Raw genomic sequence first — 65,306 nt, forward strand, 5'->3', positions numbered from 1 at the left:
ATCAACATTATATTCATATAAAAAAAGCTTTATCAAACTTCAGTTGTAAAACCTCGGTGTTACAATTCAAATATAACACTTCAAAGCAGGTTTATTAGAATTCAGTTGTAAAAGCTAGGTAAAAAACCATCTCTGAGCAGGTCTCACTTGAATGTAAGATCGTCCCTCTCACAAGGTTACCACGAGATAGGACCGTGCTGGAAATATCACCGCGGTGGAAGCCGTTTTCTGTATTTTCATCTTAGTTTTTGACATTTTCGCTTTTGTTTTTGACATTTTCGTTTTTGTTTTTGACATTTTCATTTTAGTTTTTTGACATTTTCGCTTCACTTTTCAGCGATTCAATATTTTCTTTATACATGATTTATCATATTTTTGTATGACAAATCGTGTTAATTTGCAAAAGGTTACGATAAAAGTAAGTGAAATATCAAAATATTGAAAAACAGATTCCATGTCCCTTTTTTGGCCACCGTAAATATATATTTATGTCATTTATTTATGTCATTGACTATTGTATATAGTTAAAACAAGATGGTGCTACGGTATTTATATAACTAAATGGCTCTTAGCGAGTTCAACTCGGTATCTTAATATACCAACAATAGTTCGCTGTCAATGCCCGCAGCTTGATTATCACGTTCTGCAGGGACTGCACGTGCAGCATACAAATCCTCACATTAATGACCATTTATCCTGCGATATAGATATCCTGCACGTGATCAAATGACAATCTCTCATTGGATAAAGGCTTTTATCGGAGATGGCAGTTTAAATACTTAGGGCGTCATGCAGACATAAAGGAGTATGTCTCACGTCATGGTGTTTAGCGTGTAAATAGGAATGTGGGTTACCATGTACTATTGATTACTAGGTAATACGAAATGTAAACACTCATCAAATTACAAATACCAACATTATTGTGTACCATCCAATGCTTGTTGTCACGGAACGTGTAGGGGGAATGAGTTTATGAGTCAACACATTCGGGGTAGCAGGGCGTGGTGTCTTCCCACAGATGAGATCCTTACCTTGTCGGCTTACTAATGGGGTTAACCTCTTTGGTCATGTGGACAACAAGGCGTCCGACCTCGGATCAGGTCCGTGGTTCGAATCCCATTATGGGTCCCTGAAATTTTATAACCATTACATAAGCATGACCTATACTATCTCTTTGGTATGAATTTTCGCCATTTTCGGCATATTGGTATGGTATTGCAATCAACGACCCTCTTTTATTTATTTTTTATTTATTTATTCTTTTATCAAAACTGTTTGTTCAATAGTCCTGATCTTCTGTATCTTCTGTTCCATACGCAAGGGCGGATAAAGCTTTAGTGAGTGAGTGAGTGAGTTAGTTGGGTTTAGCACCGCTTTTAACAGTATTCCAGTTATATCGCGGCGTGTCCAAATATAGATGGGCGTCAGTTCACTGGTCCCTGCTTATCAAAGCAAACATTCAATCTTTGATCCCTTCAAATGATATCGGTATGTCGGCCTGGTAGCACTACTTGTATCTGTTAATCCTATAGGTGTCGGCCTGGTTGTACGAGCTGAATCTGTGAACCCTATAGGTGTCGGCCTGGCAGTACGAGCTGCATCTGTTAATCCTATAGGTGTCGGCCTGGCAGTACGAGCTGAATCTGTTAATCCTACAGGTGTCGGCCTGGCAGTACGAGCTGCATCTGTTAATCCTACAGGTGTCGGCCTGGCAGTACGAGCTGAATCTGTTAATCCTATAGGTGTCGGTCTAGCAGCACTACCAGCATCTGTTAACCCTATAGGTGTCGGCCTGGCAGTACGAGCTGCATCTGTTAATCCTATAGGTGTCGGCCTGGCAGTACGAGCTGAATCTGTTAATCCTACAGGTGTCGGCCAAGCAGTACGAGCTGCATCTGTTAATCCTATAGGTGTCGACCTAGCAGTACGAGCTGAATCTGTTAATCCTATAGGTGTCGACCTAGCAGTACGAGCTGAATCTGTTAATCCTACAGGTGTCGGCCAAGCAGTACGAGCTGCATCTGTTAACCCTATAGGTGTCGGCCTGGCAATACGAGCTGAATCTGTTAATCCTATAGGTATCGGCCTGGCAGTACGAGCTGAATCTGTTAATCCTACAGGTGTCGGCCTGGCAGTACGAGCTGCATCTGTTAATCCTATAGGTGTCGACCTAGCAGTACGAGCTGAATCTGTTAATCCTACAGGTGTCGGCCAAGCAGTACGAGCTGCATCTGTTAATCCTACAGGTGTCGGCCAAGCAGTACGAGCTGCATCTGTTAACCCTATAGGTGTCGGCCTGGCAGTACGAGCTGAATCTGTTAATCCTATAGGTGTCGGCCTGGCAGTACGAGCTGAATCTGTTAATCCTACAGGTGTCGGCCTGGCAGTACGAGCTGCATCTGTTAATCCTACAGGTGTCGGCCTGGCAGTACGGGCTGAATCTGTTAATCCTACAGGTGTCGGCCTGGCAGTACGGGCTGAATCTGTTAATCCTATATGGTATTGCAGACAACGACCCTCTTCTATTTATTTTTTATTTTATTTATTTTTTATCAAAACTGTTTGTTCAATAGTCCTGATCTTCTGTATCTTCTGTTCCATACACAAGGGCGGATAAAGCTTTAGTGAGTGAGTGAGTTGGGTTTAACGCCGCTTTTAACTGTATTCCAGTTATATCACGGTGTGTCAGCTTAATGTGGGAGGAATTAATTTAAGGCCCGATGTGAAGCAGGTCTCCGACGTTTACCACTTCGGTGAAACCCACGAGCAGGGTTATGGTGCTGACAAACCTAGAAACATAATAGGGGCGAACCGGGATTCGAACCCACAATCCTAGGTTTCTGGCGTGCAACTCTGCACAGCGAATCGCGGCGCCTTAGACGACTGGGCCACCCATGTCCCCCGGATACAGCTTTATGAAAGAAGACAGGTTGTAATGGGGATACGCTTAACAGAAATCATGCCAGATGAATGTAAATAATTCGCAAAGAATTAATTTAGTAGTCGTGTTAATTTTGTTGCAAACATATCACAAACTTGTTTAGTTGTTTATTTTATACGTTGATATGTTAGTATGCTTGGCAAGTGGGGTGCGCACCCGGGTATGTAAACCCACTGTCGAACTTGGCATGTGTCATCCGCATGGGCCCGGCTTCACAAAGCGATTGTAGCGCTACGACTATGTAACGTATATACTCAAATAAAAGAAGGAAATATCATCCCATATATTTTCAATATGGTTAAAGGTAAACATTTAATGGTAGGTCTATATTATTAAATTCTGATAATATTGAAAACTATTGCCGCATTTCTATATGACATGTTCCGTTTGTCAAGATGTCTGTCTGTCTGCCTGTCTGTCTGTCTGTCTGTTGGCAGTCGTAGAGCTACGAACGCTTTGTGAAACGGGGGCATGGGCGTTATCCTCTAGATGATGATCCTGCCAATGTTTTTTTTGTTTTTTTTTTTTGGGGGGGGGGTTCTTTTGTAAATGTTGTATCAAGGAGTATAAAATAATATAATGTGTGTGAACCAGTGTTTATTTTCCAGCTCATTGCATGAAATACATATAGCTTTAATAGTGTCAGTAAACCAGATCGATAACGCACATGGCATGGAGATATTTGGAATGCATGTTGTTTTCATAATTATAATTAAAGTGAAGACATGAGGTCCCTTGATTCACAAATTCCATGGCTGAGATCCTTCTGTTTCCCTTCTGTCCCTTGAGGGTGGCAAATAGTGCGTCACGTTGACGGTATTTCCTCCACAATAGTGACCTCTTCCCCCCAGCAAGACACAGCACAAACGTTACATTGTTCTTCTCTTCTATTCTCAAGTTCAAGGTCAATTAGCCTCACATTCACAAATTGATTGATTTATCTAACTCTCCAAACATATGTCAAATTTCAATCAAATATAATTGGGCGTCAGTTCACTGGTCCCTGCTTATCAAAGCAAACATTCAATCTTCGATCCCTTCAAACAATATCGGTATGTCGGCCTGGTAGCACTACCTGCATCTGTTAATCCTATAGGTGTCGGCCTGGCAGTAGGGGCTGAATCTTTTAATCCTACAGGCGTCAGTATCTGTTAATCCTACAGCTGTCGGCTTGGCAGCGCAGCGTGCATTTGATCATCCTACAGGTGTCGGCTTGGCAGCGCAGCCTGCATTTGATCATCCTACAGGTGTCGGCTTGGCAGTGCAGCCTGCATTTTATCATCCTACAGGTGTCGGCTTGGCAGAGCAGCCTGCATTTGATCATCCTACAGGTGTCGGCTTGGCAGTGCAGCCTGCATTTGATCATCCTACAGGTGTCGGCGTGGTACCACTAGCTGCATCTGTGATAATTATATTGCTGTCGGTCTCGCAACACAACCTAATTCTACTACTCACATAGGTATCTCGCGACACAACAGCATCTGTTAACCCTAAAGGTGTCGGCCTGGCAGTACGAGCTGCATCTGTTAATCCTATGTTTTAACACCTTGTTTAACACGTTGCTAAAACGATGACTTTGTTTTCGTAATGTTTTCTTATAATTTTACAATGTAATTGTGAAACGTCACCGATCAATGTTCTCACATCTATAAAAATACCAGATGGTCATCGTTTTACAATAACTTTTTAAAACCCAACTTCACGAATTTCTTAATGGGTTTTGCAAAGTATTGTCTAAGATTGAAGTGGGGGAACTCGAAATGCAGTGGTAAAGCTGAATAACCATTTTTAATAAATGTGACCCACCAGGAGTAAAGGAACCTTTATTGATGCTAGGATACAATAATTATTGTACTATAACGTCACAAAGACGTTTGAAGTCAACTTACTTCCGTGAAGATCGATATGTGTGATGTCGTGTATATCTGTAATAAATATGAATTGAAGCTTGTGAAGCTTTTTAGGTTACGAAGATGCTGTAGTTTCGAAAAATGTTAAAAAGTCCAAATGTGATTTTTTACCCATTAGGACCCTTATATCATAGTTGGTCCCAAATATTGTTTTTCATAATTACTCTATTCTCAATGGCGATTATATACATGGTGATAATGAGGTCTAGTCAACGGGGCGAATGAGTGATTGAGTTGGATTTTTGAAAGAGGTTAACTTTGATTCAAGCCAATCAAAATAGATTTCTTTGACTTGTAACTCAAGTATATCAATTCATCTATTGCACTATCTACAACGTGAAAACTCGCGTATGGTGCTGACAAACCAAGTACCGGCCTCACCCCCACTCAACATCCTCTCCCCATCCGACCCCACCCCAACCCGCGTGTCCCTTCAGCGGCTGATACTCCCCTGAGATTGACCTACTTCAGCATGACTGATGACTTTCTTCAGTGACGCTACTGTTCTCCGATGGTGATGCACCTTGTCAAATCGATACCTTATACGTCAGATATAGGCACTGTTGCTTGGCAACCAACATCGATATGTTGATTCATAAAATCTATAAAGATGTACCTTGTCCCGACAGTGTCAGCCCTGAAGACTCTTGTCATTAGACGGGTTGTTGTTGAGAGGAGCCAGTGATGTTAATGTTTCACAAGTACACCTGCAATCGCTTCATTTACCTTTGGATTTACAAATAGACTGAATACTTCTTTAGGAACTGCACAGTAAATTAACATATATCTGCTTATGTCTTTGTCCATATATCATACCTATTCCATAAAAACTGTATATACGATTGCGTCCACTAATTTCGCCTTCAGTGTAGTTCGCCTACAAACAACTTTATGCATCAGTGATTTATGTTATTTAAAGCTGACCCCTTCATTTACAGAAGAAGAAGAAGAAGAAGATGTTTTATTAAAGTGTCACACACATATAAATGTGTCTGGCCTGATTTGGCCTATGAGACACTACAATTCAATAAATGTCTGTTAAAATATAGTTTAAGATATTGGTTTAAAATATATAAAAGTAACAATGAAAGGGTGTGAAATTGTTCATAAAGAAGTTAGTAATGTACATAATTATATATAAGCAAGTGTCGACCTTCGTCGGTCGAACATTTGCGACACCATGGCAGCTAGGGATGTGATGTTATTGTCATACTTCAGCAGGTAGATAACCTTTTGTGAGAAGATTTTCCCAGAAACGTCGGGTCGGTCGTATATATTTTGTAAAAATGATTATGCCGCAAATCGGAGTAGAAGGGGCAATCTACGAGAAAGTGAACCCAGTAGAGTCAAGGAGGGGTGGAGTCTATCGATGCCTACTGCGACAGGCGCCTACATTGTTATATAAACATCTTTATGCATCAGGGACTGTCTCAGCTACCACCTTCAAACTTACAGTAAAGTGGTATATCCCTTCATGTTATTGTGGACAAATACCCACACAAACAAAACACGTGCATGAGCACATTCCATTATGTTTTATATTTCTGTCGACCTGACCATTCGTTGTAATACTAAATTGGCGACACCTTAGGACGAGGTGAGGTAAGGACCTGATTTGGTCCACGTGATCTACATTATTTAAGAAAAAGAACAAGAAATCAGATCTCTGCTAGTGAATGAGTATTAGATAGTGTTTAGACAGACAGACAGACATATTATTCAGTTATTTAGGCATCAAGGCCCATAGGACAATGCAGATTGAATATTAACATTTGTCACGTGATGTACATGATTAGATTTTAAATGAAGTTACACATTCCTCATTATAAAGACATAATTTAAGAATACAGAAACAGCGTGGATCATATCAGGAATTTCGGAGATTAACAGATTTATCATTAACTGACGGTCTTTAAAAATACCTTGCAACATGGGGAGAATTTTATACTTTAAATGGGAATACGTTTCACATATAAGTAAGACATGGTATTCATCCTCTACTTCTCCGGATGTACATTTTGTACAAATAGAGCTCACAATATCACCGTCTTTGGACTTGCGACATATATTTACATTAAAATTATGCAATTAAATTCTAAGTTTACAATATGCTCTGATTAAACTTTTATCATTTAACAAGTAAACTATCTTTCAGTTTGTAACAATGATATTACTTTTCTGTAATTGCTAAGATAAAGTGATTTAGAAATACTTTGGTGCCACTGTTGACAAAATATATCCTTCTGGTGTCCCCCGCCGTGATATTGCTGGAACATTGCTAAAATCAAACTCTCTCTCTTTTGGATAATCAGACAAGAGACGAGGGTGAGAAGCGGGAAAACGAAACAAAAGCAATCAAAGTGTTACGTAATGAGGTAAACTAGGGTTTAACGTCGCGTCCAAGATTATTGCACTTATATAGCGACGTGCATGCACGTGTGTGTGTGGCTGCTTGCTCACCTTCGTACACTGTAAGTCCAACGTGTAAAATTAACCGCCTGTGTTTGCCTGTTTAGTCAATTGCGTGATATTGTGAAGTTTCACCTCTAAGGTTGAGAGAGAATCTAGGCCATGTGAGATCGATCAATGAATCCCAGTTCTCAAGTGGGAATGCGTGATCAGTGAGGTGAAATGGGGTTTAACGTTGCGTCCAAGATTATTGCACTTATATAGCGACTCGCGTGCACGTGTGTGTGGCTGCTTGTACTATTCCAGACTTGTACTGATTATATAGTGCTAGCCCACTGAGATACCATGCCACAGTTTGAAATGAATACTCCACTCAGATAACATATACTGACTCCGAGCCGAGCGCCAGGCAGGGTAAGAAGTAACTAACACACACACACACACACACACACACACACACACTGACACACTGACAGATACGCATACACATACACATACCGACACATATACATGCACACACTGACACATACGCATACATAGACTTATACATACACATAAACATACAATTACACACACTTACATATACACTTGCACACACACACACACACACACACACACACACACACGCAGACGCATACATACGCAAAATCATGAACACATCAACACACACACACACACACACACACACACACACCATACTGCTACAACTTGTAATGACAATCATCATAATACTAATAGTTCAAACTTTCCATGACATACTGGCAATCCCTGAGTATTAAAAGGATCATATATCTTTGTGTTGACATACTGCATCGCCCTGTGTACCCATAGTATCGTGACAGTGTGTCAGTGTATTGTATAACCTTACACTCTGAAGGCGGCGAGTTCGACAGGGTTCGCTTGTCAACAAGATCTAGGACTGTCAACATGCTAAGCGTGAATAATGTTTTAGTATGTTTAGTCAACGAGTTGGTGCCGTTCGCTGTCGTGAGCACTTCTAAATGTCTAGAGAAGTAGAGATAACGTGGTCCCGTCCCATTTGGACGACACAGTGTGTAAAGAAGAGTAATATAAAATTCAACACACCGGTGTACGTCGGTATGAGTATTCTTGACTTGTCAAAACACTTCATGACGGTGAAAGTGAAGTGCATGTTTTGGGTTTAGACAACCTCAAGAGCATTTGCCAGGTCTTTTCGTTTTGTTTTTTGTTTGTTGTTTAACGCCGCACTCAGCAATATCTCAGCGGTTTGTAAAAAATAGAGTCTGGACCAGACAAATCAGTGATTGACGTCATGAGCATCTATCCACACAATTGGGATACAATGACATGTATAAACCAAGTCAGCGAGCCTGACCACCCGATCCCGTTAGTCGCCTCTTACGACAAGCATAGTCGTTTTTTTACGGCAAGCATGGGTTGCTGAAGACCTACTCTACCCGGATCTTCATGGGTCGACCAGGCCTTTGCGTGTGGCTTGAGATATACCTCCGGTTTCGTATAGAAGGGTCGCGTGTTCAACCTGTGGATGTAAATATGTGGTCTGTCTAGTCTTGCAACGTCCCATGCCGTCGGGGTGCGATGAGACGCAACCAAGTCACTCAGCCTTGTTCCCTGGACATGCTGCGCTGGCGCTACACTGAGTCGCCAGCGCAGCATACCTGGGCAACCAGGCTGCCAAGTCACCGAACTTCACCACCCAGTGCAATTTAATCGCCTCTTCCGACAAGCATTACACTATGTTGGGGGCCGATCTAACCCGGATCCACACGAGGTTCGGAACCGTATTTCTTTTATCCCTCATGGCGTCCACTAAAGCTGTAAACGTCGTCCACGTCGAAACGTGCTTCCTCACACCTTGCTGACTCATCGTTATTTGACTAAAATATTGTTCAAATAAGTGTTTAGACTCGCTCACACAATAACTTACACACCCACTTATTTAGTGTACCAAATACATTTGGTATACATACATAAAGTTTATTAAACTTTACATGGCTAAATAAAGACGAAATAAACGCATGATTTCATCTTCCCGGTTGATTGACAGGGATTGGTCGACATAGACTCCTACGTCTCTATCAAAGCATTGATAGTTACGCTGAAGTCCATGCACGTTCGGAGACCGCCTCCGAGGTCTAGTGGTAGAGCGTCCGCCCAGTTAGTGAAAGTCCGGGGTTCGATCCCCGACCACGTCATATTAAAGACGTTAAAAGATGGTACTTGTTGTTACCCTGTCTGGCGCTCGGCATTAAGGGGCTTTATATGGATAAATAAAGACGAAAAAAATGCATGATTTCACCGTCTCGATTGATTGACTGGAATTGATATGGACTTTTACGTCTCTATCAAAGCATTGATAGTAACATTAAAGTACATGTATGTTCGAAGACCGCCTCCGTGGTCTAGGGGTAGAGTGTCCGCCCAAGCGGAAGGTCCGGGGTTCGATTCCAGGCCGCGTCACACCAAAGGACGTTAAAAGATGGTACTTGTTGCTACCCTGTCTGGCGCTCGGCATTAAGGAGTGGTCCCCGCGGAGTCAGTATGCTGTGTCTGAGTGGGGTATTCATGTTAAACTGCGGCATGGTATCTCAGTGGTCTAGCACTATAAATCGGCATCAGTCCGGAGTAATACAAGCAGCCACACACGAGCATGTACGTCGTAATATATAAGTGCAATAGCCTTGGGCGCGACGTTAAACGGTTTAGTCAAAACATACATGAGGTGACCCTCTCGAAAGATTCCATATTGACGTATAAATATTTCAAACTAGAACGACAACTCTGATTATTATTGATAGCGATTATATCGTTTTCGGGATCAGGGTCGGGTATTTGTACCTTCTACACTTTGGAAAGACTAAGAGCAGTCCCAGTTTCCAATATGAATTTTGAAAATAATATTCAAAAATCTATTCCGATTTTCTCCCTTACCCGGCGTGTACCTGACTGCATAAAAAACCTCTCGCAAAAGACTCTGTTCTATCATTCTTTTGAATATGTTTCAGTTTTGTGGGTTTGTTTGCCCGTGTAAGATATTATTTACACGTTTAAAAAAATGAAATGTCTCCAGTCTATACTTCGATATGGTTTTTTGTAACCATTCGAAACTATACTATTCGTCACATACTTCTTGGTTGATTGTCAACCGGAAGTCACGTGATATGCCCGTGCCCGAATTAATGTCTGACCCTTCCGTGTTTCCAGATAACACTGTCAAAGCGAAATACTAATCCAGCCTTCAGCGAGATATCATTATGTTTGCTCTTATTAATGCCACGTGTCAACGCTGCCCTTTAACGATAGTGGAAGTTTATCAGCCAAACATTGTCACAGGGATAAAAAAAAGTGACGAAAATACAGTACTACACAAAAATAACTCCATTCCATAAGGTCCTGGTTTCACATCTATCTATCTATCTATCTATCTATCTATCTATCTGAACGCCACACCCAGCAGTATTCAAGCTATTGAGACGGCGGTCTCTAAATAATCGTGCCTGGACCAGTGATTGACATCAAGAGCATCGATCTTCGCAATTGGGATACGATGACTTGCATCAACCAAGTCAGCGAGCCGGACCACCTGATCCCGTCAGTCGCCTCTCACGACAAGCATGGTTTGGTGATGATGAATTCTAACCCGGATCTTGGCGGGTCCACTATCAAATGAGTTATGGAGTTGAGTTTACGATTTTAGCAATATTTTTGCAATGTGACGGGTAGAAATGGGCTTCATACATCGAACCCAGCGCTTCGGCGTGACGAACCAATGATGTAACCATAATGCATCTTCCAGAGGCAAGAGTGAGTGAGTATGGTTTTACGCCGCTTTTAGCAATATTCCAGCAATATCACGGCGGGGGACACCAGAAATGGGCTTCACACATTGTATCCATGTCATGAATCGAACTCGGGTCTTCGGCGTGACGAGCGAACGCTTTAATCACTAGGCTACCCGAAGGCCCCCCGAGGGAAAAGACTTAACTGACTTTAAAAGTCCAGTTCCCACGCTTGCCGAACTAGGCTGCAATTCCTGGGCTCGATCGTAGCGCCACTGGTGGCAATTACGAGTTATGTCCCTTTTTTTCTCCCATATGGAACAATCAGATGCTACCTCTCGTATCACTTGCATTTGCTTCAAACAAAAATGGTGGCGCCCAGTCAAGACGATCTGATTGATAATCAGTATCTATATTGTGATAAAACGGGTCTTACATCGCGAAGTGCATACAAGCATATGAGCACTTTGATTAAAAACATGAAAAGATTTGGAAAATATCTGTTGACAACGAGTTGGCGGTGCACATGCTTTACAAAACCTGCAATCGACCGAAATCTGCACCACAGTTTACGAACCGGATTTCGATTCCGTTGCGCGACTTTGATTGGACTATGCCAAAACTCGTTTGTCCAGCCAAAATCTAACTCCATAATGCCAGCCTAGTTCGGCACGGGTGGAAACTGGACTTTTATAGTCAGTTAACTCTCTTGCCTCGGGAAGATGACCATTATGCTACCTCACCGCACCCAATAGAGTCGATAATTGATGATAACATAAAATAAATGTCTCTATTAAGGCATTCCTAATCGTGAAATTATCTTGTGCAATTTTTTGTTTTATTTTTGAAATAGTCACTGCATGCTTACGATCAAACCAAAGAAATAATTCAATTAATTAATCAATTATATATCTTCCGCTTATCTATGATTTTGGAATGGACCCTCACACCGTCTTGGTCCACGACAACACGCAGTCAACCATGACACGCAGTTATGGATTTGATAGAGCGTGTATTATGTGCTACCTGTATGTACGGCCTTTTTCATTGATCACGCATTGAAAACTAGGTTCTTCATTCAATGATCGATCCCGCATGGCCTGAATTTGCTCTCGACTATAAAGGTGAAACGTCACAATAATATCACGCAATTGACTAAATAGGCAAACCCAGGCGGTTAATTTTACACGTTTGACTTACGAAGGGGATCAAACTCGTTCCCCTGTGACAAACAAAGCGGCAAGGCTGAACTATCCCGTGTCACGATAATCGAATAGGCTGTTCAACACTGAATGAAACTTAACGTATTTGCGAGTCGTATTTGCACTCATGGGTTAGCCAGAGAAAGTCTCATAGAGGGACTATTTGCACTGTCCAGTCGTGTGCGATTATACCAAGTGTGACACGTTGGCATTATCTCACTGGAAGCGGCGGTAGATTAGTATAAAACCCGTGAAGATCCTCGATAGATTAGGTCTTCAACAACCCATGCTTGCCGTAAGAGGCGACTAACGGGATCGGGTGGTCAGGCCCGTTGACCTGACCACCATGGTTGGTGCATGTCATCGTATCCTAATTGCGTGGATCGATGTTCATGATATCAATCACTGTATTGTCTGGTCCAGACTCGATTATTTAGAGACTGCCGTCATGTAGCTGGAATATTGCTGAGTACGGCGTTAAACAACAAACAAACAGCATTAACATATTTTACTCTCATCAGGATTGGGCACAGGTTATCACATCTTAGATCGCCCTCTACCATAGATTTACGTGTATGCCTATATACAATTATTTTATTAAATGACGGAAAGAATATAAGACAAATAAAGAAACGTATGTACACCAATATTGATCATTCAAACCGTTTTGTTTGCTTTATGTGTGTGTACATTCCTTAATATGTTTTTGTTGACATGATTAGTTTATGCTTTATTGACAACTAGCATCTAGTCAATATGATAACATCACAAGTATATTTTAAATTAACTACATGTATATCGATTCGTTTCCAGATAATTTTAAAATGGACATTCATTAAATAAACGAGTCAGCTTTTCAGGCGAGCTGCCAAATCGGCAGTTTGTATCCTTTTTAAACCTTCAATTCATTTAATTTTTATCACCATGTTCTAATTGTGTATGTATAATGGGTTTTTTTATGAGACCTAGAGAAAATATTATAGGGGACTTTTCAGCAATCTCTGTGGTCAATTCCAGTCCAGGGCTCAATGCTGCTTTTATACCAAGTGTGAAGTACAGTCGATATCTCATTGCCAGTAGCGAGAGTGATATACATCATGTAACTTGAATAAGTAGACATACAACGTGGCTTTGAATGACTTCAATCAACCTGCTGGGGCTGCCCAATAGCCAGAGCCCAATGCGCCTTTAAGAATATTTGCACGGCATCTATACACATCATTAGCGGCATGAATATAAAGAGTATTAAATCTTCATTAATCATCAACGGTGAAGATAAAACATTGATAAATCAGAATGTGTAATACATAAAAATATTAAATCCAATATGTTAAAGAAACTGCCGTTGTAAAATAATGGGTAAAAGACGGCCACTTTTATAAATATATTGATAACCACTCAACCAATCACAGTTTGGTTGTGCGTGACGTCATCGATCTTGTGATCACTTCGGGGATAAATCAATGTATCGCATTGTATAATCACGCACAATAAAGGTTCGATTAGTCAATAGTCACTAATTTCAGATATAGTGTCTCATGTAGACCCATACCTATAATCAACAGTTACACGTTCAGGGCCCGTACCGTTCTTTTCTTTCAGTTAGGTGTGGCCTGAAAAGACACGGGTAACTTCACATTTGGGAGTGGGGTGTTGTTGGTCTGGGGACAGTGTACGCAATTTGTGAAAGGAACGCTATGAAAAAGCTTGTCCCGGAATAACACGAGTTGGTCACGAATGCCCTGATGTTATAGTGAGCGCTCTGTACAGGTGAACTGATAAAACCAGTGCTGCTTGTATAAAGGGCCGGTGGCCCCTTTACGGAATTTATTCGTTCGTTCGTTCGTCCGTTCGTTCGTTCGTTCGACCGAACTTTAACCCAATCAGCTGTTAATGGTAGTGTTTGGTAAAAATGGTTTGGTCGTTCGTTCGTTACCCAATCAGCTCATATGGTAAAGTTTGGTAAAAAAAGGTTCGTTCGTTCGCTCGTTTGTTCAACACCACCTGATCCCGTCCACGAAAGCGAACTCTTCAGAAGTGGACGTGCAACCCCTAATACAATACTATAAGTACACGAACGAACGACTACGAGAGATCACGCAGTTTATAGCCTTGTTTACCGAGTATAAATCAAAATAAATACATGGTGGAAATATATGCTACATAAACAAATCAATAATTGCCACGCAGTGTTAGATTATGGCCCGTGTCCAAATATAAACAAAGTCGTTGGTGGGAGCCCTTTTCGTGAGCTGTCTTTTAACGTTATAGTTCAGCCTTGATTGAGTGACTGTCATAGCCTGTGTATTGATATTGAGTGTGTACAACCTTGAGGTGCCGCTTTGAGAAGGCGCCAACACCAGAATAAGCTTTGGTTCTACAACTTGTTATTGAGCCGGAATGGACACATTGATCAGTGCCAATGACTATTTCCGTCTATTCTATAGGTTATCAACATGATTTGAATGCACTTTACCAGATCAGATGATTGGGTCAAAGTGGAGGCGTGAGAATGATTTAACGCCGCTTTCGACAATAAGTCAGTCACATTGGCGGGATGCTTGTTGGTTCGTTTCGATGCTCAGAATATCAATCACTGGCGTGTCTGGTCCAGACTCGATTATTACCAGACCGCCGTCATATAGCTGGAATATTGCTGAGTGTGACGTTAAACAACAAACAAACAAACGGTGACTGGACAGCAAGACAATAGGCTTCCTGCTATGTGCCCATGCACGGACTCGAGTCTGTCTTCCATCGCAACATGGCTCCCTGCCATCTTTGGAACAACTGAATCCTCGTTATTCAGGAAACCCCTCTATCTGGTAGTAACACGTGTCACGTTGCTGGTTCTGGCTGGTTCTGGCTGGTTTCTGAGTAGGTAAACGTCTGACAACGTACGTGCTTGGTCTGTGGAATTTGCAACAAAGCTCAATGATATTTCACTTGTTTCAGTAAATATAAATTGCCGGGCAAAAGAAAATATACAAATCAAAATTTGATTTGACCAAAACATTTCACCGAAACACCGGAAACCTAAGGTCCAAAACACAACTATGATACCCGTATCAAAAACATCACCATCGAATAGCCATTTCTTGTTTGTTTCACTTTTAGCCACCATCAAACATGGGTATACTTTCCTGTCCCCGGCAGTTTACACGCCAAAGGGCATGACATTCAAAGTGTATAAGTGAGAGAGTGTTGTCTATCGCCGCTGTCGGGGGCACGGGTGGCCCAGTCGTCTAAGGCGCCGCGATTCGCTGTGCAGAGTCGCGTCCCTTAGGCACGCCAGAAACCTATGATTGGTTCGAATCCTGGTTCGCCCGGATTATGTTTCTAGGTTTGTCAGCACCATACCCGTGCTCGTGGGTTTCACCGAAGTGGTAAACGTCTGAGACCTGCATCACTTCGGCCTTTCCTCCCACATTAAGCTGACACGTCGTGATATGACTGGAATACTGTTAAAAGCGGCGTTAAACCAGACTCACTCACTCTCACTCACTATCGCCGCTGTCAGAATTATCCCAGCTATATCTCGATGGCCTGTTAATAATGGTGTCTCCACAAGCCTAGTGGCTGAAAGCATGAACACGGTCCACGTCATCAGGGGACGACCCAATCAGCAAGGACAGAACCTGGATCCTCATCTCACTGGGCACAAGCCTGGGGTATCTATTTTGTCAAGATCTGTATGTTTGTATGCATTTGTATGACTATCATTTTCCAGTGTGAAAGTACGTAGAGGAAGTGGTGTGTGTAGGAGTGAACAGCACATGATGTCATCATATAGAGACATACACGCGTTTATAGAGCCAGAATGCATTTTGAGATCATTTTAGAGCAATAAACGAAACACAAGTGTTGTGTCATACAAATAGACAAAATGCCAAATTTCAAAACATTTTGTACAAAGTGGCCATAAGTAAGTATCAAAATTAAGAATATCGCGAAAAAAACATGTGTTGTGTCCCACTGCCAATAACACATCTAACAAATGTCATATTCTGAACAAAATGGCCCTCAAGACTTTTCTACTTTCAGTATGGCCGAAGTGAAAAGATCAAAATCTAAAATATCGCAAAATACGGAACCAACTACACGTACATAATTTAATTAACTTATGTACAAACGGAGTAATGGCCAAATAGTGTGGTCGTTGTTTTATGTACAAGCGTTACAAATATTTATCCAAATTTAAATCATGAAGATTCCCTGAATAGAATCTGACCTCGGAAATGTCGGGCATGTCCAATTTACGAACGGGGGAGTTAGTTTGGTATTTCCCACATATTCTCACAATGAATCCTCGCGTCGATCATCTGTACCTTTTCATACCGATTGTCATTTCTCTCGAGCGTTCGGCCATTGCGTTCATTTGTGCTGTCCAGCTACATCTATGGGGCACAACTCACTAGACACTTCCCTCTCAAAAATAATCAAGTTGCGTGCACATGTGCGAACCTCAAGAAATGACGTCAGATATCGTGAAATAAACCACGCTTCGTTCTGCATCATTCTTTGCGATTTATCGCGCAATTATCTCATAAAGGAGGGTAAACTACAGTCCCGAACACAAGCAATAACGAACAAATGACATATATTACAGCGCGTTTATTACAGTCCATCTCAGTGAAGAGAGCAGTAGATGACAACTTAGAAATTTTCATTATGATAACCTGCGCTACGTAAGAAGTTTGAAAATATCCTTTCATACCAATTTTGAGGTCTAACATCAATTGAATGAAGTTTCTGAAACATGTTAACTGCCAAGTTATTGTACACCTGGCATGAATTCGAAGTTGAACTTTTAATACAAGGATCGAGAGTTACAAAACTACCAATATGCCCTCTCGTTATCTCTTTTCAGAAAGGATTTATTATCATGGAAACTACACGGAATCTCTACAGTTAACCAATATAATGTACAACCATCTGATTATTTACAAAAGAATTACATGTGTACTTGATCAAAATATATCACCATCGTAAAGTACTTCTTTCCAGTTGAACACACTAAACATTCTAAACATACTGAGTGTACATTCCGAGTGCACTCTCTTGTTGAGCGAGGCGATTGGCAAAGGCGTAGAACCGCTGTCTTCGCCGGAAGTAGCTGCCTTCAAGCGCCAGCCAGACCAACAGCACCCCAACGGTCAAGGTCGCACAGAACAGAAGGAAGGACAAGCAAATGGAAAACGTTATGTAGGAGTCCATCCGGGCTTGACCCGTGCTCCAAGGGTCAAGGTCAATGCGGTGGAACTCTCGCTCTGTGCTGACTGTGAGGATGCCCGTCGCCGACGTCGTAATGACGAGGAAAAGAGAGAGGGATCCTAGGAACGCCCTTTTGCGGCGAGTCATTGGCCGGAGTTGGGAATATTGCTGATATACTGCTTCTATCCGCTAAAACAAATATAATTTGAGTGAGTGAGTTGGGTTTAACGCCGCTTTTAACATTATTACATTTATATCACGACGTGTCAGCTTAATATGGGAGGAAAGCCCGAAGTGATGCAGGTCTCAGACGTTTACCACTTCGGTGAAACTCACGAGCACGGGTATGGTTCGGACAAACCTAGAAACATAAAAGGGTCGAACCGGGATTCGAACCCACAATCATAGGTTTCTGGCGTGCCCAAGGGATGCGACTCTGCACAGCGAATCGCGGCGCCTTAGACGACTGGGCCACCCGTGCCTCCAATATTAATTTGAAAGTGAATTGGTTGATATGCTGAAACTTAAGTTTTAGTTTGGCAGAGAAATCGTATTACAGGTACACTTTTAAATTTACATGGGACTGATCAGTACAGTTTGTTTGTTTGTTTGTTTGTTTGTTTGTTGTTTAATGCCGCACTCAGCAATATTCTATAACACGGCGAAATGTAAATAATCGAGTCTGGATGAGATAGTTCAGTGATTGATGTCATAAGCATCGATATGGGCGATTAGCCATCTTACCCTCTGTTGTCTTTCCATGGACGTTGTCCTTGGCGGAGGGGACACACTAGGGAAGACAACTCCGCATAGCTCGCACTTGTTGTTTCGCTTGTAGGTGACCCACTGTATGAGGCAGGACCTGTGCACAGACTCCAGCCCACCTCGACAGTCACATGATGTTGCCGTCATGGGTTCTCCTGAATCACATGTCATATACTACTCAAAAGAAGTTAAGGAAGTTTAAGGGTGTTTATCTAAGATTTTCTAATATATTCTGCCGCTTGATGTCATTTTAGGACCAGGAACAGTTTCCAACAATTAGGGACCGGTCATTTATTATAGGGGGTGGGGGTGGGGTGAGGGAGGAGGGGGGGGGGGGGTTTGGGGGGGTTTGAGTCATGAATAAAAGAGGACTTTTTATAATTCAATATAATCTCGAGGGGAAATCAAAGAATTCTTTAATGCTCCTTAATTTACCTGTTTCCTTTTGAGAGAGTTGGCATATTCTGCAGACAATGGATTCGTTGGAACTAGCGGGGCTGATGTCGACGCTGTCTGGTCCCGTCACCCTCAATAACGGCCCACTGGAGGTAGTGTCGCTCTGTAGTGATATGATATGTATGTCTGAGTGAGTGTCAGTGAAAGCTGCATCTCAATAATTATGAAAAATTAAGGGATCTTGGCAAAATATAAATAACTTACTTTGCAGTTTGGTGTCCTTTTAAAAATTTGAACGCAATGAGGTTTGAGCGGTAGCCTTTGTTTTCTTCGAAATTTCAAGTTGCTAACTCCCCCCCCCCCCCCCCCCATTTGGCTGGTACCGAAAAGTAAATGACAGTTTCACCATCTAGACAAAGACCCCGAAGCCCTACTGGACCACCTCAACCAAAAAATCAAGTCCATCATGGAAACAGAAACCCACCACCAATTACCCTTTCCTCGGTGTACGAGGCATGACCACATCCACACTGTCGTCTATCGCATTCCCACTCACACAGACCAGTACATTCACTACATGTCAAACTGCCATTCTCAGATCAAACAAGCCACCATTGCCACCCTCTCCCGACGAGCGATAGCCATCTGCAATCAGGACTGTCTCAGTAAAGAAATTCAGCATCTTAAACACACCCTCAATGGAAATCCCAAACATCTGGGGGAGAACAAAAACCCGGAGAACCAAAGACACTTCCGACAGGACACTGAAAGACAGACATGTTACACGCCAACGGTAAAGGTCCCACCCAGTACACCCCAAAAGACGGAATGTTGAAATGTTCTCACTGTTCACTAATAATACCTGCACAGATGTAGGTGATTTTCAAACAGAACAATGAAAAAAAGCAGCATAATAAAGCATTTTATTAAATAATAATCCCCGAGGTTTTATGTAACATCCCATGGATATGTGTTATATAAGACGTTATAATATACCCGAGATTTTATTAATGGAACTTCCGTTCATATTGTAACATATGAATGTTTCTCGCTAGTTTTTTATTTTGCATTTGAACACTATGTAATGAAATGTAAAATCAATGACAAATGTTTTCTCTTTATTCCCGGGGATCGAATATACAACATTTGTATCTGTAGCCCAGTAAGTGTACCACTATGCTACAAAGGCGCTGAGAAATCATAATGCTGTTGAGAAAGTCTATTTTTCAAGTACTGTACGCCAACAGATATTTTACTCCCGTTCCCTAAGGTTCATGGAAAGTATGTTTGAAAATTGTTGATGAATGTTTTAAATTTCTTTTTCTGTTAATAAGTTAGATAAAACACTTACCCTCGTGTTTTATGAGATTTAAAATCCGATTCTATGACGGAACTATTGTCTTACAAGAGTTACCTCCCCGAAAAATATCTCCACTTTATCGTCTAGCCTGAACACAAACAGTTGACTTCCTATTTACGTTAGTTCTACACTGACACGGCTCAATAATGAAATATGGTAATTATGGAGTAATCTTGCCGTTTGTTATTATCTTGAAAATGTTTCGCAAATCGTGAAAATATCTCCTTTCCCCCGACAATTGAGGAGAGAAACATACTATTTCACTGGGCACAGGGAATATCCTCTCTATCGTTATTGGAATAAAACTATTGCCGGTAAAATCAGTTACCTGTTTGTAGAGAATTCAGTTGTTCAACAGACACTATTTAATCACCACTTATTATCAAATATCTATCTTTCAATAATTAAGATCATCTTGGTGTGTTTCTTGTTAAAACGAAACAAAATACAATTACTTTTGCAAGAAAAAAATAACCATACACTTTATAGAAATAAACTATACAAATATTTTATCATGTGCATTTCCTTATCAAATTAATAAATATAAACTAGTACATTGTATAACTTAAATTCAATTGTTTAAACCGATTTTATGAGTAAAAACTGATGAGAAACGCTTATGGTTTCGCACTTTGTCATATATATGTAGATTTTAAGCTATCGACTCCATAGTGATATGGATCGCTATCGCGATTAACAATATTTCTGAGTGAGTGAGTATGGTTTTACGCCGCTTTTAGCAATATTCCAGCAATATCACGACGGGGAACACCAGAAATGGGCTTCACACATTGTACCCATGTCGGGAATCGAACCCGGGTCTTCGGCGTGACGAGCGAAACAATATTTCTGAAGTGAGATCTGTTTATGCGTTCTTCGTGTTTTCGAAGGGTAAATTTGAATCACACAGTTTAACAAAATGAAATGGCAACTTTTGAACGTGAAGCAGATTATTTGTTTGAAAAATATATGTGGCAAACTATGGCGCCATTTTGGATTAAGCCGATTAAAAAGACCTACGACAGGTTTGGAGCTATCTTAGATTTAAACCTTACTATAACTTAGGGATACGATAGATTCGCGAATGGGCTATAACAGTCTACGATTTCCTTACGAAAACTTTATGATAATTTTAGTGCTAATATCTTTTCGAATATCTAGATCCAGAGTAGGACAAATGGAACACGAGAGCGATGTTGATCTGTCCTCGTTAAAACGATCACGATGGACCCTGAATTGTCAAAATGCCCTCTTCTCCTACCAGCTGTGCCGAGTCTGCAGCGGCGTCCAAACTTGTTGGCTCTTCTTGTGTCTCACGACTCCCAAGTGGTGTCTCCAACGATGTCTCCTGCTCTTCCTCCCCGTGAGTACTCGCTACCTGTGTGGGTACGTCAGTTGCTGATGTTGTGCCATTAAGTGTAAGCAACTCAATCTCCAAGTGTGACCCATTCCCCTCACTTTCAGCGATACAAGTTTCGCCGGCATCTTGAACAACAGCACCTTCTGTTGCCATCTTGACTCGAAATCAAATAATGAATACCATTGGCAAGATAATTATTACACCCAGTCTATGAGCGCAGTCAAATTGCGTGCAACAGCTAGAGCCACGGCTTTCATTTAGATGTGACGAAATCATCCATGACGTCAAACGTTTATGACGTCACATGGCCCTGATGTCAGTAAAATAGTTCATGTTTGTTTTACATAGTTCTGACATCCGCATGCGTTTGGTTCGGCAAAAGAGCAGGTTCATTCGTTTAGTAAAGAAATTGTAACTTATTCCACGGCATTTGATTGGAGGGCCAAACAATATTATTGCGTTAATATTGTTTATGATTCCCTAAAACCTGAAGAAAATAAGGCCACGCCCACTAACGGACTGATTGGCTGAGTGATGGGGTTTGTGTTGTGTTATTGCGCAGGGCCCCACAGTGATCGTAGTGCTGAGATCGATTTGTGGGACGGGGCCCTGATTGATGTCACGGATTTCTTATTGCCGTCTGGTTTTGTTATACTAATATATTAAATTAGCAATTTTTTCGTTGTTATTGTTGGTGTATTAATTTATAAGAATTGACTTTAGCATTATATTGCGTTTCGGCTGTCCGCATATTTTTCTATTTCCCCATCTCCCGCACACCCTGCATTTCATTCCGACGTGAACCGAAAAAGGTTTTCTTATCTAAATTTTCCCCGCCGCTGTAGTAAATTATGTCCCCATGTGATAGAAAATACTCCTACCATATTGCACATTCATAAAAAGACCCAGTTATTTCGTCACCTATATTTTTCAAAAATTCGTTTCTGTAGCAAAGCGACTCGATCTATGTCATCATTCCATTTAAAGACTATTTACCAAGTGCTCTAAATTATAACATTTCATAAAATATGTTATACAATAGTGAAACACAGCTGCTGCTTTTTTTAATTTATGTATTTCGCCAGCTGGCTCGTTGAGGTTAGAGATGAGAAACATAAAAATATGGATGGCCTTATGGAGGTATAAACATAAAATTCGGTGTGCACACTTTGCGTAAATCCGGGATCCAGGATCGGAACATTTGCTTTCCAATCTTGAACATGATGAATAACATAGAAAAATTGGTATAAAATAGATTCACAAATATTACAAATTTCAGAGGGACATTTCAAACAAGTCGATCTTTTGTTATACATGTACACGATCACTATCGTCAACAATGTAAGTACAAATGAGTCACGGAGTACATTCGTGTATGTACTGGAATATGCTTTTTCTGGGAAATTCATGTTGACATACTACAAATAATGTGAGAAGGAATCCTAAGTGCTCTATGCCCTAACAATCACATTTATTCTACGTCAAGCTGAAACTGTATTTATGATGCAAACAGGGTGTTGTCAGATCACAATTATTCAACAATCGCCTTCCGATGTGTTGCATGCGAGAAGAATGTCCCATCATAACAAAGTGTGTAAACAAAGCATATATTCTACAACATAAATCATTCTTATCCGTATTTAAAATAGAGGTGTCGTTTCGCCCCACAAATAGTAGCCGTTTTCTCCAAATGAGGTGCCGTTTTCGCCCGAAACATCGGTGACGTTTTGCTGTGGTGCCGTTTTAGCCTGCACCCTTCAGTAAGTCCCGGATATCACATCCAGGTTATTGATTTCATTATAAATCAAAAAGCCAAGACTGATTGCTGCACTCTGAGGGCAAACAGACTGGCTGATAATGCAGTGTACTGCCCTCCAGAGGGCATAAAAGTTTACCCTTGTAAACTACAGAGGCTTCGCAAGCATATTTTCTTTCTGTCAATTTTCTGTTGAGCTAAATGTAGAGCATATTCAAGAAACACTATCACAACTGAGATCATGACTAGCAATGAGGATGAAACTGAAAAGAGTAACATTAAACGCCTGTTAAGAATGACAAAAGGCTCTTTACGCCATAAGATTTAATATAAATTTTAGCATAGCAAAATTACAATATCAAGTCCCAGAAATCTTAAACATGTGAAAAGTAATGCGAGATAGCATATGGTTTTAGATTCAGGATATTACAAATTAGAGAGAAAAGTTTTTTTCAAAATAGGTACTCCTTTTAACAAACAACAATCATCAAATGTCAAAATATTCACTCACACCAATAAACAATCTGGAATCTGAAGAAAATCATTTCCCAGGCTATCATGATTATGCCATTAATAATGCTGCTAATACAAATAACATGAAATTGAATACATTTTGCAAGCTGTAAATGGTTTTAAGCTACAGTCTAACATGACAGAAACCCCAACACAGAACCAGCCTTCAACTTATAAATTCCAATTTTCTGTTAAATCATATTACCTAAAACTAATTCAATCCTTGCTTTGAAGAATATATTCAAGTAAGGGAGTTGGGTTTATCGCGGCATATATAAGCCTAAAAAAAATAATAGTCTTGGTTCTCAAGCTCTGCCCATAAAGTTTGCTGCACGTTTTGTTTTTATTTTCATTTTAAAAAAAAGTTCAACATTAGTCAAATACTTTATTCAAGTATTTTACTCATCAAGGAATATGTTTATGTAGAGAGGCCTTCCATCAGGTTGATTGTACACAATAGTTTATTGATTACACAACTGTTTATTTGTTACATACTAGTTTGAACACCCCCCACCCCCCAAAAATGTTTTAAAAATCACCGCCCACCCGCCCGCCCACCCGCACCATATTTTCAAAAAACATTGCCTGACAACCAATTCTTTTTTTTTTTATAAGCCTCAATGTCTTTCAGCTATATCAAAGTGTGTTACCTTTATGTGGGGGAGAAGCATGAAGTGAAACAGGTCTAAGAGGTTTACCACTTTGTGATACCAACCAGCTTGAGTATGGTGCTTGCAAACCAATAATCATAATCAGGCATATCTGGATTCAAATCCATGGTAATAAGATACTGGAATGCCCAAAGGGAGGCAACTCCCCACAGTACATTGGGATTGTCATAACCAAGAGAAAATTGAACCAATTCCTTCACTCTTACATCAACAACACTGCAATTAGGAACATAATATTCTTGTCCGACACATTGTTACCATATGCAGAAGAGTATAGACACTGACTGAACAGTTCAATTTATAATAAATCACAATACCATCTAACATCTATTTTCCATCAAAAACATTCAGACGACAATTCAGCATATGAAAATATATGGTGGAATGTAAAGCACAACATTCTCATGTATCATGATTATGGACAATAATCAGCAAATAATTATGTCAACATTACACCTACACAGTCACTAACACAACATTCATAATCTTACAGTCGGACCATACCAAGATGTCTCATCAATATCACTGACAGTAATGCAGTGTATGTTAAATTAGCAGATGACAATGTTGGAAGTAGATAAGAGTGAATGAAATTGATATGGAATAATCAGGCTATCATTTGAAAGCACTGGAATACATCAATGGGCTACAAGTAACAGAAAGGTAAAGGACAGTCAGCACCAAATATATTTAGTCTTGTATTTTAGCATTATTTTCGGTAGATTTTAGTCTTAGTAACTGGACTAGAATATGCTGATCTTACTAACCAGAAGAAAGTTTACTACACTCAGGCTTCGGACTAGTGGCTAAAAGTGACTGTCAGGGCCAAGGCTATTTCATTTTTTTAAGAAAATAACACAGCATCAATCAATTAATATTGAGTTGGTAATATATTTAATTGTGTTTCATATGACCACACATTGAAATTGGCACTTATAAAACTTCACATGACCCTTATTCAATGTTATATGAAGGTTTACAAAATAGTTTTATCAAGACATGCAAAACAAAAGGAAAAGAAATCTACAAGTGTGAATTGTTCATAATAATAACACATAAGGATTCTTCAATGAATTTCAAATAGACATAATTCAGTCAGGAATGATATCCAAGTTGCTCAAAGTAATTAATGAAACGGCACATCAGAGGTTTAGTCCTTACTTGAAATTTACACTAAAATAGTCATACATCGAAAAAATGTGTACAATACTGAAACATGAAAATTACACCTCATGATAATGTCATAAGCAAAAATGGTGACCAGAAATTGTTCTTTCATTGTGTTATTCTCTTCCTCGATTTAACTTTTGGCAAATATGCACTTGTGATCTGATTCATGATGATGAACAAGATACATGAAATACAGCCAAGACAAGCATACCATGTTGTTCCAGTCACATTCTTACAGAACCAGGTAGAAAACATAGCTAGCATAAAACTTGTACACACAAGAATGAAGGACACTAATCCCGACGTAGCATGGACAATTTTCAGATCTGCCAGTCTTAATTTTATTCTTAGGATGCTAGCAAGGGCAGGGTATTTCAACACAGATCCACCCAGCATCTGCATACAAGAATACCCAACGGCTGACAAACCAATAAGGCCATGCCATGATGTGAAATGTTCTTTGTTGTTTATTTCTTTATTGTAGTAGATCGCTGCAAATCCTCCAATAGCACAGGTAAGGGAGGTAACCTGCAACATCCAGTGAAGTGTGACCTTTGTGGCTCTGGATTGTCTCGGAACAAAGGAGCTGATTGGAGAAAACACCAATAAGCCCTCGAACATCAGCAGCAGGAACTGAAAGGAAGTGAAAGTAGCATCGGTCAGTGTATATTCTTCATACTAAGCAACAAGTTGTCCTGTCCTGATTTCAGAGTGAGTGAGTGAGTTGGGTTTAACGCCGCTTTTAACAGTATTCCAGTTATATCGCGCAAGACCTGGTTTCAGAGAAGATCCATGTTTGACAAAAAGCAATCAAGCTTTCAAATATATGTGTTATTTTGTGAACATAAAGGTTTCACTGTACATGCTGAACACATGATATATGGACTAACCAAATGGAGAACATGGCATGGAAGTCAAAGTGAAAATTGTCATGTGCAAGAAGCTCGACAATATGTAAATTCAGTTTAGTTTCCTTCAAAACAAATTTATTACTGAATAGATTTAGAAAAATATCCTTACTGCAATGGCCATCAGTGTCGGATGCCATGAAAACAAGCCTGAAACATAAGATATATTTTTAATACAAAACTGTCATGTAACTGTGTTACAATTAGTTATTAGTGCATAGCTCTATTCCAATGGGTGTCGTTCAATCATCTTTCCCTTTATATGTATGTCAATGCTCATTGAGCTGCATGTACCTCAAGGGGCCTGGGTTATGTGCCTTGAGCAGAGATTAAAAGTGCAGTTTGCATGAAACATTAACTGTATATATCAGTATATGTTGACATGATATCCCTGGAGTGGAACTGAAGTATTTGGTTATGTTGAGGTGAGGTGAAATGGGGTTTAACATCGCGTCCAAGATCATTGCACTTTTATAATGATGTGCATGCATGTGTGTGTGTGTGTGTGTGTGGCTGTTTGTACTAGTCCGGACTGATGCTGATTTATAGTGCTAGCCCACTGAGTGAGTATGGTTTTACGCCGCTTCTGGCAATATTCCAGCAATATCACGGCGGGGGGACACCAGAAATGGGCTTCACACACTGTACCCATGTCGGGAATCGAACCCGGGTCTTTAGCGTGACAAGCAAACGCTTTAACCACTAGGCTACCCGACCGCCTGCTAGCCCACTGAAATACCATGACGCAGTTTAACATGAATACCCCACTCAGACACAGTATTCAGACTCCAAGCTGACCAGTCCTTGTTTTAGCCTCTTAATGCTAAGCGCTAGAGAGGGTAACAAGAAGTACCATCTTTTAACATCTTTTGGTATGACGCAGCCATGGATCGAACCCCCAGGCCCTCTGCTCTCCGGGCGGACGCTCTACCACTAGACCACAGAGGTGGTCTTATTTGTCTATGTTTTAAGACAAAGGACTTGTGATTGGACTTTATCAGGATAAAAAGTAACAGTTGTGGAAACAATCAGCCCTCACAACTGCATCTTTAAATCCTGATAAAGCACTGTTGCAAGTTCTCTATCTATTCTAGAAATAATTAGCTCATTGGAGCTGTGTTTTATCTTAAACACATTCATAAGAGCATGTTCCATTTATGTCATTGAAAGCCTGTAAATAAATGAGTCTGGACCAGGAAAACTAGTTATTGATATCATGAGCAACATCCCATAGTGTCAGGGTACAATAAGACATACAATCAAGTTGAATCAATCAAGTGACAGACTCTGACCACCTGGGCTCACTTGCACAAAACCTTAGCACTAACCATCATAACTCTTGTAGCATAGACTTAAAACAGTCTTAGCCCTAAGATTGCTTTGTGTAAGAGGACCCAGACTGAGAACCATATTAATCACCTCTTATGACAAGCATTACAATACATACCAGTACCAAATTCTATTCCTGGGGACACTCATAAAGCAAGATTACATCTTCATCATAATAACCTAAAATGTGGATTTGATACGAAAAAACAGTCATGGATAACAACTTCCATTTTTTATCAATATTCACTGGTTCCAGGGTTTACTACTAACAAAATTTGGGAAACTTGCATTTTTCTCTGTTCTTTAAATCCCTAGGATGGTGTGGCAGAAGTTAAACAAATAACAACCATGACTCATGGTTCTAACCATTTTCAAAGCTTTTACATTTGTATTAATTGTGAGATAATCAAGATTATATTATTGCTGTTTTACAGCCATACAGCAAGACTCTGTATGTAAGTAGTGTTAACAGCACAGTTTACTGGAATACTGTTTTTATAAGTAGTGAGTGAGTGAGTATGGTTTTACGCCGCTTTTAGCAATATTCCAGCAATATCACGGCAGGGGACACCAGAAATGGGCTTCACACATTGTACCCATGTCAGGAATCGAACCCGGGTCTTCGGCGTGACGAGCGAACGATTTAACCACTAGGCTACCTGACCGCCCTGTTTTTATAAGTAAGTCTAGCTGATTTCATGTATTATTTAAACTAGGCCTACAGGGATTTTCTGGACTCTAGATTACATCTTCAGGAAATTAGAATAAGCTGTGAGGGCCATTGACATTGCATTTCATAAGGACATATTAATGTGGAACAGGGCCAAAACTGACTATGACAACCTAGCTGTTTCTTATCAATACTCATAAAGATACCTCACTTAAATTAATTGGAACTACTGGATTAATTATATACCACATTTGCCTCTTTTGTCTGTTGACAATGACAATTGTATGTATTACATTTAGCAACCAATAATTGTGTACCAGATAACGAGATAAATAATCCAGCAAGTCTTGGCATTCAACACAATAAGTGCCAAGTCTCTATAAGTGCTGTGTAAGTTAGATTAAGTTACTGCTACTTAATATATCAAAGCTAGTTAGAATTGAAGAACCATGTTTCAGCATGTTTTTGTTGTTCTTATGAGAAGGTGGTACTCAGTAGGTCTCCAATACATCCTTATTCAGTAAGGTAAAGACAAATAATTGCACAGCTTCAAAATGACACATATAACCATGCAGTATCATAAATATAAGCATAGTCCACCATACACTTAAACTAAAGATGCGTGTGTTTGTTTGTAATAGATAGCTCCCCGTTTGACTAGGCCTACACTTGGTCTTTCTAGACAAGACGATTGCCTGTTTGGGGGCACTTGGAAGTGAGTGCCTTATCCTGCTATCAGGGATGATGGTCGCGAAATTGTTGGCTAGTATGGTGTAAATAGTGCCCGTGGAAGAACGAAGAATGCATGTTTTGTAAAATGGGATATCAGCTGAACAAGCCTATAAGCTGACAAACTGTGACAACGCAGCATGCAAACATCCCCATCCGTTGTGTTTTCACTTACTCGAGCCGGGTGCGGCGGTATAAACGATGAATCCTGTAAAGAAAAGAGCAACAAAGTGTGCAACCATTGTGATAAAGAAGTAAGTCTGTGTAAAATTGAACTTCTTTGTGACACAGTCTTATAATATTCAAGAAAAAACGAAATAGGTCGCGGCGATAACCGTCGTCTGCATTTGGCATCAGCTGAGCAGGTTTCTGGAAAAAGATATAAAATTATTACACGTAAAGAAATAACGGATTATGATCTTCAAATTTCCAACACAGTTATCATAATCGGGGTATTTTATCCGATAAATTGAACACTAAAGAACATTACTTGTCCTTTTTAATAGACATGTATACAATATCAGCTGAATGTAATTCTTACAAATATGTAATAACTAAAAGTACGTAGTTCCGTTTTAGTCACTAGTTTTCACTTTACCAAGGGAGACTACTCTAAATCAAGGTGTTCGCGATCGCGATCACGATGAATGCGATCAAGTGCATATTCTTTAGTGAATTCCATCCAACTGCTGGTCCAAAGATAACATACCAGGCAAGATATTAACATGGTCGCTTTATGTCCGAGTTGGTAATATGCAACATATACATAAATAAATAATAATCAAGTTATATGCACTTGGATATCCATTTGGGCCAGGACGAGTCCAAATTTAGGCAACAACGCGGGTACCCATCACCCAACCCCCTATTACACAACCTTACCCGGGTACCCGCTGAAGGTCTCAAGAGATAGGTACAAAATGTCCGATTGGGAATTGTTCGACCAGAGCCCTAACAAAAAGTATTTAGGTACCATTAGGTGCACTTTCAAGCGATCTGGTCATGCATACAGTGATTAACAGCTGATTGAAAGGAATAAACGCCTCCGTGCCCCCTGTCACTATAACATGTGTAAAGTCCACCCTGTTCTCATGGGTTTTTTTCAGCTGAAGAAATTTAACTAGCCAGAGACCAAATATAAACAAAGAAGTCAAAGATACAAAAATGCACAAGTTAATACACTACATAGCCTAGATCTATACATGCAGTGCTTGTTTTTGTTTTTTTTGTTTAACGCCACACCCAGAAATATTCCAGCGATATGATGGCGTCTATATCTAATCTGGAGCAGACATTTCTGTGATTGAAATCAAGAGCAACAATCCATGCAATTAGAATATGATGACATGCAATTAGTCATTTAACTGACTGAGTCTGACCACCCTATCCATTTCATTGCCTCTTACGACAAGCATATAGGTTCCTGAGATTCTATATTCTCACTCGGAATAACCACTGACATATGGTGTATGTCTTGATAATTACAAAACAGTTTGAACAAGTAGGTGAATGCATTGTCAATCTCATTAAAATCCGATCTTAGTTCTCACTGCAGCTCAACAAAGATCTGAGGACATCCCATTACGGGTCAGACCGACCTTGCACGAGCTTTGACCGACCAATGGAATGACCAATTAGAAGGCAGCTTTCTTGTGCTTTACGGCACTAATTTCAAATTGGCGACTGCACTTCGAAACATATTTTGACAAATTCTCGATTACAAATTTGAAACCTGAACAAAAGAACATTCTGGAATGGCTAATAGATGGTCTAGATTGTATGGATTCAGTCATTAAACCTGTAACTATCATTCGGAGTTAAAGTTTTCGAGGTTGCATGAATAGAAATCACATTCCGACTGTCACTTTCATAATCTGGTAAGCGATGCTCTGATTGGTCGGATGAAAGGTCGTATTTACGTGACCCCTGTTGGGATGTCCTCAGATCTTTGTTCAGCGGTAGCGAGAACTAAGGTCTGATTTTAATGAGATTGTGTACCTTTTTGAACCAGGAACAAATCCATGCAGACTTTGACCCAAATAAACTGTAAATCAAGTATAATATGGCGTTTGAAGTGTAATGAATATGTGTTGTAATCTGACATAAGTGGCAAGAAATTATTTCTTTTTTGACAATTGACCAAGATGATGTCAAGCAAACATAAACATGATAAAACATGTTTGATTTTGCATCTTCTTTGTCATTTGTGGCCCAGTCGTCTAAGGCACTGCGATTCGCTATGCAGAGTTGCACCATACCCGTGCTCATGGGTTTCACCGAAGTAGTAAACGTCTGAGACCTGCACTTCGGGGTTTCCTCCCACATTAAGCTGACACGCCGCGATATAACTTGAATACTGTTAAAAGCGGCATTAAACCCAACTCACTCACTCACTCTTTGTCATTTCAGGTGCCAGAAGACTTTATGAGCAAAGAGGTGTTTGATTCAGTACATATTTACATCATCACCAAACCGGAACTTCAGAACAGACTTATCACTGTGTTTGTATACTTGTATACTTTTACCACCCTCAACATGCTATGACAGAATCACATGAAAAAATCGGTTGTCCTTAACCTTATCTTGAGGAGCGTATAGGCCTGTGGCCTCTTCCGTACCAAATAAAGATTGATTATGATTGATTGAAATAAGCTTGTGAATGTTAATCTCATTGCTCAACTTTGAGGAGCTAGAGGCACAACCTATGTAAAAATGGGCTTTTGGAAATTTTATAATAAATTGTATATTAATATGCTTATCCTTATCTTATCTCACAAAATGCATCTCTCTTCCTTCTTCAAGAAACACCTCAGAACTTTCCAACTTCAACAAATACCTCCCCCCAACACGTCCCTATTCATCACCATGGTCACCGCTTGTCCATCTGTGTAACACACCAATCTGTCCCGTGTGTCCCTACCCAGTGATTTGGCAGTGAAATTGGAGCAATGCCCGAATTGCAAGTTGTGCATCAATTTTTTTCTTGTTGACAGAAATGCTTGGAATCTGAAGATAGTGGGCTGCCCCGTGTGTATTGATGACCCCAAGTACAAGAGGAATGCTCTGATGTTTAACCTGTGTTTTGTGTTTGACAAAGACTCTCGCACTTGCAACTTTGGATCAGTTGTAAAGAAACTAGCAGCTTACTTCACTCAACTTGAGGTAAATTATATTCTATCAAAATGTTATCCTGGAATTATGGGAATTATTATTTGGCGCCTTGGTTGATTTGGGCCTAACTGTAATCGAGGTGAGGTGAAATGGGGTTTAACATCGCATCTAAGATTATTGCACTTATTTAGCAATGTGCATGCACATGTGTGTGTGTAAGTGTGTGGCTGCTTATACTAGTCCGGACCGATGCCGGTTTATAGTGCTAGCCCACTGAGATACCATGCCGCAGTTTAACATGAATACCCCTCTCAGACACAGTATACTGACTCCGAGCCGACCAGTCCTTGTTTTAGCCCCTTAATGTCGAGTGCCAGACAGGGTAACAACAAGTACCATCTTTTGACGTCTTTTGGTATAATGCAGCCGGGGATCGAACCCCTGGCCTTCCTCTCTCTGGACGGATGCTCTACCACTAGACCACAGAGACGGTCTATCGGTAGACGGACATTAAGTCTCTGAAATGAAAATATTTCTTAAGTAATGATGTTTTTAATTAAATTGTTGTATGATATATATTATAAAGGAGCCAAGAGAGTTTCTTCATTTTCAGCCTGAAACTGATGAAATCGAGCCTTGCCAAAAAATTGTAGACTTGCTTGGGATGATTTGGATATATTTGTTTAGAGTCTGTGTGGGAGACAAGCCTGATGTTGGTGCATATTTGTATTCTTTAGCTTGAAAGTGGCTTCCTGTTCTATGAGGAGAAGAGACAGCAGATACCAAAGATCATAACAAGCATCCTGACAGACCTCAACAAATATGGAAACTGTGCCATCCCCATCAGTTAGTTTACTTGCAGTACTCGTCATACTTTCCTAAAAGCAGTGTATTAAAATATTAGTCAGTCAGATTTTGTTCATGTTTTAAGTGGAAGGTGTTAACTGTTTAAAAAAACTAATAGAAAGCTTGGGAAACCATGTTTACATTTTGAGACTTGCAAGTGTTATTTAAGTGTGGAAAGATTTCTTACCAAGTCAGTCATCCGGGTTAGAATTCGTATTCAGCAACCATGCTGGTCTATGCGACCATGCTTGTTATAAGAGTCGACTAAAAAAAACAGGATCGGGTGGTCAGGCTATCTGACATGGTTGATGCTTGTCACCGTATCCCAATTGCGTAGATCGATGCTCATGATATCAATGACTGGATTGTCTGGTCCAGACTCGATTATTTACAGACCGCAGTCATATAGCTGGAATATTGCTGAGTGCAGCGTTAACAAACAAACATACTTCATGTACTAGTTTGAACAAGCAAAAAAGAAAAAAACAAAGCCTGTCAGTTCGAACTATATTTTCAAAGGTCATTGCCTGAGAACCACTTATGTTTTTTAAAGCCTAATAGAATATTAGAAATTATGAGAGATCTTGGATTCATCTGCAATAATATTATAATCAAGGAACTCCCAAAGTTTGAATATTGAAATATTGACAAGGCCCCCTTGACTTTGATTTCTTGTTTCAAACACTAACAATGCATATTGTTTGGCAGGAGAGTCGTGTACTATATACCTGAAGGTGGCGCCATGTATATCCGACCCTCCACTAGTGCAGGATTACGATGTGCCAATACTGGTCCGAGACAGGGAGAGTGTCATGGGATTCCCCCTTGATCTCACCACGCAACAGGTGAGTCAGTGAATGTTTGTTCTCACCGTGCAACAGGTGAGTCAGTGAATGTTGATCTCAACGCACAACAGGTGACTCAGTCAGTGAATGTTGATTTCACCATGCAAGAGGTGAGTCAGTGAATGTTTGTTCTCACCATGCAACAGTTGAGTCAGTGAATGTTTGTTCTCAACACACAACAGGTGAGTCAGTGAATGTTGATCTCACCACACAACAGGTGAGTCAGTCAGTGAATGGTCTGTTCTCACCACACAACAGGTGAGTCAGTGAATGTTGATCTCACCACACAACAGGTGAGTCAGTGAATGTTGATCTCACCACACATCAGGTGAGTCAGTCAGTGAATGTTTGTTCTCACCAGGCAACAGGTGAGTCAGTGAATATTGATCTCACCACACAACAGGTGAGTCAGTGAATGTTGATCTCACCACACATCATGTGAGTCAGTGAATGTTCTCAACACACATCAGGTGAGTCAGTCAGTGAATGTTTGTTCTCACCATGCAACAGGTGAGTCAGTGAATGTTGATCTCACCGCACAACAGGTGACTCAGTCAGTGAATGTTGATTTCACCATGCAAGAGGTGAGTCAGTGAATGTTTGTTCTCACCATGCAACAGTTGAGTCAGTGAATGTTTGTTCTCAACACACAACAGGTGAGTCAGTGAATGTTGATCTCACCACACAACAGGTGAGTCAGTCAGTGAATGATCTGTTCTCACCACACAACAGGTGAGTCAGTGAATGTTGATCTCACCACACAACAGGTGAGTCAGTGAATGTTGATCTCACCACACATCAGGTGAGTCAGTCAGTGAATGTTTGTTCTCACCAGGCAACAGGTGAGTCAGTGAATATTGATCTCACCACACAACAGGTGAGTCAGTGAATGTTGATCTCACCACACATCATGTGAGTCAGTGAATGTTCTCAACACACATCAGGTGAGTCAGTCAGTGAATGTTTGTTCTCACCATGCAACAGGTGAGTCAGTGAATGTTGATCTCACCGCACAACAGGTGACTCAGTCAGTGAATGTTGATTTCACCATGCAAGAGGTGAGTCAGTGAATGTTTGTTCTCACCATGCAACAGTTGAGTCAGTGAATGTTTGTTCTCAACACACAACAGGTGAGTCAGTGAATGTTGATCTCACCACACAACAGGTGAGTCAGTCAGTGAATGTTTGTTCTCACCAGGCAACAGGTGAGTCAGTGAATATTGATCTCAACACACAACAGGTGAGTCAGTGAATGTTTGTTCTCACCATGCAACAGGTGAGTCAGTGAATGTTTGTTCTCAACACACAACAGGTGAGTCAGTGAATGTTGATCTCAACGCACAACAGGTGACTCAGTCAGTGAATGTTGATTTCACCATGCAAGAGGTGAGTCAGTGAATGTTTGTTCTCACCATGCAACAGTTGAGTCAGTGAATGTTTGTTCTCAACACACAACAGGTGAGTCAGTGAATGTTGATCTCACCACACAACAGGTGAGTCAGTCAGTGAATGGTCTGTTCTCACCACACAACAGGTGAGTCAGTGAATGTTGATCTCACCACACAACAGGTGAGTCAGTGAATGTTGATCTCACCACACATCAGGTGAGTCAGTCAGTGAATGTTTGTTCTCACCAGGCAACAGGTGAGTCAGTGAATATTGATCTCACCACACAACAGGTGAGTCAGTGAATGTTGATCTCACCACACATCATGTGAGTCAGTGAATGTTCTCAACACACATCAGGTGAGTCAGTCAGTGAATGTTTGTTCTCACCATGCAACAGGTGAGTCAGTGAATGTTGATCTCACCGCACAACAGGTGACTCAGTCAGTGAATGTTGATTTCACCATGCAAGAGGTGAGTCAGTGAATGTTTGTTCTCACCATGCAACAGTTGAGTCAGTGAATGTTTGTTCTCAACACACAACAGGTGAGTCAGTGAATGTTGATCTCACCACACAACAGGTGAGTCAGTCAGTGAATGATCTGTTCTCACCACACAACAGGTGAGTCAGTGAATGTTGATCTCACCACACAACAGGTGAGTCAGTGAATGTTGATCTCACCACACATCAGGTGAGTCAGTCAGTGAATGTTTGTTCTCACCAGGCAACAGGTGAGTCAGTGAATATTGATCTCACCACACAACAGGTGAGTCAGTGAATGTTGATCTCACCACACATCATGTGAGTCAGTGAATGTTCTCAACACACATCAGGTGAGTCAGTCAGTGAATGTTTGTTCTCACCATGCAACAGGTGAGTCAGTGAATGTTGATCTCACCGCACAACAGGTGACTCAGTCAGTGAATGTTGATTTCACCATGCAAGAGGTGAGTCAGTGAATGTTTGTTCTCACCATGCAACAGTTGAGTCAGTGAATGTTTGTTCTCAACACACAACAGGTGAGTCAGTGAATGTTGATCTCACCACACAACAGGTGAGTCAGTCAGTGAATGTTTGTTCTCACCAGGCAACAGGTGAGTCAGTGAATATTGATCTCAACACACAACAGGTGAGTCAGTGAATGTTTGTTCTCACCATGCAACAGGTGAGTCAGTGAATGTTGATCTCACCGCACAACAGGTGACTCAGTCAGTGAATGTTGATTTCACCATGCAAGAGGTGAGTCAGTGAATGTTTGTTCTCACCATGCAACAGTTGAGTCAGTGAATGTTTGTTCTCAACACACAACAGGTGAGTCAGTGAATGTTGATCTCACCACACATCAGGTGAGTCAGTGATTGTTGATCTCACCACACATCAGGTGAGTCAGTCAGTGAATGTAGTTGCTCTCACCACACAGATGAGTCAGTCATCGGTGTATGAGAATATGCAATCATCATTGTCCACAGTTACTACTGTTTGTTGCTGGTGATACTCAGGACAAATGGAATGTGGTGACAATCATGATTATGACACAAAAGCTGAGCATTATCACAGGAGATTCACAGTTGCCTGTCACCATGTTTCTGAGGCTATACTGAAGGGAATATATGAGGGAACACATAGCTGATGAATACAGATTATTATATGACCATGTGTCATACTGATTTTTTACGAAATGGGTATCAGAATTCAAACATATTTCCTGAGGGAGACCAAAGGTAATCTGTGAATTCTTACACAAGTTTCATAAAATCTGTATGACACATGGTCTTATAATAATCTGTGTTCATTAGCTATGTGTTCCCTCATATATGACGCACATGCAAGTATGATAATTTCTATATTACCCATTATTTCTTAATCCTTTTGGGCCCGCCTCAGATTACGACTGCCTTCTTCAAAATGACGTCAACAATCTTCAGCACTGGCATCTTTTCTAGTGTGAGGTCATTTCGACCTTATGTCAAAATTGGATTGGAATGATATCAACAATGCCCTCCAGGTGACGGAAACAATAGACTGGTTTCCTTGAAGTGATATGAAGTTAAAATTCTAGTTTCCACCCTTGCTGAACTTGATTGTAGTGCCACCAGTGGCTATCATGAATTATGTCCCATCTATGTTATCCTATTGACCAATCAGATCTCGCATATCACTTGAAATTGCTTCAAACAAAAAGGTGGCACACAATCAAGATGATCTGATCGATAATCAAGATCTATATTAAAGTGCATCAAATCACTTGAGCACCTTCATTTAAAACATGAAAAGATTTCCAAATATCTGTCGACACCCAGAAGGCGGTACACATGCTTTACAAATCCTTCAGTCGAAATCTGTACGTTGAAATCCATGTTGTTTACGAACAGGGTGTCTAGTTCAGTAATCAATTTTGATTGGACTATGTATAGGCTCGTTAGTCCAGCCAAAATTCCAGCCTAGTTCGGCAAGGATGGAAACTGGACTTTTATAGTCAGTTAACGCCTTGCCTCGGGAAGATGCCATTTCACTTGAATCATGTGCCGGTTTGTTTCTGTCAGTATCAGTACAGTAGATGTGTTTTTGTTTTTGTCCAGATTCTGCACTATGTTGATGGCTACTCCCATGTTGCCAGGATTGCTGCGGAGGCTGATGTCGAGATCAACTTGGTCAAAGCCTGCCTCCAGAATCTGATGTAAGCAGGTTGAGATTATTTTGGGGGGGACAATTTAAGAGTTAAATAGAAAACCTAAACTGGAACGTTTGTCCACCAGCACTCGACAAGGGAAGTAGTCATTGACAGAGAAACCCCTTCAGTCTTGACAGGACAGTGTCCAGTCAAAATGCCAGATTAACAAATTTCCATATTGATGAATAACATTAAAGGAGTAATGTCTTTTATTTGTCATCCAAAACTGGCTTCCCATGGAGCAGTCTGCCAACAGAGGGCGCTGGCTTATCCAGTCTTTTTGCTTGACGGAAATAGCCAAACATGAGACTGACACAGAAGATAATAAGCAGGCATAATATTGCTCCTAACTGTAATAAAGAAGTTGTTCATCCATAAATCTTATCCTTACTTAGTAACTTCTAAATGCCTCTCAAAGAAGTTACAGGAGATATTGTTTGGGTGATATCCTAGGAAATATTGCTGCAATGAAATTGCATCACAATGCTTCAGAGACCATTGGGATGTCATTGGTTACCATAACATCACTATCAAGTGACATCACTAATGTCTCCACCACTGAAGCTGGTTAGCTGTACTTTTACACAAAAGAAACTGCTTAGATCACAAACTGAAAAAGTTGAAATTATTATTTTGGTAGGTAACTAGAATCTCACCCAAGTTTCTTTTGATATCACATATTTTGTGAACTCTCGTTGACATTGTTTATATGAAACAACATTCAGGTGAGATTCTCTGCTTGTTTTAAGTTCCTCACAGTAAGCAATCCAGATATGGAGGTTCTGGAATAACAGACTTCTACTGTGCACTAATACTTTGTTTTTGTTCCTTTCTAATATTTGATATATTTTATTTTCAGACATTATACTGTGATTAAATTGATATCCATTTTCCAGGTGAGCTTCATAAACACTTAGATCATGTTCATGTTAAGTGTCAGTAATTGACAAGATAAACCTGTGCAGATCCGGGGTAGAATAGGTCTTCAGCAACCCATGCTTGCTGTAAAAGGCGGCCATGCTTGTTGTAAGAGGCGACTAATGGGATCAGGTGGCCGCCTCGCTGACGTGGTTGATGCATGTCATTGTATCCCAATTGCGTGGATCAATGCTCATGATGTCAATCACTGGATCATCTGATACAGACTGCTGTCATATAGCTGGAGTATTGCTGAGTGCGGCGTTAAACAACAAACAGATTGTTCACGAGCCAATATATTAACAAATATTGCCATGGGCGCTTATTAGAGCAGGGTGCTTATTACGTCGAATATGGTATGTTGTGTGTGTTTACTTATCTAATTTGTTGGGAATTGGTAGTAAAAGGCAACACAATTTGCTGTACAGATTTGCATCCCTTAGATGTGACATAATCCTATGATCGTGGGTTTGAATCCCAGAACTCATATGTTTCATTAAAGTGGTAAACGCCCAAGACCTGCATAATTTGGGCTTTGGACCCGTGAAGATCCGGGTTAGAAATAGGTCTTCAGCAACCCATGCTTGCCATGAGAGGTGACTGTGCTTGTCATAAGAGGCGACTAATGGGATCAGGTGGTCAGGCTTGCTGACTTGGTTGATGCATGTCATCGTATTCCAGTTGTGTGGATTGATGCTCATGATGTCAATCACTGGTTTGTCTGGTCCAGACATGATTATTTACAGAACGCCGTCATATAGCTGGAATATTGCGGCGTGACTTTAAGCAACAAATAAAACACTTTGTGCTTTCCTTCCACAAGAATGTGACACCCACTGAAAAATTGTTCAACCCATCTCACTTACTCATTTTTGCTTTTTGTTGTAGTATTCAAATGTATACACAGTAACTCCGGAAATCAACTCACTGTTTGAAAATTCCGCTCTACAGATGGAATGTGTCCAATTTGTTGCAAGAAAAGGTAATACCAATATATTCACATGGAAAAATGCATCATATGAAGGTTGACAAGTTCGTTGATTGCCACCCTGTAGGTAGAACTGACTGAATGGAGATTGTGTGTAATTATACCTCAGAGGATCGGATCAGTGATGATGCTGATAGTTAGTTGCATGGTGGAGACTTGACCATTGACAGATAGAGCCTGTAGCAGGGATATTGCTGACTGTGCTGTAAAACAATATTCACTCACTCTTCGATAGTCACTGAGAGAACCAAGGTGGGACAGGCAACATTTTAACGTTTTCGAGGCTGCATGATTAGAAATCACATTCCGACTGTCACTTTCATGATCTGGTAAGCGACGCTCTGATTGGTCGGATGAAAGGTCGTTCTGACTGACCCCTAATGGGATGTCCTCAGATCTTTGTTTAGCAGTAGCAGGAACTAAGATCTGATTTTAATGAGATTGACCCGTGGTTAGTTACGTGATATATTGTTTAATGACAAAAACTCACTGTAGCTCAGTGGTTACACTACAAGTCACTAATGTTCGCATTCCTTTCCAATGATGCACATTGCTTTTTGACTTGTATATGATTGAGTAAAGATAAAGTTTCAGTCAACTTCAGTTTATGCATGATCTGATTGTTTGATAAATGTATCTAAATAGTTTTTGCATGGGCTGTGAAAAACAATTCCCAATCAGACATTTTGTTCCCACTTAGACCTGCAGTGGTTATCCGGGTAGGGTCGGGTAATAGGGGAGAGAGGGGGACTCGTTCCCGCCCTACCAAGTGGAACTAGTGTGAACAAGGAAATGACTTCCTTCATGACTAATTTGATTTAAAAGCCATGTATTTTGGTGTTTTTGATGATTTAGTACAATTTTGTAAAGCTCTAAAAACATCTGCTGTATTATGATGATTATGTTTTGGGATATGTGTTGTCTTGCCAGGTCACTCTCTGCCGGCGTTCCGCGATGTGTTCATGCTGTACTGTTCCTTCAGCCCAGGGACCACTGTCAAGGACATCTGCAACAGGATCGGCCCACACGCCCTCAAGGTGGACGAGAGGTATGCCGCACTAGGTTCGGATTCAGACAATAGGTTCACATACAGATATTACTCACAGATTAAAGCTTAAAGTACCCTCATATCTATCAAATTTTAATACCCACCACTTTCACGATCATCAAAAGTGAATGAGTGAGCGAGTATTGTTTTACACCACTTTTAGCAATATTCCAGCTATATCATGGGGACACCAGAAATGGACTTCACACGTTGGACCTGCATCTCTTTGGGCTTTCCCATATCAAGCTGACACGCCATTATAGAACTGAATGCTGTTAAACAAAACTGAAGATTCAGGGTGGAATAGGTCTTCAGCAACCCATACTTGCCGTAAAAGGTGACTATGCTTGTCGTAAGAGGCGACTAACAGGATCGGGTGGTCAGACTCGCTGACTTGGTTGATGAATGTCATCGATCTCAATTATGTGGATCAATGATCATGATGTCAGTCACTGGATTGTCTGGTCCAGACTTGATTATTTACAGACAGCTGTCATATAGCTGGAATATTGCTGAGTGCAGTGTTAAACAACAAACAATAAGGAAAACTTACACCATTGTTCACTGCTGATATCTTCCAGGAAACTAGTTCAGTTTGGACTGATGAATGGCCTGATTCGCCATCTTCACAAGTACCCCGTCAAACTGCCAAACGAGCCCGGCCAGTCATCTAGACTACAGCCCTTCTATCAGTATTTTAATGGAGTCCATAACTCAGACGAAATTTGCTGCCGGCATGGTACGTACACGTTTTTTAACTGTCACAGACTTAGGAAAATAGTATCCAGTTTTCATGATGAATATTAGAATGTTTGAAATATGTTTTCCAACCCAATATGTTTATATTTGTATCATGCTATCAACCCCAATCTGCTTGGATGAAACTAATATTTACAGACAGCTGAAAAATTGATGGAACAATATTCAAGAACATTAACGCTCAGATTCACTTCAGCTTAGTTTAAATTTTCGGAAAATAGCTTCATGTAGGTGAGAAGTGGTAGCAGATCTTCTGACAACAGAACACTTCCAGTGCAATGCAGAAGTCAGCCATGTTACATCTATTTCATGACAGTACTTATATATGTCGGACCAGCTTCAGGAAGTCTGCATGCTGGCAGTGTTCCCTTTATGGAAACTATCACGATATTGATATATTGATTAAAAAAAAAAATTTTAAAAAAAATAAATATTCTGAGTGGGAATAGATTAACAATGATAAAAATTACCGGGGTACCTATGTAGATCTGCAGTTAATCAATCGGATGCTAAATATGAACTTGTATAAAATAGATTTTTCTGCCTTCTCATTGTCCATCGTAACCATGGTAATCATGAAATATGTAAACTTTTCACTGGCAGTGAATTATTAATTTAGTATCGATATTCTTAAATTTGGTGACAGCATCTGAAGGTGCTTAAGATCTGTTATGTAATTTGGACGTATTGTCTTGGATTCCCTCTTCCCACCCCTCCATTAATTTAATTTTTAATTTAGTATTAATATTCTTAAATTTGTATTGAAACAGTATCGACATTCAGAATTTACTGATACATTGATATCATGATCTACGACACCCTTACAGGGCACCATTGAGAACCATAAGCATGAGAACATGCCAGTTTTGTCAATATTAACTTTGGAATGGTTGCCATGGTTACAGGAATAAGTCAGCTGGAGCTCGATGAACGGATGGAGAGTGACCCTAGCGTGGTGGTCTGTTGGAAGTGACCTGCTTGACCCAAGATGAAGGAAGGAAATCAGAATACAAGCTGCCAGGTCTGGTAATAGACAGCAATTGTGATCACCTCAAACATGTCAGTGCATTCCAACTGAACCGTTTCAAGACTGGAGTCACTTGTCTGTCACTGTCAAGTGTTCTCATCCTGTGCTGTGTGTGTAAATGTTGACAGCATCTGAAAGTGCTCAAGATATTTCAGTGTGTTAATGATTGGTGCTACGGAACACTGCAGATGTGACCGTTTCTGGAGATTTAAGTTGTGAATATATTCAACATCTTCCTGAGGCAAGAGAGTTAACTGACTTTAAGTCCAGTTTCCACCCTTGCCGAACTAGGCTGGAATTACTGAGCTCGATAGTAGCGCCACCAGTGGCTATTACCAGTTATGTCCCTTCTAAGCCTCTCTTATGGACCAATCAGATGCAACCTCTCGTACCACTTGCCTTTGCTTCACACAAAATGGTGGCGCCCAGTCAGGACGATCTGATCGATAATCAAGATCTTTATTGTGATAAAACTGGTCTTACATTGCGAAATGTATCAAATCACGTGTGCACCTTGATTAAAAACATGAAAGAATTTGGACAACGAGTTGGCGGTGCACATGCTTTGCAAATCCTGCAATCGATCAAAATCTGCATGACAGTTTGCGAACCGGATTTCGATTTCGGTGGGCGATATTGATTGGACTATGCATAGACTCGTTAGTCCAGACAAAATGTAACTCCATAATACCAGCCTAGTTCGGCAAGGGTGGAAACTGGACTTTTAATAGTCAGTTAACTCTCTTGCCTCAGGAAGATGATATTCAGAGGCTGTGATGACTTTTCCTGCATGGGGATGCTGTCAGCATAACCCAAATCACCTACAAAACGATCCCTTCACAAATACTGATTTAGTACTGTTCGGGGGAAAAGGCTTTGAAAAGTTGTACAGTGGCAATCGGTCAAGACTGAAAGTAAGGATGGCAGGGATATAGAAATGTGCATGCAAAGCTTCAGGCAAGTTCTGGTATGGTGGCTCTTGCCATACAGGAATGTAATAAATCAAATATTTGTACAGTACATATTTGTTATCTTGTGATTTCATATACATATTCAATAGGGCTGTAATGATTCACCGGTACCTATATCATCAATACTTCTGTACACACAATACTTGAATCATCAGTTTGTAAGATCGTGATACGCTATAAATACAACAAGAACTAATAGAGTTACTTCCCGTAATGGCAGAAGTAGCATAGCGCCACCTGCAAGCATGGCAGAACACAAAGACGTAGTACCTAACAGTGACATTTAGACCAATCCCTTTATTTGAAACTGTTTTGTTCTTGTGGATTTCTTTGTATATATTTTTTTAGATAACAAGAAATAAATACTTTGGAGTATTTAAGGGTAATATTAATCCGTGGTGTGGACATGATCTGTTGATGAATGTGAAGGATGAAGTTTAGTAGGACTACATGTACGGTGTATTTCATAAAGTGACCAGGCACTCGGGGACAACAACAATAATAATAATAACAGTGTCTCTTATTTTTCACGTCTTTCCAATATTGATACTATCTGAATGCGGACGGGTAACTTGGAAGATGGGCAAGCAAAATTTATGGGTCGCCTGCCCTGCTGCCACGTTGGGTTTAAAATTATTTCAAACACTGCCATTATTGTTAATATTCGATTCTAGTGACCACAAAGAACAAATTCGATTCATGCAGGGAAACGGTTCGATTCACTGAATACATGAGTGAGTCATAACGGCCCTAGTATACAACCCAAGATGCCTTTTGAGGTGCTGGAAGGATTTGTCACACCTCATCCTACCGGGTACCCATTCACTGCTGGGTGAACAGAGGCATATTTCATATGTCTCATGCCAAAAGAGTGACTGAGTATGGTTTTACGCCGCTTTTAGCAATATTCCAGCAATATCACGTCGGGGGACACCAGAAAATGGGCTTCACACATTGTACCCATGTCGGGAATCGAATCCGGGTCTTCGGCGTGACGAGCGAACGTTTTAACCACTTAGCTACCCGACCGCCCCATATGCCAAAAGAGACACCGCATGTAACATGTGCTTCAGTGTAGGAAACTCTCAGGGAGTCAAGCCTAACATGGTCACCAACTACTCCCCACGACCATGTATTTTGAGGGGGCAGAGCTGGATAGTTTTTTTGTATGCCTCAATCTGAGATTGACCAATCAGAGCAGAACTACTAACCCAATATGAGACCATATACTGTCAATTGTGATGTTCAAAGACATTATATATTCAAGAAACATGATCGTGACTTTATCAATATTATTAATATAAAAAGTTATGGAGGAAAAAACTCACCGTGGAGGTCACTGATTGACAAATAGCAACATCATAGAACATAATATATGATGTTGTGACAAACAAGAAACATGATGCCAATGATGTCACAAAGCAACAGAATATATCGCAGCCTGTCGCTAGGGAAAAGTGGACTGCTATCAAGTTCAAAACTTGGCAACTGAAAACACCATAACTAATAATATCCAACTCTTCCATATATCAGACTTTGTTGCACTTCTAAAGCTTCTTGATGGAACTTGTGTCCCAAATGATTTCTTCTGTCAAGAAGTCTTCTGTACATTCTCACAGTGTCACACTTTCACTATTGCTTTGCCAGTGTTTGCTCCATGGAAAAGTCCCACAAAAGCTTCAGCCATATTCTCGAAGCCTTCTGTTACTGTTTCGCGATACTTTATCTTGCCCTGAAAACAAATCACACTGAGAATCTAACTCTGACTTGACAGCTTCTCAAAGGAAGCACCACTATTTCTTGACAAACAAAACCATCTTTCATTTACAATTAGGCCTACTGTTGGATCACAAACCTGCAAAAATCCATTCTGATTCAAGGATATCAGAGAAATCAATTTTAGTAAAATCTAAATATTTTTTACATTTATATACTTATCCTGCATTACTCGTTAATGCATTCACTGCTTACCTTACGACAACATAAGACAGCCCTCGGCAAATGTCCATGCAAAAGGCAGGAGGTGAAAATGGAAACATCTTTTTTTTTCACAAAGACCCTCGCTGAGCGCTGTCTTTTGTTGTTGTAAGGTACGCAGTGAATGCATGAATGAGTAATGCAGGATAAGTAAAAATTTATACAAATATTGATTCCTGCATCATCAACATAATGTCTTCAGAATGTTCAATAGCACTAATTGTCTGAAAAATATTAGTCCAAGAAATGTTCCCTCACAGTCTGTTATTGCTGGACCCATCAGAAATATATGGACCAGATATGCCAGTGATGGATATTGTGATCAAGATTCTACACCATTGGGGTACTATGACGCGCTATACCAGTTTTCGAAATAAATCTGCTAGTCTAAGAATTCAGAGCAGTGACATTCCCTTAAAGATTACTAATTTGGCCATTAGATGGATGGCAGCTCTGTAGCAGGACAAGTGACGTTCCCTTGAGGACTACCATTTTTACCTTTAGACATGTTAGATGGTATCTGTCCAGTTTCAACCCTTGCTGAACTAGGCTGGTATTATCGAGTTACATTTTGGCTGGACAAACGAGTCCAATCAAAATCACCAAACGAAATCTAATCCGGTTTGTAAACTGTGGTGCAGATTTCAGTAGATTGCAGGAATTTCAAAGCATGTGCACCGCCAACTCGTTATCATCAGATATTTTCCAAATTTGTTCATGTGCTCACATGATTTGATGCATTTTGCGATGTAAGACCCGTTTTATCACAATATATTTCTTGATTTTATCGACTGGGTGCCGCTAGTTTGTTCGAAGCAAATGCAAGTGATACGAGAGGTGGAATCTGGTCCATAAGAGTGGCTTAGAAGGGACATAACTTGTAAAGTACTCATGGAAATGAAAAAAACTGTTTTGCTGGATTTAATAATCGACACAAAGCATTACATAGATGTAAATACGAAATAACGAAATAACTGAAAAAGTACTAGTCTGGATTTGCTAGTTTTATCTCAGTGCTCAATACAAAATGTACTTTACAGGAGGTAATTTGTAGGCACTTTCAACATTCAAAAATAAAACTAAGTCCAAATTGACATGGCAGAAACAGGCTATAGGCATTATGCGCATTAGCCTGGAAAAAAAGTTATCAAAACAACAATAAAAATAATAGCTATGTTTATGTACATAATAATAATGACATGTAAGTTGTTGTTTGAGAAGGTAATATGTTACTTTTATGTTCTGATATTTTGACGATGATTCACTATCCCACAATGCCACTCACAAATCACTAACCACTGACAAATCACATGCACGTGGGTTTCAAGCACCTGTTTTCACCTGTCGTCAAGGTGTCATAGGTCATGGACATTCACCTTGATCTACTAACACCTGGTTATGCTCAGTTTCACAATAGACTGTTTTGTTCATATTTTTACACACTTTTACGTGTAAAAAGACATAAAAACCTTTGATACGCTGTATTTGTGCCAAGGCCCAATTAGTACTAATTGAGTTGTTTGAATATTTATATATTTTGTATATTAACTGCATTTATTTAAAATCTGAGATCGAAAAAACCAGGGTTTTTTTCATTTGCGTGAGTACTTTAGTAGCCACTGGTGGTGCTACGATCGAGCCCCTTAGGTCCAGCCTAGTTCGACAAGGGTGGAAACTGGACTTTTAAAGTCAGTTAACCCTCTTGCCTCAGGAAGGTGGTTAGATGGATGGCAATTCTGTAGCACATCATTTTTGCTGACAAGTGAAATAAACTTAATATCTATCCCGGATAACACAAGTGACCGAGCCTGACCACCCCAGGCAATTAGTCTCCTCAGTTGTTGGGGACCTAATATGACGGAACCCCACTGAGACGAAGCTGAATCATGTGTTAGTTACCTGTTTGATCCAATCAATGACCTGTAACTTCGCTTCTGGCCAGTGTTGGAAGGTACGGCACATGAACCCCCTCATAGTGAGCTGCTTCGCCAGCATCTGCCCATACACCAGAGGGCCTGCAACACAACAGTGAAGGACGCTTATTGAGTGCCTGCATCTGCCCATACACCAGAGGGCCTGCTACACAACAGTGGAGGACGCTTATTGGGTGCCTGCATCTGCCCATACACCAGAGGGCCTGCAACACAACAGTGGAGGACGCTTATTGGGTGCCTGCATCTGCCCATACACCAGGGGGCCTGCAACACAACAGTGAAGGACGCTTATTGAGTGCCTGCATCTGCCCATACACCAGAGGGCCTGCTACACAACAGTGGAGGACGCTTATTGGGTGCCTGCATCTGCCCATACACCAGAGGGCCTGCAATACAACAGTGGAGGACGCTTATTGGGTGCCTGCATCTGCCCATACACCAGGGGGCCTGCTACACAACAGTGAAGGACGCTTATTGAGTGCCTGCATCTGCCCATACACCAGGGGGCCTGCTACACAACAGTGAAGGATGCTTATTGGGTGCCTGCATCTGCCCATACACCAGAGGGCCTGCAACACAACAGTGGAGGATGCTTATTGGGTGCCTGCATCTGCCCATACAGCGGAGGACAAGACAAGACAAGTACATGCACACACAGCAGCACTCTTAACATATACTCTGAAACATTGTGTTCCTCATAATAAAGAAGTTGACATCTATAAATTCTCTTCCTTAATAAATTCATTGTTGCTGTATGATGTGATGTCACTTAAATAATCAATCAACACCATGACAATCATCAAATTCAATAAGTGTAGGATAATATTTTGTCTTTTCCTTATTCTAAAATGTAACAATCTATTTCAACATAAGATTGATCTAATGACAATCCATTGACAAAAAAGAGTTTTCAAGATCTGCTGACAAGGCATCAGAATGGGGCGCCCTCTACTCACCTGTCTGTGGTTTGCCGTCGTACCTGTACTCGGCAATCTGACCACACACTGCCACACGACCACCCTGCTTCATGTTGAACAACACGGTGCTGGAAAACTCACCACCCACCTGCAACATCACATCTATAACATATGGTGCTCTCTCCCCAAGGCGACCGGTGAAGATCCGATTGCTGACTTGGTTGATGCATGTCATTGTATCGCAACTGTGTAGATCGATGCCCATGTTGTCAATCACTTGATTGTCTCATCCAGACTTTATTATTTACGGACCGCCGCCACATAGCTGAAATATTGCTGAGTGCAGCAATATACAACAAACTCTCCCCAAGTCAAGTAGTTATCCCATTATTTGTAAATATTTGTCATTTTTATACACAAAGATATCTTTACACAAACAAGTACCAGTAGCTATCAACATTTACAATGGTAGATTTTTATATGCCGATAAAGAGTAAAATAACTTATTTACAGTGTCAATCGACAATAAACTTCAGTTCACTTCCATACTATTGGTTACAGAACCTCAATTCTGTACAAAGAAACATTCATGCTTCATTCAAATCACATCAGTCCATAGCATATGTACACAGATGCCTTAAAAAGTTTTTTTAAGAAACACAAATAAAATGCCTCCAGTCTCACTTTCTAAAAATAATTGGAGAAAAAAATCTAATTGCATTCTAAGGTTTGTTTGTTGTTAAGGTCGCATACAGTAATATTCCAGCTGTATGGGATGGACTGTACATGATGAAGTCTGGACGGGACAATCCAGTGATTGACATGAGCATCAATACACACAATTGGGATGCGATGACATGCATCAACCAAGTCAGCGAACCTGATCACCCGATCCCGTTAGTAGCCTCTTACGACAAGCATGGGATGCTGAAGACCTATTCTAACCTGGAATTTCAAGGGGCTGTGGTCACATGCATGTGAATATTCTAATAATTCCAAACGAAGGAGGGGAAGACACCAGAAGTTAACTCCAACTTGTCCACAGTATCCCACTCAGACACAGTGTACTGATACCAAACCTGCTGTCCTTGATTTATCACCTTAATGCCCAGTGCCAGGCAGGGTAACAAGAACCATCTTATAAAATGTTCGGTATGAGCGGGCAGGGATCGAACCACTGGCCTTTTGCTCTCTGGGCAGATGCTCTATTCACTAGACCATGCAGGCAGTCAGACAATTTAGGACTGCAAGTGGTTTATCAAACAAAACTAGACTTGGGAAGAAAACAAAATTCAAATTTTCACTTGTCTATGGACTAGATAAGTGGCCTTGACCTTGCTAATCATAAACTCATTCGAGTTGATCTAAAATAAATGGCTTGACATCGGAGGACAACCTGATGCCACAAATAGTTACTCACATTGTCGAAGTACTCACACTGTCAAAGTACTCACACTGTCGAAGTACTCACATCGTCGAAGTACTCACATTGTCGAAGTACTCACATTGTCAAAGTACTCACATTGTCAAAGTATTCACACTGTCGAAGTACTCACATTGTCGAAGTACTCACATCGTCAAAGTACTCACATTGTCAAAGTACTCACATTGTCAAAGTACTCACACTGTAAAAGTACTCACATTGTCAAAGTTCTCACATCGTCAAAGTACTCACATTGTCAAAGTACACACATCGTCAAAGTACTCACACTGTCAAAGTACTCACATCGTCAAAGTACTCACATTGTCGAAGTAGCAATCTACACCTTCAGGGGCCGCCTCTTTGATGCTGTCTGACACCGTGGTTTCCTTATAGTTAAATACTGCATCAAACCCAAGTTCATTTTTCAGCCAATCACATTTCTCCTTAGTTCCTGCATAACCAATCACTTTGCAGCCCTACAATGCAAGTGAATCTATATTACTTACAAATGCTGTTTTAATGTCAATGATATTAATATGACACAGTCAGCCAGTTGATTCAGTGAAGGAATGTTGAGTTATGCCAGTCAGCGATACTACATTTATTTCACAGCAACCTGGAAAGAAACAAGTCTGGACCAGATTTACCAGTGACTGAAAGCTAAAGCAATGATCTATATGTCGCAGGTTCAGGATTCTAGTTGTCCCAGACAAATATTGAAGACGGAGTTTCTTTTAAAATGTATTTATTTGCCTGTAACATGAAACGTCCACATGAGAAAAGTGTTGAGTTCTGTCGGCCAATCCTACCAGGCTGACAGGTGACAATTGATTGTCCATATTATATATGATGTATATAATAATGATAGGAGTAAAATTGTCAAAATATATATATCTAAGCACTATGGCTATGCATTGAGTGCTTTTATGATGAGATAATATGCTGACATTACACTTATGGCGCGAAGTCAGTGATCCATAAAATTGTGTTTTTGGTATAATGTTATTAAAATATGAAACATATATACATAAAGTGTTATTCCTTTCACACACTGTCTTACGTGCTAAGCTAGTGCAGTGATTAAGTTAGTAATAGCGAATAGCGTGATGTTTACAATATACGCGATCGATTCTTTACTAACTTGAAGTTACATTACTTGATTGGTTATTAAGTACTATATTCGATATAATTGATACACTAGCAATAAGATATAGATGTAGAAGGCATATATAAGGGAGGTGCTTACTTGTAACATGAAACGTCAACATGAGCGTTGAGTGCTGTCGGCCAATCCTACCGGGCTGACGGGTGACAATTGACTGTGCGTTCAAATTGCCGTGACCTCACAGGTAGAAGCCTGTGAATTAGGCGTTAAGCCAGGTACGGATAGCACGTACAACTCAATACATGCAGACAGTTGAGGAGCGGCCTTACGATGGATAAAAGTAGAAATAAAGCTGCCGGCGACATATATGTTTAGTCATCCTCATGAGGCATGGTTGTTAACTGACAATAAGAGGCTACTAGGCTAGAATCATGGAGTTATATGTGAATGGTACCTTTATTTTTGCAATCTGACCAACAACACTGCCGACAGCGCCTGCAGCAGCGTTCACCAGGACAGTCTCTCCTTCCACCGGCTTCAAAACGTCCTCCACCCCAAAGTAGGCAGTCATGCTGGGGACACACATGAGTGAGTGAGTGTGATATTATGACGCTTTCAACAGCATTCAGTTAGATCACGGCATGTCAGAATGGTGTGGGAGGAAAAGCCTGACATGATGAGTATGGTGCTAACAAACCTAGAAACATAACCAGAGTGAACAGGATTCAAACCCACAATACATGCCCAAGAATATAACTTGCACTCAGCAGTATTCCAGCTATATGATGGTGGTCTGTAAATAATCGAGTCTGGACCAGACAATCCAGTGATTGACATCATGAGCATCGATCCACACAATTGGGATCGTTGACATGCATCAACCAAGTAAGCGAGCCAGACCACCCGATCCCGTTAGTCACCTCTTATGACAAGCATAGTGGCCTTTTACGGCAAGCAAGGGTTGCTGAAGACCTCTTCTACCCAGGATCTTCACGGGTTTAATCTGACATGTATATATTGAACTGCTCCCTAAGTACCTACTCATTAGGGCTGTTACAATTCAGTCACGTTATTCGAACCATATCCATTCATGAATTGAATTTGTTATTCATGGTCACTAGAATCGAATATTTATGAATATGCAGTCATGTGCATTTACATACCCTGACCCTTAAAATATCCATAAGAACATATCATATGCATACATTTCTTCGAAGACACTGTGAAGTCATTGTCGCAATTGAGCAGATACTAGTACCTGGATAGTGCAGTATATAAATGTATTATAAATAAATGATTAACAAACCATGTCAAATAGTTTATTTTGTTATTGTTTCACTGAATATCATAAATTATACATCAACTGATGACTTGTTATTGTATTTGTGAATAAATATTCGTATTCATACCCTATATTCATGATACAAATCGTATTCGCCTCATGTTGTATTTGTTGCAGCCCTACTATTTATTACACCTAACTTCACAGGAGACCATTGACAGCATGGAACTTCCATTTACCCTCTAGCCATGACACACACAACAGTAAACACAAGCTAGGGGTGTAACTGATATATCAATTCAGAAGTATCATGATATATCTATATATCGACCAATAATAAGTTTCATTATTCTGTCAGTGCAGCCCTGCAAGTTAATGCTAAATATAACTCAATATGTGTTCAATGACCCTGCTAAGTAAGGGGCAGACACATCTGTGACGGATTTAGACATGCACTTGGCGTATATAGAAACAAGTATTTGTCACAGAGTGACGAAATATCCCCCGCCTGTACACCATAGTACCAAATATGAAGACAATCCAGCGATTAGTTCTTGAGATATTGTGGCAACACCGTTTTCCAACTCCAAAAACAGATTTGCCTGCTGTGACCTTGAAAATGGGGTCAAGGTCACCAAATCTGACAGGTGTATGCGGTGTCTGTATATACACTATACTTCCAAATATGAAGACAATCCAGAGATTAGTTCTTGAGATATCGCGGCAACACTGTTTTCTAACTCCAAAAGCAGATTTGCCTGCTGTGACCTTGAAAATGGGATCAAGGTGACCAAAACCGACTGGTGTCTGCGGAGTCTGTATATACACTATACTTCCAAATATGAAGACAATCCAGAGATTAGTTCTTGAGATATTGCGGCAACACCGTTTTCCAACTCCAAAAGCAGATATGCCTGCTGTGACCTTGAAAATGGGGTCAAGGTCACTAAAACCAACTGGTGTCTGCGGAGTCTGTATATACACCATAGTTCCAAATATGAAGACATTCCAGAGATTAGTTCTTGAGATATTGCGGCAACACCGTTTTCCAACTCCAAAAACAGATTTGCCTGCTGTGACCTTGAAAATGGGATCAAGGTCACCAAATCTGACAGGTGTATGCGGTGTCTGTATATACACTATACTTCCAAATATGAAGACAATCCAGCGATTAGTTCTTGAGATATCGCGGCAACACTGTTTTCTAACTCCAAAAGCAGATTTGCCTGCTGTGACCTTGAAAATGGGATCAAGGTGACCAAAACCGACTGGTGTCTGCAGAGTCTGTATATACACCATAGTTCCAAATATGAAGACAATCCAGTGTTTAGTTCTTGAGATATCGCGGCAACACCGTTTTCCAACTCTAAAAGCAGATTTGTCTGCTGTGACCTTGAAAATGGGATCAAGGTCACCAAAACCGACTGGTGTCTGCGGAGTCTGTATATACACCATAGTTCCAAATATGAAGACATTCCAGAGATTAGTTCTTGAGATATTGCGGCAACACCGTTTTCTAACTCCAAAAGCAGATATGCCTGCTGTGACCTTGAAAATGGGGTCAAGGTCACTAAAACCAACTGGTGTCTGCGGAGTCTGTATATACACCATAGTTCCAAATATGAAGACAATCCAGAGATTAGTTCTTGAGATATTGCGGCAACACCGTTTTCCAACTCCAAAAGCAGATATGCCTGCTGTGACCTTGAAAATGGGGTCAAGGTCACCAAAACCGACTGGTGTCTGGGGAGTCTGTATATACACCATAGTTCCAAATATGAAGACAATCCAGAGATTAGTTCTTGAGATATTGCGGCAACACCGTTTTCCAACTCCAAAAGCAGATATGCCTGCTGTGACCTTGAAAATGGGGTCAAGGTCACCAAAACCGACTGGTGTCTGCGGAGTCTGTATATACACCATAGTTCCAAATATGAAGACAATCCAGTGTTTAGTTCTTGAGATATCGCGGCAACAAACAGGTGGGACGTACGGACGGACGTACGGACGGTCGTGAATACTATATCCCCCGCTTCGCGCTTTCGCGCGGCGGGGGATAATAAACATAAGCTTGCATTTTTCAATAATAGGTTGCACTGTTGCATGTTTTATATAGCTAAATCAAGCCTTGCTATTTGAGTCCTTAGCAAATGTTGAGAAGTATATTAAGATGCCTTATTGCTCATTGTCATGCAAAAGAATCGATGTCACAGTCAGCAATAATGAAGTGCCAAATTTCAAGCATTCTTTTGTAACCAAAACTTGATCTACACCCTCTAGGTTGGTTTCTATCTTGCTTTTGCACATCTAATGTCACACACACTGAGAATTTTGTAGGAACTGCAATTTGCCGTTTATAACCTACAACTGTAGATTTATAATTTGTTTGTTTGTTTGTTTGTTGTTTAACGCCGCACTCAACAATATTCCAGCTATAAAACGGCGGTCTGTAAATAATCGAGTCTGGACCAGACAATCCAGTGATTAATATCATGAGCATTGACCCATGCAATGGGGATCGATGACATGCATCAAACAAGTCACCGAGCCTGACCACCCGATCCCGTTCGTCGCCTTTTACAACAAGCATAGTCGCCTTTTACGGCAAGCATGTGTTGCTGAAGACATATTCTACCCCGGAATCTTCACTGGTCCATAAAAGTCACATAAGCTGACCACCCATTGTCCATCTGAGTCAACTCTCCAGACCAGAGTCATGAGGTCAGGGGACCTAGTCCATCCCAGAGCCTCAGGGACGTTTCCTTAGCATCCTTTAGTAAACAGAAAGAAAGCTTCCTACTAATATTACCCTGGCATGCCGACAGCTCCAAGAGCAAGGGATGCTGAGAGTTCTCCAAGGGGAGGTAACTGTTCCAGGATGGATGTATCCGACACAATGGTGTGTGTCCGCCAACCAAGCTTGGCTAGGATCATCGTCCCTACAGGGAAACTGTCACTCTTGCTGGCTGTCACTCTGGAATGAACATCATTTGTTTGTTTGTTTGTTTGTTTGTTTGTTTAACAGGATTGGGATTAACCAAGTCAGCGAGCCTGACCACCCGATCTCGAAAGTCGCCTCTTACAACAAGCACAGTCACCTTATACGGCAAGCATGGGTTGCTGAAGACCTGTTCTACCCTTGGTCTTCACGGGTCGGAACAAACATCACACGGTCATAGCTTACAGTTTCAGTGTGCCATTGTTATTAAGAAAAGCAGAAGAAAAGCATGTTGTCTCAGGAATATAACATGAAATTTTCAGGCAATTAATCATGTCTAATAAACAAACTAGAATGACTTGGGTTTATGTGTCAGGTAAACTAACTTTTTCACTTGGGTTGGTGTTGAAATTAATATTTTATGCCACAGTCAGCAAATATTGTAGCTTGTACCAATTGAGTCGGGTCCAACGAAACCCGTGGTTGATAGCATGAGCCATTATTCACAGTACAGGTGTACACCGACACACTATCACTGAATCAACCAGGTCACACATTGTGACCATCCAATCCTCATTGTTAACCAGCTCTTATGACCATGATAACCATAATGAGGTTAGTGGTACAGTACCTTTGATGGGTTGTGCATCTTCCCGAGACTAATGAGTTAACTGACTATAAAAGTCCTAGAACTAGGCCTGAGTAAATATTTGGATGGAGTCTGTGCATAGTCCAATCAAAATCACATACAAAATCATCATCCGGTTTGTAAACTGCAGTGCAGATTTCAGTTGATTGCCGGATTTGCAAAGCATCTGTACCATAAACTAAGCATCAACATATATTTTCCAAATCTTTTCATGTTATTAATCAGGGTGCTCACGTGATTTGATGCATTTCGCGAAGTCAGACCTATTTTATTACAATATAGATCTTGATTATCGATCAGATCACTGGGCACCGCCATTTTGTTTGAAGCAAATGCAAGTTATATGAGAGGTGGAATCTGATTGGTCAATATGAGGGATATATAAGGGACATAACTTGTAATAGCCACTAGTGGCTCTATGATCGAGCCCAGAATTTCCAGGCTAGTTCTGCAAGGGTGGAAACTGGACTTTTAAAGTCAGCGCTTGCCTCGGGAAAATGTGGGTTGCGCAGTAAATTAGTAATAGTATAGGTATCAGACCCAACCATTTTTCATTGACACAAATCTAAGCAGACCTAAACCATGTTGTGGTTGATGAAGAAGCTAGTTCCACACCTCAGCATCCACCTACCTGGCCACTTGCTCCCCCTGCATCACGTCTCCCACAGCAACCTTGAACAGCCTGGAACACAGAGTCCTTGGTAGAGCACACTAGGAAATTAGGCTCAAGTTCGATGAGGTCAAAAAGAGTTGTTACACAGAGAAACTCACCCAAGTGTCTCACCCGAGTTTCTCACTTGAGTTGACAAAAGTTTAAACCTCCAAGGCTTGTCGACATATATTTGATATCAAACGACACAAGGATGAGGTTCTTCTTTTCATCCAAATTCATTCTTTAAACTTTTCAGTTAGAAAACAGTATGAACTTGTGTCTTGAAATAAAAAAGTACAGCTAACCAGCTCAGTGAGATTAATGATGTCATTTGATTGTGACATCATGGGACTGACTAACCGATGACATCACAATGGTCGGCAAAGAATAGTGATGCAGTTTCATTGAGGCAATATCTCACTTGACATCATCAAAGCGACATCACCTGTGGAGGCCAGTTTTTGACGATGAAGATTAAATCTTATGTCTGTAAACTGTGCATGCTCTTGACATTTGGAAGTCATAAAGGGCTCCATGTTTTCAGGTCACAAAACATGTTTCAGCAAACCTAGACTTGCTTATCGAATGTTATCAAAAGTGTCAAACATGAATTGGCACAACAATGGACAATATATAATATGCTCATGGACCATCTGACTAAAAAAGATGAAATCGACATGTTGATATTAAATGTTAAATTTGAGATATATTTTGCAAAGGTGTGGGTAAGGTAACACGTACCTCATGTAGGGATCCACGGACAGGAAGACAGCCTCACACAGCACCTCTGTAACACAGGCCGGTCCCAACATCAGAGTAGCATGACAACTTACATTGTGGGTCACTGTGTCAATGTGATGATAACTTAAACTGTGAGTCACTGTCAATGTCATGACAACTTAAATTGTGAGTCACTATTTCAAGGTAATGACAACTTAAATTGTGTCACTGTCAATGTCATGACAACTTAAACTGTGAGTCACTGTCAATGTCATGACAACTTAAATTGTGAGTCACTATTTCAAGGTAATGACAACTTAAATTGTGTCACTGTCAATGTCATGACAACTTAAACTGTGAGTCAATGTCAATGTCACGAAAACTTAAATTGTGAGTCACTATGTCAATGTTATGACAACTTAAATTGTGTCACTGTCAATGTCATGACAACTTAAACTGTGTGTCACTATGTCAAAGTCATGACAACTTAAACTGTGAGTCACTATGCCAATGTAATGACAACTTAAATTGTGTCACTGTCAATGTCATGACAAATTAAACTGTGTGTCACTATGTAAATGTCAAGACAACTTAAACTGTGTGTCACTATGTCAACGTAATGACAACTTAAACTGTGTGTCGCTATGTCAATGTCATGACAACTTAAACTGTGTGTCGCTATGTCAATAAAATGAAAAATTAAACTGTGTGTCGCTATGTCAATGTAATGACAAATTAAACTGTGTGTCGCTATGTCAATGAAATGAAAAATTACACTGTGTGTCGCTATGTCAATGTAATGACAAATTAAACTGTGTGTCGCTATGTCAATGTAATGACAAATTAAACTGTGTGTCGCTATGTCAATGTAATGACAACTTAAACTGTGTGTCGCTATGTCAATGTAATGACAACTTATACTGTGTGTCGCTATGTCAATGTAATGACAACTTAAACTGTGTGTCGCTGTCAATGTAATGACAAATTAAATTGTGTGTCACTAGGTCAATGTAATGATAACTTTAATTGCGTGTGGCTATGTAATGTCATGACAACTTAAATATTTTTAGTCACTATGTCAATGTCATGATAACTTAAATTTAAGACTTTATTCATCCACAGACCGCCAGATCACTTAGATGGAATATTGTTGAGTGTAGCATATAGCATAATATTACTCCTTCATTTACCAGAGTAATTATTTGATATTTGATTTAGTAATCATTGCTATATGACAAAACCATTCAGAAAGTCTGGTAATATTAATTCATTTAATAATACTAATATTACTAATTCAAATATTCATTTAGTAGTTCGATCCTCGAGTGTGACTATAATCCCATTCACAATATACACACTGTAACACAACCATGATGTCAGATTACACATATATGGATGCTCATTTACAATGGGATTCACACAGATCCAGACGTGAACAGAATGTGTAATTTGATCCCTTTACAAACAACAGCTTGAGCAACAGACATGAATCTCTGCTACGGTTGGACAGGAAGAATAAAAGGGTTCAAATGCACGATTAGCCTAGATGGAATTTTATATGAATTAGTAACATTAGGAAATCATATCGACTTATAAGTTATCAGGGGGCACGGGTGGCCCAGTCGTCTAAGGCGCCGCGATTCGCTGTGCAGAGTTGCGTCCCTTGGGCACGCCAGAAAGCTATGATTGTGGGTTCGAATCCCGGTTAGCCCTAATTATGTTTCTAGGTTTGTCAGCATCATACCCGTGCTCATGGGTTTCACCGAAGTGGTAAACGTCTGAGACCTGCATCACTTCAGGCTTTCCTCCCACATTAAGCTGACACGTCGCGATAAACTGGAATACTGTTAAAAGCCGCGTTAAACCCAAATCACTCACTCACTATAAGTTATCATGGATGCTCATGATATTGATCACTGGATTGTCCGGTCCAGACTCGAATATTTACAGACCGCCGTCATATAGCTTGAATATTACTGAGTGCGGCGTAAAACAACCAACCAACCAACCAACCAAGTTTCACTTTCAGGCCGATTGTAGGCCAACACATAAATACACACGTGCAAGAGACGATCTTATTTTTACCTTCGTCTTGTAATGCGTCCGAAATGTTTTCAGTCACAAGTTGCAGGTTCGATGTTCGTGGCTGATCTTCAAATTCGTGGGCGTAAATCCATTTTCTTGCTTGCACCATTGTGACAGTTTAAAAGGCCTGTTGGCAGAACTTTAAACCACGTACAATGCTCGCATGCGTGACCAAGTTACGGAAAGGGGCGAGTGGTGACGAATGACAATGCTCGATGTCAGTCGGTCGTGCACTCTCCTACCCAGAGTTCCTTGCGGCCGGCAGCCAGCCAGCATAGTACTACGGAGAGCTAGCGATACGGTCACTTTGATGTATAAATATATATTGTCATGCAACTCACTGTCGCAGTTGTGGTAGCATATCTATATAATTATGCAAAACAATATGTAAAGCATATACCAAATACTTGCATTAGTCCGTTCTATACTGATTTCCGAAAAAGCGCGTTTGTTTACAAACAAGAGAAAAATCCGGACAAGTGCTATGCAAATTAGCCTGTGGCAGTGGTGTTATGCTGAGTCACCACTGCGACGGAGTGTGTCTGTTCGCGGAGCTCTCTAAACGAGACTGTTACGAAGGTGTCACGCGCTGGGAAGGAGCTTGGGCAGTCGCGCGGTGAAGATTTGTTAGTAGACTGGTTCCCGGATCCTCCGCTTGGTGTCGCTGCACTTCCAATCAAAGTCTGTCGCAGGAACGAACGGGAACCAGTCTAATTTGTTAGCAACGCCTCCTTTACTCTTGCAGACCGCTAAGAAATACAAGACATACGATTTCTCTTTCGGACACACTGCGATGAAGGGAAATATCAATATGGTGCCGTTTCTGATAAAGCTGTAACGAGAATCGGCGTGTAAAATGTTGTGGTTATAGTCAAAAACGCTTATTTTTGCATCGCATTGCGAGAAAACCAAGTTCAAGATTGACCATTTGAATATATATATATACCGACTAATAGCAGTGATTATATATATAAACTCTTTTGGCCGACTCGTACCCATGGCAACTGTTGCTTTAACCGTACGCACTCGTACCTTTTGTTTGATTGCTTAACGCCGCTCTCAGCTGTAGGTAATCGAGTATGGTCCAGACAATCCAGTGATTAATATCACAAGCATCGATCCATGCAATTGGGTTAATTACGATGACATGCATCAACCAAGTCAGCGAGCCTGACCACCCGTTAGATCCCGTTAGTCACCTCTATCGACAAGCAAGGGTAGCTGAAGATATTCTAACCCAGATCGTCACGGGTGCACTCGTGCCTAATCAAATGGATGACTCTACCCAAAATGCGAATCCGTTCGCAATGAAACTATATATGATTTGAAACATTAATCGTTTGTATTCTTACCTGCAGCTTCTGAAAAGTAGCTGCTCTTCTGTAACATATTGATTAAACAGAGTTTAAGTACGTGTTAGCCATTTTCGTTTGGTACGAATCTCCGTGGGTATCAATATACAGTGCCGTAGCCAGCCAGCCCACATTTTTCCTTGTGCAAGGTAACTTGAATAAGAAATGAATAATCTTATTTATCTAACTACGACCTAGATATATATAATTATAGGACAGCAGATAATTTGAAAAAAACGAACCATGGTTTATTTCACGATAAAACATTTTATTATATACTTCATTGTGAAAGACTTGAGTTTTCTGAAGTTGGGAAAAGGGATATTTTCATTGCAGTGAACCCAACACTTTGACGGAACCATTGTCATATAAGAGTTACCTCCCCTTAAATTGTCTCCCTTTATCGTAAGTGTCTCGCCTGTACACAAACTGTTGACGTCATTTTGACGTTAGTTCGACATTCACAAGGCAAAATAATGACGGATGATCATGAATGGAGTTAATATCACTTCTTGTCGTTTGTTATTCTCTCGAAAATGTTTCGTTATAAACTGTATTTTTTTAACTCGTCAAACGAAACTGTTCGTTTCGCAAAGCGCCATTTTCGTTAATTGATCAGCGGGTGTTGTTCTTTCGCATCCAAGAGCGGTCTCCTAGTTTTCAAGGATATGTTTTGTTAAAGTTGATTTTGCTTTTAATCTTATCTAAATGTATGATAAAGATTTTTTGTGACCCTAAATATTTTTCTATACTTTTGTTTTAATTGTTTAAGATTTTTCAAACAAGAAACTACTTTTTAAGCCGCAAATACAAGAGGTGGTGAACCGTCCCTGTGTGTTAGGTAGGGAGAATTTACGTTTCAATGTTTTACATTTGAAAAGAAGGATTTAATTTCCTTTTAGAAACCTACATAAAAAGTGTATAATAAACAGGATATGGATATTCAATATGTCACGTGAAATCTCGTGACGGGGGAATGGGAGATATTTTCACGAGTATTGAGACATGACAATCGGTATTGAGAGAAAAGGTGCAGGTAATCGAGGTGAGGATTGTGAGAACATCCAGGAAGTATCCACCTGTGCATAAAATTGACTTGTCTGACATTCCCAATGTTTATATTGTGGGAGTCATCATTATTTAAATACGGGTAAATTTTTTTAAAGCTTGTATATTTTATTGACATCCGTAAAAAGGCTGTACAAATTGTTGATGACACCCTGAATACAATCCGACCTCGGCAATGTTGGACAACTCCATTCAATGTACTCCATTCAAGGGGCTTAAGTTTGATATTCTAACAATTTTTACGTCGATTATCTGCACTGTTTCTCCCAAAACCGATTGTCATATCTATCCAGCTACATCTATGAGGAACAACTCAAAAGATACTTCCCTCTAAATAATAACGTCGTCCGATTTACGACGTCATCAAGTTGCGAGCGCATGTTCGAATCTCCAGAAATGACGTCATGATAGAACAATATTTTATCGTGAAATAAGCCACGCTTCGTCCTTCATTGTTCTTCGCGATTTATGCTGAACATAATGTTGATATCTCATATAGGAAATAAAGGACTCATACAATAAAACACTGCAGGGAGAATATACCACTCGGGGCTGTGCCCTCATGGTTTATTATCCCCCGCCCAACAAAGTCCGTCCGTCACGTTTCATTTCCGGAGCATAACTCAGAAACCGTTCAATATTTTTTCATGAAACTTTGAAGGTCTGTCAAGTACCATCTTCCCGAGGCAAGAGAGTTAACTGACTTTGAAAGTCCAGTTTCCACCCTTGCCGAACTAGGTTGGAATTCCTGGGCTCGATCGTAGCGCCACCAGTGGCTATTACGAGTTATGTCCGTTCTATGCCTCTCCTACTGACCAATCAGATTCAACCTCTCGTATCACTTGCATTTGTTTCAAACAAAACGGTGGCGCCCAGTCAAGACGATCTGATCGATAATCAAGATCTATATTGTGATAAAACGAGTCTTACATCGCGAAGTGCATCAAATCACGTGAGCGCCTTGATTAAAACCATGAAAATATTTAGAAAATATCTGTTGACAACGAGTTAGTGGTGCACATGCTTTGCAAATCCTGCAGTCGACCGAAATCTGCATGACTCTCTACGAACCGGATTTCGATTTCGGTGCGCGATTTTGATTGGACTATGCATAGACTCGTTAGTCCAGCCAAAATGTAAGTCCATAATACCAGCCTAGTTCGGCAAGGGTGGAAACTGGACTTTTATAGTCAGTTAACTCACTTGCCCCGGGAAGATGGTCAAGTACATGCTGAACTGGTGCCTTTTGCTATTTAGAAATTTTAGAAATTTTTATTTTTTAAGTTTCCATGGCAACAAGATGGACTTAGGTTCCAAACTCTTCTTTTTTTACAATTTCCATGACAAGTTCCACCTCTGTTAAGAAAGGTGAGGGTTTGTTTAGATTTAATAATGTCATAAATTCTGCAACAGGGACGGGGGATATAGCCACGTTAGTAGCAAACTCTTGTTCTTTCTGCGTGGGGCAGGACACTCTCACCTTTTCACGAACACCTGGTATCATTACCATTTGATAGTGATTCATAAACACATGTTCATGATACAGTCGGAATCGTACAATCGACACTGTTTTATGCAGAGATTTCTATTGCAGATAAGAAAAGGGTTTTGTCGCTATATTTAAATTATAATTATTCATGTGTACGTTTAAAAAAATAAATTCATTCGTCGCGAAAACGGAACATATAATGTTCGGTTCAACTATTCACCGCGCGTATGCCAATTTTCAAAACTTTTTGAACAAAGGATTTATGGCCATTGATGGGTTTTCACAATATGCATGGCGACCAGGGCGGTCACGTTTAATCTCGTACTGCAATTCTATGAACATGTGTTGAAAAAGAAATAGCAATTATGCAAAGTTTCACCTTCATGTGTCCCCTAATTGTAGTTTCAGAGTAGATGTCGAAAATACAGTAACACGGCAAACAAGGGGTACGTGGATACCGACGGTCGTAGCTAGGTTAATTAGATATCAAAATGGCAAAAAGAAATATCTATCTAATTCCGCATACCACTTTCTACATATCAAGTGACGCAAAAGTGATGTTTTCAATACGGTTGCCGCGATGGGCATATCTCAAATCGGATCACATGTTAGAGACACTACAGCTGGGATCATTCAAGCAAAGAGTCGGCTTAATGGACCTTGTCGTTTCAGAGATACCGAAAAGGCAAAAGTTAACGAAGGACAATCGGACGAACGGACAAAGTCGTGGCATAAGTTTGACTTTCAGTCAGGTGAGCAAACAATAACCAATCATTCTGCCAATGACAGTCTTAACATACATATAATTGAATTTGTTCGCTTCATTTTGAAACGAATGTCAGAACGCATCTCTTTGACTCCGATACGGTACCTCTCTGCGTGAATGGTCTAATTCTAGATCTAATTTTAATGAGATTGACAATGCATTAATTTCTCAAACCAGAGCGGCTTTGTCCACCGTGTGTAATACCAGTAATTGACGCTGAGTATCATTTTTGTCTCTTATGTCCATTTTATCATGACTTCAGATGTAACATTCTGTCAACGTGTTTCTGAGTATAAAATTTATATTTAATTTTCAACAATTGCTATCGTCAAGCAGTATATTTGTAAAAAAATGTTAAGCAAAATGTATTTTCATTGGTGTGAAAAAGCGTTGTAAACTTTTGTTTCAAGATGCATCTGTATAATTGTAAGGCGCTCCAGGGGTTGAGTCTTATCATGTCATTGTACTGTACTCGCATAATGGGCCGGTGGCCCCTTTACGGAAATAAACTCACCCACTCTCAAACCAGAGCGACGGAAAACGTCACCTCTGACGCAAGTATCGTAAAATCAGAATGTGGTGCAGTTTCGAGACGCCACACACATTATGTGACGGTGCCAACATGACATCAGCAATGGCGTCTGGGGTCCATTCCACAAAGCGATCTTAGCGCAACGACAGTCGTAACTCTAAAGTATGGGAGTTACGATACCTGTAGCGCGACGCTGTATTACGCCAACACTGCTTATGTGCACGTGTGCCTTTGTTAACTCGCGTATCTTAAACCGCGTTTGCTTGGCCATTGTCAGATTTTGGATTACATAAATCTGGAAAATTGCTAACTGCGACGCGCATAAAACAACAAATACACAAAACAATGAATGCCATGACTACCGTACGTCAAAGTTAAAGGGAAGCAGCCGTAAATTCAGTTTCTGGAACGGTGGTCCCACTTGACGTCGACAGTTTCCGCGAATTGGGCTACTGATTCTCCATGCTAAAGTTCTTGTCAGGTCTCTCTGAACGTACGAAGTCACCGTACCAGTCATCTTTGTTCCTTTTTTTATTAGGGAGCTAAGCGGCCCCTAACATGAATATTTTAGGAGCCAAAACTAAGTTTATAGAAACCAACAGATGTTGTTGCCAGTTGTGTTTACTTGTTGGTAGCTAAGTAACCGCAGTAGATAAAACTAGGTCGCTAATCATAGATTTGAGTCGCATTTGGCCACAAAAATGGTCACTACTTAGAGGCCTGTCGTAATATCCAACATTCAACATTCTCGGCCTAATCAG

The 65,306-nt window shown here is 40.4% G+C and overlaps 5 protein-coding genes across 5 annotated transcripts in view; 2 read left to right on the forward strand and 3 right to left on the reverse strand.

Annotated features, from left to right (window-relative positions):
* LOC139445483 (uncharacterized) overlaps positions 1-5,819 on the forward strand; it is a 6,945-nt gene extending 1,126 nt beyond the window's left edge. The window contains exons 2-4 of the mRNA XM_071226625.1: positions 1,533-2,470; positions 4,080-4,325; positions 5,790-5,819. Coding sequence (XP_071082726.1) covers positions 1,533-2,470; positions 4,080-4,325; positions 5,790-5,819 — 1,214 coding nt within the window. The remainder of the gene's footprint in view (positions 1-1,532; positions 2,471-4,079; positions 4,326-5,789) is intronic.
* Positions 5,820-17,269: 11,450 nt separating this feature from the next.
* On the reverse strand, positions 17,270-21,492 carry LOC139444758 (uncharacterized). Its single transcript, XM_071225700.1, has 4 exons — positions 21,241-21,492; positions 18,659-18,782; positions 18,203-18,378; positions 17,270-17,647 (listed from the first exon to the last, which is right to left on the reverse strand). The coding sequence occupies exons 1-4, from the start codon at positions 21,490-21,492 to the stop codon at positions 17,270-17,272; spliced, it is 930 nt and encodes a 309-aa protein (XP_071081801.1).
* A 2,672-nt stretch (positions 21,493-24,164) lies between these two features.
* On the reverse strand, positions 24,165-29,444 carry LOC139445430 (transmembrane reductase CYB561D2-like). Its single transcript, XM_071226575.1, has 3 exons — positions 29,261-29,444; positions 26,470-26,507; positions 24,165-26,082 (listed from the first exon to the last, which is right to left on the reverse strand). The coding sequence occupies exons 1-3, from the start codon at positions 29,325-29,327 to the stop codon at positions 25,555-25,557; spliced, it is 633 nt and encodes a 210-aa protein (XP_071082676.1). The 5' UTR covers positions 29,328-29,444; the 3' UTR covers positions 24,165-25,554.
* A 267-nt stretch (positions 29,445-29,711) lies between these two features.
* LOC139445528 (GATOR1 complex protein NPRL2-like) lies at positions 29,712-43,223 on the forward strand. Its single transcript, XM_071226670.1, has 11 exons — positions 29,712-29,797; positions 31,495-31,586; positions 32,079-32,247; positions 32,934-33,042; positions 33,751-33,887; positions 37,854-37,951; positions 38,805-38,841; positions 39,752-39,845; positions 40,782-40,899; positions 41,481-41,638; positions 42,564-43,223. Exons 1-11 carry the CDS (start codon positions 29,729-29,731, stop codon positions 42,629-42,631), a joined length of 1,149 nt encoding a protein of 382 aa, XP_071082771.1. The 5' UTR covers positions 29,712-29,728; the 3' UTR covers positions 42,632-43,223.
* A 1,825-nt stretch (positions 43,224-45,048) lies between these two features.
* LOC139445132 (prostaglandin reductase 1-like) lies at positions 45,049-59,751 on the reverse strand. Its single transcript, XM_071226232.1, has 9 exons — positions 59,339-59,751; positions 57,275-57,320; positions 56,513-56,563; positions 55,104-55,268; positions 51,467-51,584; positions 50,228-50,383; positions 48,524-48,632; positions 47,533-47,648; positions 45,049-45,388 (listed from the first exon to the last, which is right to left on the reverse strand). Exons 1-9 carry the CDS (start codon positions 59,445-59,447, stop codon positions 45,278-45,280), a joined length of 981 nt encoding a protein of 326 aa, XP_071082333.1. The 5' UTR covers positions 59,448-59,751; the 3' UTR covers positions 45,049-45,277.
* Between the last annotated feature and the right edge of the window lie 5,555 nt (positions 59,752-65,306).

Source organism: Haliotis cracherodii, unplaced genomic scaffold (assembly GCF_022045235.1).
Source record: "Haliotis cracherodii isolate W230 unplaced genomic scaffold, xgHalCrac1.p SCAF_6, whole genome shotgun sequence".
In the NCBI taxonomy this organism is placed as follows: domain Eukaryota; kingdom Metazoa; phylum Mollusca; class Gastropoda; order Lepetellida; family Haliotidae; genus Haliotis; species Haliotis cracherodii.

Excerpts from the sequence above, each read along its gene's own strand:
- LOC139444758 (XM_071225700.1), bottom strand. The coding sequence starts at position 21,492 with ATGGCAACAGAAGGTGCTGTTGTTCAAGATGCCGGCGAAACTTGTATC. Across the intron at positions 18,379-18,658 it reads ACTCTCTCAAAAGGAAACAG|GAGAACCCATGACGGCAACA; the intron begins GTAAATTAAGGA and ends CATGTGATTCAG. Across the intron at positions 17,648-18,202 it reads CCATGGAAAGACAACAGAGG|CGGATAGAAGCAGTATATCA; the intron begins GTAAGATGGCTA and ends TATTTGTTTTAG.
- LOC139445430 (XM_071226575.1), bottom strand. The coding sequence starts at position 29,327 with ATGGTTGCACACTTTGTTGCTCTTTTCTTTACAGGATTCATCGTTTAT. Across the intron at positions 26,508-29,260 it reads TACCGCCGCACCCGGCTCGA|GCTTGTTTTCATGGCATCCG; the intron begins GTAAGTGAAAAC and ends CTTATGTTTCAG. Across the intron at positions 26,083-26,469 it reads CGACACTGATGGCCATTGCA|TTCCTGCTGCTGATGTTCGA; the intron begins GTAAGGATATTT and ends ACTTCCTTTCAG.
- LOC139445132 (XM_071226232.1), bottom strand. The coding sequence starts at position 59,447 with ATGGTGCAAGCAAGAAAATGGATTTACGCCCACGAATTTGAAGATCAG. Across the intron at positions 50,384-51,466 it reads GTCAGATTGCAAAAATAAAG|GGCTGCAAAGTGATTGGTTA; the intron begins GTACCATTCACA and ends CTTGCATTGTAG. Across the intron at positions 45,389-47,532 it reads TCATTGATTGGATCAAACAG|GGCAAGATAAAGTATCGCGA; the intron begins GTAACTAACACA and ends ATTTGTTTTCAG.
- LOC139445528 (XM_071226670.1), top strand. The coding sequence starts at position 29,729 with ATGAATGCGATCAAGTGCATATTCTTTAGTGAATTCCATCCAACTGCT. Across the intron at positions 31,587-32,078 it reads CAGAACAGACTTATCACTGT|AAATGCTTGGAATCTGAAGA; the intron begins GTTTGTATACTT and ends TCTTGTTGACAG. Across the intron at positions 38,842-39,751 it reads AATTGATATCCATTTTCCAG|TATTCAAATGTATACACAGT; the intron begins GTGAGCTTCATA and ends TTTTTGTTGTAG.